The sequence below is a fragment of the Eurytemora carolleeae genome, unplaced genomic scaffold, assembly GCF_000591075.1.
Source record: "Eurytemora carolleeae unplaced genomic scaffold, Eaff_2.0 scaffold362, whole genome shotgun sequence".
Lineage (NCBI taxonomy): Eukaryota > Metazoa > Arthropoda > Copepoda > Calanoida > Temoridae > Eurytemora > Eurytemora carolleeae.
The window spans coordinates 1-59,122 of record NW_019396498.1 but is presented as its reverse complement, the minus strand read 5'-3'; the positions used below and the strand labels follow the sequence as shown (position 1 = coordinate 59,122).

The window sequence follows — 59,122 nt, the reverse complement described above, 5'->3', positions numbered from 1 at the left end:
CTGTAAATTCTCTTCTTGTGGTGTAAACCTTAGTAGAAATATGCTTGTGGAGAACTGTGAAACTGCGCTCAAAAACAGATTTTTGCGTATCAAAGCTCAGTTTACTAATAGGAAATTGGATCGGGTTCAGTACACACATATGTTTTGTTTCAATTCAGTTCGCTTATATTAATTTTCAGCGCTTTTCCATACTGAAAATGCTTACAGATGTTGGTTAAAGTTTCAATGATTATACAGTTTATGAAAATTGGGGTTAAGAAGATAAGAAAGATAAAAACTAATATCAAATTATGACGTTTATAAGTTTACTATAAAGTTTACTATAAGGTTGTTATCTACAAAAAATACATAATTTTTATATTACAACTGTAGTATAAAAAGAATAGGGATATATCCTTGTAAAATTCTTAACCATTTTTTTTGAATTCACTTTATCTATATTGGATCATTATTCAGTCCAATTGATGTCAATGAAATCTTTGTGGGGTTGAAGTAGTTCAGTTTCATTGTTACAGTATAAAGATGTTCAGAATGGTCTCCAACAATCAGAGTGGCTTAAAGACCATTTAGGAGCGATGAAAAGTAAAGTGAGGTTGGATATTAAATGTAGGGAGAGCGTTTTAGGGGTTTAATGGTGTTTTTAATATTTGAGATCCATAATCAGTGGATCTATGTCTAAGGATTTTCGTAATTTTAAATCTTGCTCTACAACCTTGCGTTACTGTGTATAAGCACATTTCAAATTGGCCGGCAAACACCCCTTTTTAGAAGTCTTGCTAGGTATAAGTATGAATTACATATTCATATTTTTGTTTATAAAAACTGTTTATTTTTATTGTGGATTATCTGCAAAAATGACTTGGCAAGGTTTCAAGGAAACTTTTGTAAATCGGTCATGATCCTCATTAAAGAGGGGCGTCAAAAGAAGACAATAGTATCTTTCAGCAATATACAAATATTAAGATTAAAGAACAAGTTGGTTGTAAAGGCTTGTTAATTTATCAACTGTTAAAAATATTTGGATAAACCAGGTTTGCTAAAGGCGATGATTTGGCAAATATCAAACACAGTAGAATGAAGATAAGAAGGAGGGGGGGGGGGGGGCGCAACAGTGCATTGAAGTGTTCAGTGTAATAGTTATAAATGTGACAGTGTGGATTGGAGTTGTGGTAAAGTAGGTGGGAGAAGTGTGAGATGAGGGCCTGAGGCAGTGTAAATGGGAGTTGTGGCAGTGTAGATGGAACGTGTGGCATTGGATGGATGGGAGATGTGACAGTGTAGATGCAGGGCGTAGCAGTGTTGAGGTGAGGTGTGGCATTTTGGATGGAAGGCGTGGAATTGTAGATGGTAGGTGTGACTAGATGGATGTGACTCGACAGTCGACAAGGTGCGGAGTTGTACATGTAGATTGTAGAATGTAGAAGAATTGTTATGGGTGTGGAACTGTGGCACTGTGGCACTGTGTGGGTGGGTTAAAACAATTAATTAGCTTGATTTTAGAACTCATCATTCATCATTCATTATATTGCATTTGCATTCCTTCATTGGATCCCAAATATCTACATAAACACATTTACTTTAACGAAATAAAATCTTATCAAGCTGTTCAGTGTCTTTTTATTTGCTCATCGAACTTCTAATAACATGTTAACAATTTCTCATTCCTCTTCAGTTGAGTCAGTATTGCAAATGCTAATTGAATAGAACCGTAGGCATACTAAAATAGCAAGACTAGGAGCTTGCTATACTTGACTATAATCGCTACATCACTATTAGTAGACTTTACTTTATATTTACAAGAAGAAGTCAAATTGTTTTAGTTATTTTTTTCCTATGTATAATTTTTATATTGCTTTAGTTTTTAAATGAAAACCACCAGCTTTAATCCATCGTTTATTAGCTCAATGATTTAAAAAATACTGAAGTGAATTGAAATTTTAAATTGATCAATAAGGGCACGAGTTTTGTAGACACCTTGCAGTAAGCCCTTTTCTTTAAATTTTGATATACCGTTTGTATCAGCTAATAGAGGCAAATTCAATTGAATTCACAAGACTACCCAGAAAGGATGAGACCTTTAAATCGCCATAACTGAATTTTTATAGCCTCCATTAAAGTCTCATTTTTGTGGGTATAACTGTATGTAAATATTGCTAACATAAATCATGAGCTTGTGTAGTTAGGCTGCCAGAGGAGCCAGAGGCGACATCTTTTCTTTCATTGCATACCCTTGTGTCTTAGATTTTAGGTTGCTATATTCGAATACCTAAATAATTTACGCCCCCCCCCCCCTCCGCTTTAAAACATATTTTCATCCACGACCCTATAAGGAAAGAAGGCAATCTAAATGCAGCAAGTTAGGTCCGATCAGTTTTATTATTAATAGGTTTATATCTATAGGTTAATAATGATATGACTAATATAAAGGTTGGGTACAATGAATCTTATCTTCTATGAAAGTAATAACGTAGTTTCTATTACTGTTCTTTTCTTTTAAAAATGTGTATGAAAAATGTTTGATAAACCAATATCCAGGGTTACCATCAAAGAATGATTGAAACTTTAATTGGCGACCAAAGCCTAAAAATGATGTCTTTACGGTCAAATTGGGTTAAATTGAATATGACTTGACTGAGAGAGAAACTGGTGAACAGCTGAAAAGCCAGAAGGAAATAAAATGGAAAAAAAGAATTAATCTATTTTGTATAGTTTATCTCTGAAGTCTAATACTTTGTGAATAACCTTCCTCCTGAAAATGGCAGCAAGTTCATCTTTGCACTTTCTCAGTCTTTAATTTTAATTTTTAATCTATAATTATAAAAACATTGACAGAGCGAGTAAAAAAAAAGGATTATCGATATTTTGAACAAAATTTTCAAAACTAATATTTTGTTTAAATCTTAGGCATAAATAAATAAAATGTGATAAAAAATCCCCAAAAAAATCCACTAACCCAATTTTTTTCAAAATTACAATTTTTTGAAAAATAGTTGTGAAAATGTTTATTTTATTGTTTTCCAAAATTTCACGAAAATTCATAAAGAATTGAATGAGATATAACAAAAACTCTGCAAAACAATTAGAGTGGAAATCTGAAGTAAATGTTATCAAATTATAACCCTAGATCTGTTATGAAAATGCAAATAATAGACTTACATTTTTTTTTGTTATATCTTGTTCAATTTTTGATAAGTTTTTTTTATGAAATTTTGGAAAACAATAGAATAAACATTTTTTCAACAATTTTTTAAAAATTTTTATTTTTTCTAAAAAAAAGTTGGTTGCGCGGATTTTTTTTTCTATGCTCCAATAATATTTTTTAATTTTGTTTATCACATTTTATTTTATTTATGCCTAAAATCCTAACAAAATAAAAATTTTGAAATTTTGTCCAAAACATCGATAATCCCTGTTTTTTTACTCACCCTGTATACTGCGCAATTATTAGTCACTTCAACTTGTTTAAAACTTGTTCTTTTTCGACAAATTGGAAATTTTCTAGATCCATGTATCCGGTATATATTAACATGTTGTTGATCTTTATAATTCAGTTGACTTAATTCATTCAAGAATTAATATGTTTTACAATTGAATTAGCCCATGCAGCGTAACCTTTCGTCGGTCCAGAACGCAACCCGTTGGACAGTTATAATATTTTTTTTTATAGTTTGTCAATCTTGTTTATAAAACAGACCCGGCCACGGAATATAGGTTTATTTATTATATTATCCGTGTAATTGCATCGCTTAGATTCACCGTTTCAACAGACCCGGCCACGGAATATAGGTTTATTTATTATATTATCCGTGTAATTGCATCGCTTAGATTCACCGTTTCAACAGACCCGGCCACGGAATATATGTTTATTTATTATATTATCCGTGTAATTGCATCGCTTAGATTCACCGTTTCAAAGCGGGGGATTTCAACCAACATTTAGAGAAATGTTATGAAAGTAAAAAGGAAATTATTGATGAGTAACAATGGTGGGTTTTGGGCTTTTCCTACTTAGATTGACCGATTGGACACAATTGTGTTGCGCATTGGGCAAAACAAACACAACTAAATGCTACAGTAAAAATTAACATTCTAAATTGTCGTTATTTTTATGATACAAATAAAACCTACTAATCTTTTGCACAAATATAAGGTTTCCATGCTTAATGTTCCTATTTCTTAAAGTTCATGTAAATATCAAAATAAATCTCGATATAAACATCAAAATAAATCTCAATATAAATATCAAAATTCGTTTGACTTTTATTCCGTCGGAATGAATAGTAAGTATACAATCCTGATTTCTTCGTAATTCATGTTATTTTAAATTCTTTTTTTTGACGTCGTGAAGCTTTCTGATATATTCTATAAAGCTTACGGTAAATTTCTAAAAGTCTATGTAGTCAAATTTTCAAATTAGGGTACACCAATGCGACACTTAACGTTTAAATAAGCAGAGAATCTGTCGATTGTTTTATATTAAGGTTTTCATCGGTTCAGTTAACTTTTCTTCAATTAAAATGTTGAATTCATCCTTATCCTATCTTACAATGATCAAATTTTTACCTTTTTTGCTGAAAATTCTAAAAAAAACCTAATTTGGGTTTAGCAATATCGAATCGTTTTAAAATAAATATATTCAGAGTTAAAGTTAAAAAAAAATAAAATGGCAATGAACAACAATATCGATTACAAAATTGAATTTTATCGTACTCATTGACATTTAAAAATATAAGGATGTTCAAAACTTCTTATTTACTTTGAATATGTAAAAATGGAAATTACATTGTCCCGAAAATCGAGGAATATATAGCTTGAATAAATTATAAATAAAATGTGCGACACCCTACTTTAAATAGTTGTTATAACGCTATTGTTGCAGACTAGTTTTCTCCGGTTCAATAGTTCTCTCTCGCTCTCTCTGTATCTCTCATCTTTTGTTAAAAACGTAGAGAGCGACTTCTAGGCTCTATATGGAACCTCATTCAATTTTATCCGCTCAGTTTAAACACAACTCCGGAAGTAAAAACACCTAAAACAGCGACGGCGCAACCCCGGGGCTTCGCCTCATTATTTTTCGGGGAATTACAAATAAATTTTACTTTTTGATTTGTTATAGAATAGATTACACGTTTTTTTAGAAAAGAAGATTTTTTCATCCATTTCAGATAAATATTGAAAAATCAACGATCATTTAACATTATCTAAACATTTCAGAAAAATAATCCCCCTCGGCCCCCCTTAGAATTCCAACAAAAAAAAACTAACTAAAGCCTGGAAATTTTATTTATAATAAATCTCAAATTGGTTCATTAGAAAATTCTTATCAAAAATATATTAATTAATTATATTCAGTTAAGAATTTTGTATTCTTTAGTATTTGCCAGATATTAAGAATTCCACCTCTCTAGTTCATTACGCCCTCAAAACCTTTAATTGTGAATGGCATTTTTTTGCACTCTGGGCTTATTTTTCTTGAAAATTCATTTCACACACAAAATAGCATATTTAATAAAAAATGGTGTGGTAATATTTTTACATTTTTCATTTATAATACAAAGACGAAAGAGAAAATATATCGATACATATACATATATATATGTATATATCAGTTGAAACGCAACAATCTTCTTATAACATTTTATTCATAAACAAATTGTTTCATGCTTTTATGCAATCATCAATATGAATAGATGTATATATTTTTAATGGTATATTAGATAGTTCTTTTTCTAACAGAAGTACCCATATGCAAGTTTGAGACTTAAATGACGATTTGAAACTCTTTAAATATATAGTTTTTGAAGATGCGTGATATGGTCTGGAAAATATAGGATAAAGTCTTAATAATTTCCCCTCGGTCTGCTTTCTCTAAAGCCTCATACTTTGTGCGTAACCCTGTGTTTTAAAGAAGAAAAAATGTTTGATTTTATTTGATTAAGCAATCATGGAAAATAGAGCCACTGCTTAACAAAGAGTTTATCAAGTGTAATTAGAAATCGTTTAAATTGAGCTTGTTAAATTGTTAAGCCTGTCAGTGAAATGTAATCTATCGATTCTTTACGCCACACTTGTAGAATGTTCCATTGATCCACAAATAATCTATCATTTAAAAATGTAAAATTTAGTAATTTTTGTAGAATTTCTTATTTTTATGAAAAACACCAAAGAAAAAAACGCAAACAAATGTTTAGTTAAAGATTTTTAATATCTTTTATTCTAAAAAAATATTGTATTTTTAAACAGAAGTTAAAAATTTCTAACTTCTCAGGTCAGACTGAGAATTAATTTCAATTTTGATGATTCCGTCACACATCTCAAATATCAATTCAATTCTTAAAAGCTTAAAACTTAAAAACCTTTTAAATTATTTTTGAAAAGATTAACGTTCGTGCTATTGATATAGAAAGAAAATACATTTTACATTATAAAAATAGATTATCTTCTTATCTTTGACAACCTAACTTTTTCTCGTATAATTCTAACACATTTTATTAAAAAATATTATTGAAAAATATACTCTCAAGTACATCGAGTGTTTTGTATTTATATGTCAAAACTAATAAAACATATAATAATATAATATTTTATTGATTTTAATAATAAGTGCATCTTGGTGAAACACATTTCTGTTAATAAAAAAATATATTTACTATAATTTATCAGAATTATAGTACAAACGTCAAACTTAAAACGTCGGATCGAGGTACCAACGTCGAACGTACGCTCGTTAGGCAAATTAAAAAAGGGTGGAAAAAGAACAGTTTTTATTGATATTACAAAAGTTCAGCTTTATTGTTTGAAAACTGTGTTCCGAAAAGAATTTTCTTTAACATTTTCATTTTTATTTGTTACCGAATTTTTTTGACTTTCCGAAGTTGACAATAGTTCGACGTTTAAGCTGTCATACTATTGTACAGTATAAACTTAGAATTTTTTTGAAATATTTATTTGTATTTTTAATTGTATAACCTCTTTTGTATTTTCAGATCTTATCGATAAAATGGCCACCTGGGGATACGGGAAAGATAATGGTAGTTAATTTTTTAAAATCTAAATACGTATTTTATTTTTGCTTTTTTACAATTTTTTTAAAACTTCTTTTTTGTTATAAGCATGTTAGCTCAACCTTATATCGAATTGTTCATTGTAGACTTGGAAGAAGAAAATCATCTCGTTATTTCAGCAAATCATGATATCCTTTGAGCAATGATAATTGTACTTTTTGTAATGATTTCCAAGCAATTTTTTATTTTAGATGAATTTGCAAACTCGTACAAGTATCGATATTCTGTATCACAGTACTATGTCTTATGTCTATAAAATAGTCTTGGATTCTGTCTTTCATATTTTTTCTGTATTCTATGTCAGCAAATATACCAATATGCAGTGTAGTTTATTGAAATCGGGATATAATTCAATTTCAATGCCTTATAATTAATTAGTATATACACCGAAAACTCTTTATTGTAGCCATTCAGTACCAGATACAGTATTGAAATATATATCAGTGTCTTTATTATTTCACCTGTAAACGATTGTGTATTAATTTATATGCTGACCAGGGTATTATATAACCTGTTCCGTTGATGTATCATCTGTGTTTGATTCGTTCCTTGTTAAATCCTGTGTCATGTATTCCATGGTTTGTGTATCCTTAAAGGGAGTGACCGGCTATGTAAGGTAGTTGAACTGAGTATGCAGTGTTGTGGAAAATTTCTTTTGAGACATATTAAACTTTTTAAAGATCTGTAAATCCTGAGTTTAAGCTCAATTTCGAAGTTCAAAACTCCTACTTTGGGAGTGCATACGTTTTCAGAATAGGATTTTTTTGAATAATCAAATAACGACGACATAAAATGTAAAAAAATCTACAATAAACTACAAACTTATGCATAGGAACATGTTGAGAAAATAAAAAATTAATCTCATCATCGCGAATAAGTAATCTTGTTCAATTATTAGGTTCTATTTTCTCATTATTCTGGTTTCTCATTATTCACAAAGATTTTCTCAGATTTTCTAGAATTATTATTGAAAAGACGACATTGGAAGAATTCGTAGAAATCTGCGAATCAATTTAAAGAAGATAAGAAATTCAATATAATCAGAAAAAGAAATAATCGATTTTAGCATTGATTTATTGACAAACTTCTTTTGAGAAATATGTTCCATCTAACTACACTACTGTATAATTTTTACTTTATTTTTCGTTGTCGTTATTTAATAATTAAAAAAAAAGTAGGAGTTTTGAACGTCGAATTTGCGCTCAAACTCAGGATTTACAGATTTTTAAAAAGTTTAATATGTCTCAAATGAATCCGAAAGAAGTTTTTCACAACACTGAATACTCAGTTCAACTACCTTAGATAGCCGGTCACTCCCTTTAACACTGGACCTAAAAACAAGTATTGTGTGTCCTGTATCCTTTACCCTGTATTCCATATAGGTCCTGACACCTGGGGAAAATGGTATCCAGTCTGTGATGAAGGGAAAAGGCAGAGTCCTATAGATCTTGTCCCGGAAACGTGTAGCGAGGATCCAACCCTACCTGCTCTGGTAGCAAAGTTCAGCAGGCTACCTCAACTCTCATTAGAAAATACAGGGATGAGCTGGAAGGTAGGAAGAGAAAAAAAATGAATTTATAAAGACCATACATTTTAAGAACTATTTTAATGCTGAATAGTTTTTACTCATTTTCTTTAATACCTATACAATGGTGAACTATATTTTTTAAGTACTATACGAGTGAGTTATATAGGTGAAGTATATACTATGTACTGTATGGGTGAAGTATATACTAAGTATTGTGCAGGTGAAGTATAGGTAAACTATATACTACGTATGTACTGTTCAGGTGAACTATTTACTATGTACTGTACAGATGCGCTTTATACTAAGTACTGTACAGATGAACTATGTATACCAAGGACTTTGTGCAGGTTAACTATATGCTATGTACTGTACAAAGGTGAACTAATATTTTGCACTGTACAGGTGATCTATATACTATACTATGTGCTGTATAGGTGATCTATTTACTATGTGCTGTATAGGTGATCTATTTACTATGTGCTGTATAGGTGAGCTATATACTTAGTATTGTTCAAGTGAACTAGTTACCAAGTCTTGTACAAGTGAACTATATATTATGTACTGTACAGATGAACTATCATCTATGTATTAGGTACTTTACAGGTGAACTATACTATGTACTATATATGTGAACTGTATACTTTTTATTCTACAGGGGAACTATGTACTAAGTACTGTACAGGTGAACTATATACTTTGTAATGTATACAGGTGCACAATATACTAGGTACTATACAGGTAAACTGTATACTATAGGTACTTAATCAGGTGAATTATATACTATGTACTGTATTGGTGAATTTTATACTATGTACTGAACAGGTGAACTATATATTATGTACTGTACAGGTGAACTATGTACCGGATGAGAGTAGTTTGACCGGTGGACCTCTAGGGAATGAGTACAAGCTTGTACAGATGCATGCACACTGGGGTAAAGTGGAGGGACGAGGGAGTGAGCATACTATTAATGGCAAGTAAGTATAATATCTTATTTTTCTTATTATTTTTTTTTCTTATTATTTTTATTTATTATCACGCCGAATATAGAGTATAGGACATTTCATTTATCTATATATATAAATTAGTAATCTCTGTTTGTCTGTCAGTTTGTTTGTCCGATCATAACTTATAAACCCCTGAACCAGTTTGTCTCAAATTTGGATTGGGGAATTCGAGAGAACCTCGGGAATGTTCTTAGCTTTCTTTTTATATTCTGAATTGTATGGGTCGACTTTAATCTGGGAAAATAACTAAAAGCACAAATTACGACCAATTGCTGGTAGTAAGTATGAGTAACCGGGGTAGCTTTTTCAATATTAAAGTATATATATTGAAATAAATTAGTAAGATTTGCTAAAATCAACAAATTAATGTCTTATCGTAAACAACAACAAAAAATCGAGGTTGCAGTGTGTATCATGAATTGTGTTTTTAGATTGGGGTGTTCGAATCAGAAAGAAATAGCAACAAAATATCAAGTGTGTGTATCAATCAATGTCTTAAAAGAGGAATATCAGTTTCCGAAATGAGAATATTGAAGTGTGTGTTTAATTTTTCTGTCAGAAAGGATATTGAGATTGGTCTGTGTACCAAATCAAAAATATGATAAAATATCAAGTGTGTGTATCAATCAATGCCTTAAAAGAGGGATATGAGTTTCCGAAATGAGAATATTGAAGCTATAAGTTTATCATCAGATTGATTATGATATCTTATGTTGCCTATTTTGACTCATTCTGTGTGGGTAACATCGTTGAAGTAAATGTTTCAAAGATGAGTCTAGAAACAGATACTTTTGTTTATTTTAGTACGAAAGAAACTGTCCGCTGAATAAATTAAAATAGATTAAATATTCACCTTATGGATGACCAAACACACAAATGATAGATATTCTCTCACACACATATTTACATTTGAAACGTGAAAAGTCTATTCAAGTTTTTTTTATCCACGTTAGAAAGGCATCATTATTTTTACTATTTAGTTTCTATTTTCATTAGTGAAAATTTAATATTGTTTTGATATTTGACATTTTTTAAACCTGATGTTATCGAGCTTGATATTTTACACAGAGTTAAGATACATCAAACAATCAAAGTGTGAAATGATAAAGGTTTATACCATCGGTTTCAAAGATATAGCGATTAAAAAGTAAGCATTTGAGACAAGCAGTTAGTTCCTTTTAATGTAGAATGTTTGATGGCGAACTCCATCTTGTCCACTACAACACTGGATACGGATCCTTTGAAGAAGCTGCAGATAAACCTGATGGTCTTGCTGTCCTGGGGATTTTCTTACAGGTAGATCAGATCAGAGCTGAGCTGAAAACTTTAGAATGGATATCCTTAATCCCGATCAGTTAATTAATCTGGAGATTAATAACAAGAGGAGAACATGCATTATTTAATCTTGAGATTAAGAAAAAGAGTGAATCAAGCATAATCCCGATATCCACCATTTAAAAGTTCCCAGCTCAGATCATATTTGTAATTAATGATAAAACATCTTAACACTGGAAACCTAGGACTAAACGGGAGGTTTCATTTATTTAATCCCGGGATAAAAAAAAACTAAAATTAATTCAAGCTGTCCATTCATAAATTTTCTGCTCATGACATGAACGTATCAGAAGCTTATGTGTAGTGTGTAAATATTTCATTAATATCGTAAAAAAAGCTAAAACGTATTAGCGATTATATCATTTGAATAATTACAGATTTCAAAATTTCAAGAATTGAATGATTACAGGTTCCTCTCTGTTAAGGTTGGAGAAAACTCTCATCCTGAGTTTGAGAAGATAACAAGCATGTTGGGAGATATTAAACTTAAAGGAGATTTGGTAGAACTAGCGGAGGAGTTGGATCCAGCTGGGCTTTTACCAGGTTCATATAGGTTTATAGATAACTAGCTTAAGTACCGCGGAGTTGCCTGTGGGGAAAAATTTAAATTTTAGAAATAAAAATTTCGATTTTTGAAAAAAAAATTGTTTAGCCTTTGTTACTCCCCTATCACCCATGGGTTCCCTCAAAAAATGTCAACCCATTCGGTCCAGCCGTTTTGCCAGCTATAGCTGACATATAAATGTATGAGTAAAGAGCTTTATTATGTAAATATATTCAGGAGGAAGTATAGTAAACAAGGCTCTCGGAAGCTGGGAAGTAATACTTAAAGCTAGAATCAGAATGAATTGTCAGTTTTCCGTTAAAATTGATTGCAGATGGAAGTTGTAAAGGAATTGAGTCTTTGTCACAAACTCTGAATTTATAATCTCTATGTCTTTGGAACCCAATGTCGTACATCTTTGATATTTCAAACTTATATCATTTGATCTAACAGAATTCATAGTTTGAAATATCTAAGGTCTACGAAAATGGAATCCAAAGATAAACGGTTTAGAAAAGTAGAGTTTGTGGCAAAGACTCAATTCCTTTTGTAAAGATTGATATCCTGTCAGTAGTATGTACACAGGTGGATTGTCAGGAAGTACTGGGTTTATCAAATTAAATAGTTAGGAAGAATTGTGGGTACATAAAGGTTGGTAGTAAAATAGAAGTGGGTACATAAAGGTTGGTAGTAAAATAGAAGTGGGTACATAAAGGTTGGTAGTAAAATAGTAGTGGGAATTGATGGTGAGGAAGTCTTGTTGGTACATGAAGATTGATAGTTATGGCAAGAAGTGTGAAGTGGGTTGTAAGTTAACAGATTATATAAGACCTTAATATTATTAGTGGAAAGTGAATGTTACTACACCTACCCTGGCTCCTTGACAACACCTCCACTTCTTGAGTCTGTAACCTGGCTTGTATACAGCACACCCATCTGTATTTCCAAGACTCAGGTTTAGATCATTAATCATATTCATATATATGTGCGTGTGTAGGCAATGCGTAGAATAATTTTAGTCTTTATTGCGTAGTTTCTATTTAGTGTTTACACTGGAGCACAATTCAGCCATGCTTTATCCGTTGTATAGTATTTACAGTTTATAGTTTAATTACCATGAACTGAACCTTATGTAATCGGTCATCTAACTACAAACTATCAGTTAATCTAATTTATCAATGTAATCAATGTCGTCAACCTAGTCATCTTGTAAGCTAGGCCTTCAATTTTCTTGTTGCTTGTTCCTTTGGTTACCCCCATATCCCCAGTCCTATTGTTACAGTTTCAAAAACATATTAAGACGCATAATACAATATTATAATTGTTTTTAATATATAAATAAAAACTGTCAAAATAAAATAAAATTTCAGAATTGTTAAAATAAGTTAATATATATATATTTTAAAGCCTGTTCTTGTTATTTAAAATATTTCAAACAAGTTTTGCTACAATGAATGGATTTTTTCTCATCTGACGAGGATGGATTTTAAAAATTATACATTTCAGGTCTTTATCTTTAGTGCCACTGCCAAGACATTATTTGTATACGTCTCCGCTTGGTTTGAACATATATAGTCGTGTTTTTTTAGAAGTCATATACATTACTTAACATTTTCTTCATTAATACATTATTCTGATACATTGGTGACCAAAATGACGCAAAACCCCCCCAAAAATTGAAGCAGTACTTCACACAAGCACACCCATCGTAAACACACAATGATTTTCATTTTTCTGTGTCATCTTATGCATAAACATCTTCCCATCTCTGCATTAATACTTCCAAAAACAGATTTTCTTCTGACATTCTATCTTTTAAACATTTTACTATCAAAGTCTAATATTTCAAAATATTACTTAGTATAAAGAAAACCTGTCGTTTCACCCTTTTAAAACATATTTGAATAATATTTGTATGTTGTTGCTTGAATGTTGTTTTGTAAATAGATGTTGAGCATGCGTAGCCTGAAGAACGTAGAGAATGATGATGGACAGGAGGATGAGGAGGGGTGTACCTGTGTACAGGATAACTACCGACCAGTTTGCTGCAGAGGAGAAAGAGTTGTCAGGATGATAAAACTATAATAAGAAGGTATTGAGCAGATCTCAAGGGGGTTTGTTTTAATATAATGCAAAAGTGATTCAGCAACAATTGCAAAGAATAATCAAAAATGTCGACTCATCCTTGAAGATTAATTGTCACACTGGAAAAAGGTTTGTGGTGCTACCACTGTAAAGAGTTTATAAAAGGTTTGTGGTGCTACCTCTCTATAGAGTATATAAAAGGTTTGTGGTGCTACCACTGTAAAGAGTATATAAAAGGTTTGTGGTGCTACCACTGTAAAGAGTATATAAAAGGTTTGTGGTGCTACCACTGTAAAGAGTATATAAAAGGTTTGTGGTGCTACCACTGTAAAGAGTATATAAAAGGTTTGTGGTGCTACCACTGTAAAGAGTATATAAAAGGTTTGTGGTGCTACCACTGTAAAGAGTATATAAAAGGTTTGTGGTGATACCACTGTAAAGAGTATATCGCTAGTTTCTACATTTTGTTACTAAAAGGATGAAATAATGCAATGAAATATAATACACACTTTTCTCTGAATAATGCAGCTCACATTTTAAAAATTCCAAGGAAGATGTGTTGACTGTTTTTTATATTAAAACAAAGTAGGCTCCGATGCTTCATGGGAATCCTTGTATTATGTGTATATTGTAGTATAAATATATCCTTGTATTATGTGTATATTGTAGTATAAATGTATCCTGACAGGTTCTTATCAATTTTTCATTGAGGTCTTCAATATCAATCCGGTTTCAAGTTTTAAATCATGAAATAATAAATATTCTATAGCGTTTTAATGTTTAAGCATGATCTTATTACATTAATCATGGATCGGACGATGTCTTGATTTTAAAGGCCTGATTCTTTATAATATCCTTTACTGTATTAATATAACCACTAGGGTTATGATATTATTTGAAATTATTTTCGCAAGAAAGGATTTAGTGAACTTGAAATGGAATTGTTTAATGTTAAGTTGTTTATAATCCCTATGACTTTGCAACCTAAAGTCGTAGACCTTCAATATTTACTGCTAAGAATTTTATTAGTTCAAATATTAAAGGTATACGCACCATCAGGTTGCAAAGATTTAGGAATTAGAGTTTTTGGCAAGAACTCAGCTCCTTGCTATCAATAGATAAACCTTTCAGGAAGGAATTGAGTTTTTGTCACAAACTCAAATTTTGTAATTCCTATATCTTTGCAACCTGATGATGTAAACCTTTAATATTTTAAACTTAGACTATGTGATCTAACAGATTTCATAGTTTGAAATATCTAAGGTCTACGACATCGGGTTCCAGAGATATAGTGATTACAAAATTAGAGTTTGCGACAAAAACTTATTCCTTAGCACGTTAGACTTCTTAAGACTTTTTAATTTCAAATGGTAAGCAATGCATTCTTTAAAAGGAATAGTTTTAGGATTTTTTCTTACTACTAGAGAATCTCATTTAATTTTACCATTTACGACCGCTTACAGGCTAGTTAGTTTGAGCTAAGAAATGTTTTATTTACTTTCTGTGAAATTTCTTTCATCATTTGCTTATACAGACTATAGCTTATATATCTCTATTAGACAATAGCTTATATAGCTCTATGTAGGTTGTTTAAGATCTAGCTTATATAGCTCTATATAGGTTGTTTAAGATCTACAAGGCTATAGCTTATATAGCTCTATGTAAGTTGTTTAAGATCTATACAGGTTTCAAGTTTCAGTCTCATTTACATCACTCATAAACAAACCCAGGAGTAAACAGACTTGTTTATATACTTTCAACTTTCAAGTTTATTCGTCAAAAACAAGATGATGAAGTCATTTAATATCTTTACACAACACAGCTTTTTTCTTGTTATCTCTGTATATATATATGTGTATATATATTTTTAAATTCAATTTCAGCTAGTATTTAAACATCTATAAATAAATTTGGCTTGTCTGTCTGTTTGTTTGTCTGTCGTCAAAACGGCTGAACCGATCGGGCCCAAATTTTTTGTGGGACATCACGTGACCACAGGGAAGGTTTATGAATGATCAAAATTTCAAATATTTGTCTCCATCAAAATTCGATCTTGATTAAATTTTGAAAATTTTGAAAATCCACGACATTTTTTGTGAAAATCCGCTAATTATTTTTGTTTTGTTTTACGATGTACACAAAGAGAACATGTTCACAATTAATTTAGGAGATGGGCGCGAAGCGCCTTCTAAGGCTAGTATATCATATTCCTTTAAGTTTGGTTTGGTAATTGATCTGATGCTTTAATTACGGAAATAATCTTATTTTACTTTTTGATAACATGCATTTTTTTAGAATTTTTCCTAAAGTGTTTCTTAATGATTTTAAGATAATTTACAAAGTTCGTTTTCTAATTATATTTAACAAAAAGTGTTTTTTTTGCAAAAATTTTGAAAATATTTGTTATGATATAAGAAATCGATTGCATATCTTTATGAATTATAAAAGAAATATATGTTATAAGTATTGTATAGTAGATATAACACATCCACGCCTGAACCAAATACACCTAGAATTTCACGTGTTAGAAAGATATTTTGTTACTGATTCAAAATTACGCTTATTTTTTTATAGCATTTTAATGAAAAAGTTGAATTTAGCATACTTTGAATGTTGTAGCAATTTTTGTAAATAAACAATGGTAACCTTTTGCAATTTCTCGATTTTTCTTTTGATTTTTCATAACTATTTTTTAATACGTTTTCTGACCTGATCTTCTTTATGTAATTTTTAGCTTTGGTTTGATTATTTTTCAATGTATTTTTAATATCTTTTAATTCTAATTTTCAACATATTCTTTATTGATATTCTGTTGCTCCTCTTTGTTCTCAATCTTAAAAAAACTTTTCTTTTTAATTCTTTTTTATCCCATCCTTTTCAATTTTTCTTTTTTATTTTCATCTTTTTTCTCTATTCTTACAATCTACGTTTCTGTTGTTTCTTTTTTTCTTTATGTTTAATTCTTACTTGCAAAATATTTGAAATTTTTGTTCTAGATGTACTGCATGAGAAGCCTGTACACCTGTAAACCTGGTGTACATATACTAGACAACTACCGTCCTCCCTGTCCTCTTCGGTCCAGATTAGTTCGTCGTGCTCCATCCTATCCCAGACAAATCTATCCTTGGAGATATCTTCTTCTAGTTGGAATATTCTTATTCATAACCTGCATTTTACTAACCGGTGGAATTCTTTTTGTATCTTTATGATTTTTTAGAGAACGACACTCACATATTTTTCTACACGATCACGATTTTTTCTATGCATTTAGAATTTTATATATTATGATACAACAATTTTTTTGTAAAAGTTGATGAATTTTTGTATGTTACAGTTTCTTACTTTCACAATTATGATTTTTCTGATTTTTCAACCATTATCGTTTTTTTAAAACTTGCATTTTACTCCAAAGTGATGATAAAGTAGTATGATTAAAAGTTTTATAAACGTTGGATTGCAGTTTGAATAATATCCAAAAATCTGAAGTTGAGCCTTGGGATACATTTTGTTTATTCCAAACGCTCAATTTATAGATTTATTATTTTTTTTGTGTAAAATTTGTCACTTTTAATTGGTTTCCTTGTATTTTAATAATTCCTTTGATCAAAACCATTTATGCACTAATCATACATATTTATATTTATATATTCAAGATGTAACCACACATATTTGTTTGATTTCTTATCAACCTTTGATAATGTTTGACCATATCAACTATCCATTTATTGGCAAATGTTATTTGTTATTGTGGTTTTTATTTTTAAATATAGATATATAAAGCTATAATTTTTCGCATTTCTGTTAGTATATCCTAATTAGAGAAGCAAAGTTAGGTATATCTCTATTAGGGTTTCCAGCAAAAAGGAAAAATCGTTTCGCGAAAATTTCGCATTTTTCGCGATCATTTCGCTAAATTTTGAGATTACAAGGCTCATTTTCAAAGAGGGATTTATCCGCGAGCACAAAATAAAATTTACTATAGGAAGAACCAAAATAATTCGGAAACTTAAAAAGTTAGCTATTCTTCAAATATTGAGCTATCAGAGCAGAGAATTCCACAAGTTCTTTTGAGCAATTAATTTTTGCAGCTATAAAACTCATGGTTTTCACAGGAACTGATCTATGTTGATAAGAATTAACTTTACGAAAGCTTATTTTTTATTATTTACAGACCCAAAAGCGACGCACGCGGACATTAAGATCATATGACTGAACGAAGACGACATATTAACCACCTTCACATTGATGTTCACTTAATTTCTCTTCGTTTCTTTAGCAATCCGTTTTATTTCTGAAAGAATATCGGGTGTATTGTATTACGCTTAAACTAGTGGTTCTATGATGATTGCAGTACATGTTCGATATTTACAGTGACAGAATAAAAATTGCTTTTGTCTGAAAAAGTTGTTTCATTTTTGGCCATAATTCGAAATGTGAGCTGGATAAATGGCAGGAAACAAAAAAAGAAAAAAGAAACAACGTGCATGAAAAAATCAGAACGGAAATTATCCACCTCAATACAGGGTCAATCTGTACTGTACAATCTGTACATAGTTAAAGATTCGACCTATGGCAGCGCGACTAAGTTACTCAGCTTACAGTTGTTGATTACTTCAATTGGATCTGAAAGCAGCTGTAACTTTAAATGTGCACGACTGTTAGACTTATAGGTATTTATTTTATATGTAACCCAATGAATATAAAACCCTGCAATTTTGAGTGATCAGTGTGTGAACAATGTACGCAGACACATAACACTCATAACACTTTAAAGTTAAGTTAAAGCTACTAGTAAAACTATTTGCTTTTTTAACATCAAATACACATAAGATACCTTGGTTATCGTCTTCTTATCCCACGGTTTTTTCGAGTCTTCCTGTATATTTGGATTGTCTGGATCCGATAAACGTAAAAACGGATTAAGCGATTGAATTCTTATTTGTGGTTTAGAACTACAAACTGTCACTTCTAACTTCAGGGGAATGTCCCCCTAGAAGCTGCACATTCTCAGGAGGGGGGGGGGGGGGGTCACGCATTTATTTTTGGGCCTGGTTGTTTATTGAGATTTTGCATGAAGGTCAGATTAGTGATAGGGAAAATGTGACAAAAATACAATGCTCTCGGAAATTATTTGATAGTCCCTTTTTACAGGGCAATGGTAAAATTTTTGACCTGCAGAATTGAGTGGAGACACCCGACACGGAAAAAGAAAAAAAATATACTCAAAATACAGAAATTCACAAAATGACAAGTTTTGGATAATTATGACTTGTTACACGTTTTAATAAAACGTAAATTTCTTTCTAATTCAAATATCAAAAGTTTTCATATTTTAGAATATAATAACGTTCACATAAGGACATTAAAATATGATAAATTTAAATTTTATTGGGCTGCTGTTGCTGAAAAAGTCTAATATACTATTTCTGACAAAGGTACCAATCTTTGCGCTCGAATTCTGAACGAAAAATCGGCTTTTTCTCCGGCCACAGTTGTCTTTGAAAAGTAAGACTAATACCAATCAACAGCGAAAAGGCTGTCTAGTTTACTATGAAATTACCCAAATAAGTGAACGGTCCCTTTAAAGCTTCCAAGAAAGAAGTTAGTGAAATGAGCTTTGGTGCTTCTGGCTTCTATATTACAGAAGATGATGTCAGGAGCCTACTAGCAAGGAAGAAATAAGAAAGCTTTCATTTGTTCCTGACTTTTTCTATATGATCACCCATGTTTGTGCAGCAGAAAACTTTAAATTTTCATCTATGACAATTCACATGGCCTATCAATTCGAAGATACTGACTCAATTAAAAATTTCTTTGATGTCACAGTGACTACTGCACTAGACATTTACTCTCCTGGCTAGTGTTCTATATGAATAAATCAACGTATCTCAATGGATACTAAACAAATTGCAAGCTCACACAGACCAAGTTATAACATGATTCAAATACTTTATTTGATGCAAGTAAGTTAAATGCGGTCGTGTATACTCTGTGTACATATTGAAACCAGTTCTCTTTGGGCGGAATTTGTAAACAAGAACAGATGCATCAGTGTTTGTTTAGTATCCAAGGAAGTTTAAAGCATTAAATTTTGATAATTTTGATAATTCACATAATAGTTTCCTATAACCAGAACAAGAACCATCTTGTGTTTACATCTACTCCATGTACCCACCATCCAGCCTCGCCGAACTCCTCATCTCCAGACTGATCACTCTTCCCAGGCTCTCTCCTCTCTTCAACTGAACAAAGATATTGTTACTATAATTAATAATAAAAATTGCAGGTGAACATTATGCTCCTGCCGTGGAGAGAATTTAATGCCAACAAATTTGTTTCACTAATTGTATTAAAAAGGACTGGGGCCAAATACAAATTCTTTTCTATTTGACTAAACTCCCCAGATAATGGAATCCATTTTCCCTGCCCGGGACAGAGTGTCACTGATTCTTTCACTTTTGCAATTTTTGAACTTTGATCTAAATGACATTAATTCCTCCCTTTCGTTTCTGACTACTTTTTTCCCCTTCATCCTCCCTGTCACTCCAACTACTTTCATCAGCCTCCTTCTAATTCCTAACTGTATTTGCTACTTCATGTCTACTTCTTAAACTAGTTCTACATTTGATACTTCCTGTCTGCAGTTTTTCAAGACACTCCTTTTTCTTAAAGGTGCAACAGTTTCCGGTCTCTGAGCCCAAGTTTCTTTAATTTCAGACTTCAGAGTTTTGAGGGTTGGGGCAATAGATCTTGCCCCTCTTCTGGACTTTGGCGCCAGAATTTTGAATTCTGAGCTGTCAAATCTATCCATCAGAATTGAAACTCTTCTCTTCTCCCAGTAGAAGGGCTGACCTCCGATGGCCAAGTTCACCTTCCATTGCAGGGGTGTTTATTTCCTCTTTGTTCCTTGAGCTGGAACTTGCTACAGATTGTCTCTTTGGAGGGGTATATATTTCTTCAACCTCCTCGTTTCTTTTATTTTATTTTCAAACTGTGGTATTGACGGTTTTATATTCTCCCTTTGGATTTTGAAATCTCGCTACAGCCAATACCACAGTTTGAAAATAAAAGTTTAAATTTTATATTTTCATTTTGGATTTTCAAATCTCACTACCGCCAATACTACAGTTCAAAAATAAAAGTTGAAAGTTTTTATTTGGATTTTTGATTTTCAAATCTCACTACCCTCAATACCACAGTTTAAAAATATAAGTTGAAATTTTATATTCAAATCTAACTACCGCCAATACCACAGATTGAAAATAAAGACAGAGACAGAAACTAAATTCAACCATAGATTGTTGTTTATGTTTAACCCTACAAAGGCTGGGGGGTCTCAATCTATGTATGGACTGGGGGGGCGTCCCACGCCCCCCCCCCCTTAGAAAAAGGCCTTAGCGAATAGGTATAGGGTTTAAATGCATGTTCATAGATAATAGAGATAATTGGTAGGAAATTGGTAGGAAATTGGTAGGAAATTGGTAGGAAATTGGTAGAAAATTGGTAGGAAATTGGTAGGAAATTGGTAGAAAATTGGTAGGAAATTGGTAGTAGTACTAGTAGTAGTACTAGTAGTAGTGCTAGTAGTAGTACTAGTAGTAGTGCTAGTAGTAGTACTAGAAGCTAAGAGGTCACAAAGTTGTACCAGTAAAATCAAAACTAGGAGCTAAGAGGTCACAAAGTCGTACCAGTAAAATCAAAACTTGAGGGCTACTAGGTCACAAAGTTGTACCAGTAAAATCAAAACTAGGAGCTAAGAGTTCATAAAGTCGTACCAGTTAAATCAAATCTAAAGATGCTAAGAGGTCACAAAGTCGTACCAGTAAAATCAAAACAATGAGTTACGAGGTCAAAAAAATCGTACCAGTAAAATCAAATCTGGAGGAGCTACGAGGTCATAAATTCGTACCAGTAAAATAAAACTTGAGGAGCTACAAGGTCACAAAGTCGTACCAGTAAAATGAAAACTTGAGGAGCTACGAGGTCACAAAGTCGTACCAGCAAAATAAAAACTAGGAGCTACGAGGTCATAAAGTCGTGCCAGTAAAATGAAAACTATGAATTACAAGGTCACAAAGTCGTACCAGTAAAATAAAAACTTGGAGCTAAGAGGTCACAAAGTCGTACCAGTAAAATAAAAACTAGGAGCTACGAGGTCATAAAGTCGTACCAGCAAAATAAAAACTAGGAGCTACGAGGTCATAAAGTCGTGCCAGTAAAAAAAAACTACAGATAAATATTTTGGAAGGGGGAATTTCAAATCTGATATATATTTCTTATTTTATATTCCCCCTTCTAAAAAATTGATATTTAAATATTTAATCGTTTGAGACAGGTTATGTTATTCTTTTTCCTTTGCATTCAGAAAAGAATGTTACAATATCTAATTTCATAAATGTAAAATATCTTAAATATTTTTTCAATCATGTTTATAAGTATGACATTTAAAAGGTAAAAAGAAACGTGGTTTACGGAAATTTTTTTCAGAATATACATTAATTTTTGCACATTTTTATAAGTTTGTATATAAATGTAATAAATTCGCAAAATTTCAATTTTAAACAGAGGAGAAAGAGCTAACAATGTAGTGTAACCTTTAAATAGTACAAAGCTCAATTTTTGGATCTTTTATCCAAAGGTACTATAGCTCCTTTTTTAAAAATCTCTAGCATTTCTTCGTATTAAAAGTCACCCATGGGTCAGGTGAGCTTTTACTCGTAATATAATGATGTAATTATTGGATATTAAATGAAGAGGAAAAAAATTTGAGTTTTTGTCACAAACTTAAATTTTCTAATTCCTATATATGTGCAACCTGATGTAGATCTTCTAAGTTCGCGAGCTTGTTAGCATTTACTCCGAAATGCTAGAAAACAGAGGATATCTTTTAAATCTGTTTTCAACCTAATATACATATTTTTAGTTAATTTTTAGACCCCCCGCCGCTTCATTTTTAATCTTGAAAATTTTTTCTACCTATATCTTTTTTTAGAGTATCCCTTAGAACTAGTTTTTTTGCACCTTTTTTAGGCTCACATGTGTTTCTGTTTAAAAAAATAATCTTTGCAAAGTACAGAAAAAAAAACTTTTCAAAAATCCAGAAATAATCTCTGCAATATAACAAAAATAATATCCGTAGAATTAAAAAATAATCTCAGCAAACTAGCAAAAACAAACCTCATAAAAACCAGAAATAATCGCTGCGAAATTCAAAATCAATCATCGCGTAATTAAATTAAAAAATGATCACAGCAGAATTCTAAAATAATCTCAGCAAAATTCGAAATTATTCTTTGCAATTGTTAGACATAATCTTGTGCAAAAAAAATCCCTGCTAAAGTCCTTTCGAATAATCATAAGAGTATCATTATTTTTCACCTCTATATTATATCTAATGGAAACGGAATGAGAATTTCAAAAGTGTTTTTGTATTACCGTTCTCTGTTTGTTCCTAGACTCGTTTGGTAATCAGAGCTGAAAACTTAAGAATGGAATATCCTTAATCCCGATCGGTAAATAAATCTGGAGATTAATATAAAGAGGAGAACAAGCATTATTTAATCTGGAGATTAAGAAAAAGAGTGGATCAAGCATTAATCCCGATATCCACCATTCAAAAGTTCCCAGCTCAGGTTTCTCAAAATGCAACGTTGTGAAATAATAGTTAAAGATTAATATTTGTATAAAAGAAAAGATTCTTTTTATGATTTAAAAATTCTAAACGTAATGTGGGAGGGGGGGGAGGGTAAAAACTACTAAGGAATTGAGTCTTTGCCACAAATTCAAATTTTTTAATCTTTATATCTTTGCAACTTGATGCTGTAAACCTTTGATATTTCAAATTTAGATTATGTGATCCAACATAATTCATAGTTTGAAAAATCTAAGGTCTTCAACATCGGGTTGAAAAGATATAAGAATTATAAAATCAGAGTTTGTGGCAAAAACTCAATTCCTTTATCTTAACCATCAAAGATATTCCCATGTACGAAAATAAGGGTTCACCTCACGGAAGTTATGTATTATTGACAGAGCTGATTTATCTGGAAAACCACTGACCGCCCGCTGCACCCCCGTTCCCCCTCCCTCAGCCATGTTCTAGCATTCAATCCAGAGTAAATTCATTCTAGCATTCAATCCAGAGTAAACTAAACCTTGTTTCATTCATTAAACCCAGATTAATTTCATCCTTGCTCCAACAACCAACCTGGATTAAACTTATCCTTGCTTCCAGCATTCAAACCAGAGTAAATTTATCCTTGCTTCCAGCATTTAACCCAGAGTAAACTCATACTTGCCCCCAACATGTACGAAATTCCCTTAAAAGTTAAATAGCTCAAATGTGTCCTAAGGTTTACTCCATTTTCCTGTATTCTGGTTTTCAAAGTACAGAGTAAAAATTCATCCCTGTTCCCAGCATTCAACTCAGCATAAATTCATTCTTGCTCCCAGCATTTAAACCAGATTAAATTCATCTTTGCTCCACGCATTCAACCTGGAGTAAAAATTCATCCTTGCTCCTGTCTTTCAACCCAGAGTAAATTCATCCTTGCTCCCAGCATCAAGCCCAGATTAAATTTATGTTTTGGTATATCTTTAACATATTATATAAGAACAAGAGACGGCAGAGGACGTCTTAAATTGACTTCCAAGACACGGGAAAAGGTCGTACTCAAGACTCCTATTTACTCCTTGAAAGGTATGTCTTCAATAGACCATAATGATGCTCTTCAAAATGCTCTTAAAAAATTTGGGTATCAGGTTACTAATGGCATTTCTCACTGCAGGGGTCACTTATGCGCGCCTCTATTTCTGTCCATGGCGGCACCACATGTTATTGCCGGCAGCTGTTTTCAAGCTGTTCTCCAACCCACTTACACAGGACGTCCTGAGGGCGTCCTCAAGAAGCATTTTTAGGACATCCTGACTGGGTCTTCACAAGAAGCTGTCAAGTCGAGGCATACAAAAGGTTCCCCACCACAAAAAAATCTTTGGAGTTGGAAATTGCCCCCACTCAAAAAAAAAAATTTTAGGGAAACCTGTGTACACCTTGACTTGACTTGACTTGTGAAGAACCAAACATAATCGTCCTAAAGATGCTTCTCGAGGAGGACCCCAGGGTTACCTTTACAAAACAACAAAATATGTTATTGAAAAATTTATTTACATAATTAAATATTAATTAAATATGTTGTAGAATAAATTTGCTCTTTAACAATCCTCCCTGGTTCCTCAACCGCGGCTCTGTTGTTGAATAAGTTAAAGTACTTGTAGTTGAACTAGTTTTATTATTATTATAAATATGATAATGACGGCACAGGGCACTCCACCAAGAAAGGGAACATTTTAAAATACAGTTACAATTTTTAAAAGAAAGGGAGCGACAATATATATACAGACTGCTGATATTTATATATTCAGGAGTCTGATGATTGACAGCATGTTTATCCTCAAATTTATCGAGGTATGAAGCGTTTAAGATTAACAATACTCCACATACAAGTTTCGGCCTCCGTGCATTTATAGATTTATTGACGCACACTGTGTATGATGGCCGAGTAGATTCAAATCAGCAGATTTTTTACACAAACATCCAGAGAATTTACAAATTAAGATTAGAACGTCAATCTCGTGTCAGTGTCACCCAGTTAAAACATTCAGGGAATCTATTCATCACAAAATGCATCTAAAATTTTATGGAGGTTTTAAGAAAGGTTTATGTTGGTTTCTAATCCATATTTGAAATGTTTAATCTACTTAAATATCTTGAATACATAAATTCAGATTTGTATATATATATGAAAATATGAAAATACTACTAATATTTTACTACAGGAATTTACGTTTCATCATAATTTGAGCTAAAATTAGAACTATCACAAGCGACCAAATATGTTTCAGAGATCTTTGATATAAAGTTAAAGGAATAATCTGATTGACTTGAATTTAAACAGGATTAACCACAAAAAGATGAGACTTCAGAGACGACTTATATCAGAGTTTAAATTGTAAATGTTCATGAATCCCTGCAACTGTAAAATTGTTTCTTTCTGAGCCAAATTATTAAATAAGTCATTACAAGACTTTAGTTCAAAGCAGTTTATTTAATTTAAACTAGGAATCACAATATCTTAAGAATTTCAAGTCGTCTTTACAGTATCATAATTTGTGGGTAACCCTGTACATTAGACTGTATATTTGTATATATATTTATTTCACTTTGTGTGCATGCTTTGCCCAAGTTTTATAAATTAAAAGTATAAACTGTCAAGTTCTAAGGTAATGAGATTCATGAAAAAAATAAAAAGTGGGATTAGAAAATCCAAAATGAGAATATAAAATTTAAACTTTTATTTGCAAACTGTGGTATTGGCGGTAGTGAGATTTGAAAATCCAAAATGAGAATTTAAAATTTAAACTTTTATTTTCAAACTGTGGTATTGGCGGTAGTGAGATTTCAAAATACAAAATGGGAATATAAAATTTAAACTTTTATTTTCAAACTGTGGTATTGGCGGTAGTGAGATTTGAAAATCCAAAATGAGAATATAAAATTTAAACTTTTATTTTCAAACTGTGGTATTGGCGGTAGTGAGATTTGTTTGTCAGTCGAGCTGTAAATTTCAGAAATTTTCGTTCTGTGTTTTTCACAAGAAGTTTTGAAATCCGGATCGAGGAAATGATCAAATTAGATATGAGATTGTTAAATTTGAAGTCAAATTATCTAAGAACCTGTCAAAAATATTTTTTTCATTATTTTAAAATGTCCCATAAACCTAAAAGAGTTTAATTTTACTATTAAACTTTAAAATTTAAATTTTTTTATAAAACTGTTTGTTCTTTTTGATGTTTACATTAACTTTCTTAAAGGGACTGTAAAGGAAAAATAAAAGGGGGTATAGGATGAAACCTGGGAATCTCAGGAGTTGAACGATACCTATATGAAATCTATCTGATGTTCCTGTTTCGAGAAATTGACATAAATCTGTGTCAAAATTATACCAAAATGTATATGTGTAAGATATACGTCTCTATCACGTGACCAGAACTCCCTCCAATGGCAGTGCAGTATATGGGTCACGTGATACAGACGGAGACACGTGACAATAATACTGCACTGCCATTGGTTGGAGTTCTGGTGACATATTCCAGACGCATAGATTACAAGTCTCAATCAGCTCCTGAGATTTTCAGGTTTCAGCCTATACAGTTTTCCTTTACAGTCCCTTTAAACCGACATGTTTTTTTAATTCACTTAGTAAAGAGTCCAAATAGTTATTTTTAATTATTGCTTTATATCGAGTAGATATCCTTAAACATAACATGTAAAACCTTTCAGAAAGTAGGAAAGATTTTGCATAAAAGAGTTGAATTTTTCTTTTCATCTTAAGCAAATTTTGTTTTTATTGTTGAAAAGACATTTTTAGCTGATTCTTACAGAAGTGGCAAACTTTTTTAGTAGCATGATAATTCAAGATTTAAACAAAATCAACCTCATGTTTAAGCAATTCCATTGACTATTTATATTCTGAAATACAGCTTTATTGATATCTGGCATTCTTTATCTTGTCTAAATCAATAGACTCAACTATAGGGTTCGGAGATGCATTTCAATGTTAGCAATACGCTCCAGCAGACTATCCTGGCTATTTTCAACATCTTTGACTGACTGCGTAAGAACATGGACAGATTCTTAGATCTTAAGCAAAATGCTTAAAAAGAAACTGATTACTCGTCTCAAACTGTAATTTTCTAAACCTCATATCAATGTAAACTATTATGTTTCAAAGTATGAACACTAGTAATCAAGAAATCAAATTAAAAAAAATAAAAAGTTTACAAATCAGTGATGAAAATTTAAAGGTTGATTATGTTTCTTTAATTAAAATCCAAGAATTGTAGTTAACCTCCACGATTAATAAAGGTTGATGTTTTGAATTGAAAGGTTGATGCTTTGTATTGAAGGTTGATGTTTTGAATTAAAATATTGATGTTTTGAGTGGAAAGGTTAATGTTTTGAATTGAAAGGCTGATGTTTTGAATTGAAGGATTGATGTTTTGAATTGAAAGGTTGATATTTGAATTGTAGGATTGATGTTTTGAATTAAAAGATTGATGTTTTGAATTAAAGGATTGATGTTTTGATAGGTTGATGTTTTGAATTAAAAGGTTGATGTTTTGAATTGAAAGGTTGATGTTTTGAATTGAAGGGTTGATGTTTTGAATTGAAGGATTGATGTTTTGAATTGAAAGGTTGATGATTTGAATTGAAGGGTTGATGTTTTGAATTAAAGGATTGCTGTTTTGAAATGAAAGGTTGATGTTTTGAATTGAAGGGTTGATGATTTGAATTGAAGGGTTGATGTTTTGAATTGAAGGGTTGATGTTTTGAATTGAAGGGTTGATGTTTTGAATTAAAAGGTTGATGTTTTGAATTGAAAGGTTGATGTTTTGAATTGAAGGATTGATGTTTTGAATTAAAGGATTGCTGTTTTGAAATGAAAGGTTGATGTTTTGAATTGTAGGGTTGATGTTTTGAAATGTAGGATTGATGTTTTGAATTAAAAGATTGATGTTTTGAATTGAAGGATTTATGTTTTGAATTAAAAGGTTGATGTTTTGAATTAAAAGGTTGATGTTTTTAATTAAAAGGTTGATGTTTTGAGTGGAAAGGTTAATGTTTTGAATTGAAAGGCTGATGTTTTGAATTAAAAGGTTGATGTTTTTAATTAAAAGGTTGATGTTTTCAATTAAAGGGTTGATGTTTTCAATTGAAGGGTTGATGTTTTGAATTGTAGGATTGATTGGTGTTTGAATAAACAGTTATCACTTATTACAGAAGTTACTATTGTCAGAAGTTGTCCGTGTCATGGCAACAAACTCAAATGTTCTAATCCATATCTTTACAACCTGATGGTGTAAACCTTAAAGACTTTAACACAGATTTTAAAATAACTAAGGTCTACGAAATTGGATTATAAAACCAGAGTTCCTTAAATTAATAATAATCAATCATATATTCATATCAAACATGCAATAGGTTGATTTTATCTTAGAAATCCAACATGACGTGGTTCACCCTGTATTTAGTTAAATAATGGTTGTATAAATGTATATTCCTGCTGCACCCGGTCCAAAATGATTCATAGTTTCTTCATAACAACCAAACTGAGAATTTCAATTCTTCATAAACAAAGAGAGGGTGGGGGCGGGGGAAGCAGTGGGGGATGAAAAGGGACTGTTAAGTTATTTAGGCAAAGACTTATTAAAGCTTTCTTTAAAGCCTGGATCACAGTTTTCATGCATAGCTGAGAAAATGAAGTAGGAATTTAGTTCCTATTCTTTTTTACATTTTAAGAATTTTGTAACTTTTTCATAATTCAAAGCGTAAAATATATTAACCAATTTGTGCTCTTTACTCTACTGTCTAGATATCTATAATACATTAATCAAGATTATTGATAAAATGAAAAAACAATGGAAATGCTGTGATATTAGGAGATTTTTTTTGACTGAAATAATTATGATAAGACATTTTTTGTAAATTGAGAAATCAACATTTCACTTTTAAATCTAAAAGAAAAATTAACGTATATTGTAAAAAAAAGCCTTCTAAAGAATTATGCGAAAACAATAGTTGGATTTAAATGCTACCACACTGGCACTTGGTGCACAAATAAAAATATAAAAACAATCCCTTTAATCATAGTGTAGTTGACTTGTCCGATTTTGCGTAGGAAAACTTCCGTTCGTTAATGAGATTCAAAATACGTAAACCATTAAACATAATACAGTCCCCATTCATAAGATTTTAGTCTCTCACGCTTCATTCATGAATAATTTGAATCATCAATAAGTATACGGGTACGTCATCAGGTGAGTAAACGCTGAAAAGAAAGATCTGGATTTTAACGCAGAAATACGTTCGATCGTTCAGTTCATACAATCAAAGTTCTTGGCGAAAAAATGGTTGTTGGCAAGGAATATACATCACCAGAAACCCAAATTCTTTTAAAGTAGGATTTTAGTCCACTACAGAACTAGTTTGTTTGTATTTACAAAAAAAAAATCTCAAGAACTGACGAGGGTCAACCCAGACCGAAATATATTTTCAATAAATGTGGAACTAACATCTACTTTTTTACTCTACAGAGGTTTGGTCCATCACCATCACTGAATTTTAAAGTTACACTTTACCAGGGTTTTACCCATAGAGAATAGAATATATAGAGAGGAATTTACTAGAAAAAAAGTGTAAAACGGCCATTTTGTTGTACTGTTTCCATACTGCAGGTGTACTTCACATATTTGTGCTATATAACCTGCTGGGCCCTGGAATATCATTTTATTGAAAATCTAAAATTATTGTTAAAAAAAAACCAAATTATTAAATAGGCTGGTTACATAATTGACCAATGATCATTTCACATAGACTCTATGCCTTCCACTTTACAAACGATGATTTTCCGTTATAATTATAAATCAAATGATGTTTTTATTCACCTAATTCATTATAAAGTTTATTTAACAGTTTAAAAAATTCGAAATTGAAATGAATAGTCTAGGGAACATACTGTATTAATGTACTCTACTGCATACAATTTGTGAACATTTACATGATTTGTACACTTTGAACTCCCTTTCAGGCTGAAAGGGACTGCAAAAATTCATACCGAGAGATTCTTTTAATTCCTCTCTATATATTCTATTCTCTATGGTTTTACCAATTACAGGTGAATGCCAGCCGCAGTGAAAGGTTATAAATCTTCTTATATTTTACCTACCTTAAAAACTATTAAAATCTCTCTTCTTTTTAGTCTTTCTAGTCATTTGATATAATTTCCATTGGGGATTAGTCATTTTGACAAATGTAATTTGAGCATTATTTAATCGCTTTATGTAATGATCTAGATTATTCTAGAATATTGAGAATGGTATCCCAGTCTACTGCTGCAGTTCAAGCGATATATTCCCGGAATGCCCCCGGAATGCTTGAAATGATCGCTGATTATCTATCTATCTATTAAGGTACCCGTATTTCAATATTTCTACTTACACCCATCCATCTCACGGCTATAAATTCAAAGTGCCTGGAATTCCTGAATCAGTAAGCGACTGTAAACGAAACGAAACGAAATGGAGAAATCTGGAGTAAAATGTATTCTAAAGACTGCTGAGGTTTCCGAGCCTCAAACTTTATCTGATTATCCAGGGTATCAAGACCCTTATTATATAGTTATATTATCACAACTTTAATTACCCATTCTACAATGCTCCCTCCAATCATCCTCAATAACATCCTCCAACTATCATCAGCAACCTTCTCAAAATTATCATCAATATTATCCTCCAACAATCAACAATATTGTCCTCCAACCATCATCAATATTGTCCTCCAACCATCATCAATATTGTTCTCCAACCAGCATCAATATTGTCCTCCAACCACCATCAATATTGTCCTCCAACCAGCATCAATATTGTCCCCCAATCATCATCAATATTGTCCTCCAACCATCATCAATATTGTCCTCCAACCATCATCAATATTGTCCTCCAACCACCTTCTATTTTTGCCGATCACGCCTTATTCTTAGCCTGCCCTCCGATGTATACCTCCGTATATAACTCCGAGAAATCAAGTATCTGAATACCAGTATTATCTCATTTCAACGAAACCTCGCGAACATTTTATAAAAAAAACATGAAAACCAAAGCTGTAGCAGTAAAAAAACCAAAGAAAAAATACGATGGAGATGCATGGTGAAAAACTATGGTCCGAAGAAAAAAAGTAAAAAGAAAAAGCGAACAAAGAAGTTTAACAAGTTAGAAACCTGCATGAAGTAGACGTAAGAAATTGGATTTTCATGAACTGAAATCATGTAGTCACAACACCGGCCGTAACAAACCAATCTAGTTTTAATTTCTATTTATTTTTAATCTATAATCTTGTAGTGCTCTGCTGTGATCTTTTAGCTGTGAAATAAACAAAGTTCATGAATCGTGTTTTTAATGAATTATATACAGGGTTACCCACACACACAAGATAAGACTTTTTCTATAGTTTCCTGCGCATGGCACCCAACACATATTTCTATCTTTTTACAACTGATTTAAAACCAAATAAAAAAGTATGCCATAGATCTTTCAAGAATTTCAGGTCGTCATTAAAGTCTCGTATTTCAGGTCGTCATTAAAGTCTCGTATTTCAGGTCGTCATTAAAGTCTCGTATTTCAGGTCGTCATTAAAGTCTCGTATTTCAGATCGTCATTAAAGTCTCGTATTTCAGGTCGTCATTAAAGTCTCGTCCTGTACGTATGTAGAGGTTTACCATGTAAATAGGGACCCACAGACTTAATCGTAGTATAATTTCGACTTAAAGGGACTGTAAGAATTTCAGGTCGTCATTAAAGTCTAGTCCTGTACGTATGTAGAGGTTTACCATATATTATCACGCAAAACTTTGTATCCAAATTAAAATATAAATGTCATATTTAATCCTATATTGTAACTTCCCAGGGGCGCAGTGGGGGTCGGTACCCCCTGTGCCCCCCCTAGAGCCAGAGGCAGGCTCTAATTTATTAAACAGTAAAATTACATATATATTCAGATTTTTTACTTTTCTTATCAATTGACAATGTCACAATTTGTCCATTTTATGATATTTCTCAAATTCTTTCTTGTACCTTAATCTTATTTACAATATTTTTTTCGTAGGGTTTCATTTAAAATCCATTTCAGTCTCTCAGAGCAAGATGATTGAGTTTTATTAAGCTTTAAATAATCTGTCTCCAGTGTAATCTACAGTGGCGCAACTAGTGAGGGGGGGGGCGAACCGAGTTTTGACCCCCTCTCAGCATATTTAACCCCCCTCTCACACCCCCCCCCCTTACTTGGCTCTAGCATGATCATGATTGTAATTTGTGAATCATCTTTAATCAAATTTTGTCAATTAAGAAAAAATACCAAAATTTTTCTTTGGCGCTTCGCGCAACATTTCTAATAGAATTTCTAACTATTTTCTCCTTTTTCACTTAAAGAAAGTCAGCCGTAATTTATCCTCTAAAAATGTATATATGTTTCTTCTCCTGAGTATTACAATACGTATACCATTAAAGGTTTCACAAAACCTGACAATCTAAGAAGAATATAAATAAGAAATATAATAAGGATTATATTGGACTACCATGACTTTTGAAGACTATAAGAGGAAAACAATGACAGAGGGACTTCGATCAGAAAGACTATTATGGATAATGGACAGACGAGAAATAGATAGGACTGCACAGACCTTCGATAAAGGGACTATATAGTGGACAAATATGACTAGAAAACTAATTTCAAAAAACTGGTGTAGACTGTAATAGGGGACTTTATGTATACATAGTGAATATGACTAAGCCAGAGACTCAGACAGACTAAGAAATACATGAAAAGACGCTAAAAGAACAGAAATTTTTCGCGCACATGTCTCAATAAATAACTCATCCAGGTTAGGGTTTAACAACCTGTTAAAAGTATACATTTTAAAGCTGTTGGAAGTATTTTTTTGTAAACACAAAAACAAGCCATCAATATTATAATAATTTGGAATATTATGAGCACTGAGCCAACACTTCAACATTTAAAAAATGCTGTTTTTTACCTCAAATCAAAGATTTTTGTTCTTTTACTACTCAATTTTATAATGGTATTGTTGGTAATTATGGTCAGGGTAGATTAATATAGATTTTAAGCTTTAATTTTTTCCCTAATACGGGTTTTATAAGGGGGGGTGCACATCAACCGTTAGGGAGGTGCACAAAAAAAAATTTCGGCACGCTGACGCGCGCCAAAAGTGTGCCCTCCAGCCTTAACCTCCACTACGCCCCTGTTCCTTGTACTTTCTACAAAGCCGCAAAAACTCATTATTACAGGAATATAAATAACATGTTTTAGAATATTCACAAAATACTTGGAACACGGTGAGGGAAATATTGGGAAACTTGGAAAGCAAGTCGGAAATTCCAGAGTTTTGATTGAAAACGGAGATACTATTAAGGACGATATTGGAATTGCAAATGGATTTAATATTTTTTTATTTCTAAATTGGAAGCTTTTAAAGATTAAAAAGACAATGGCATATCATTTTATTCATTTCTTGAAAATCCCATTGAAGAAAATTATTCTTTTTTCAACAAATTGAAATACTTAAAATTTTAAAACCTAAACCTAGTGAACTGCAATATCTCCTAATATCACCTAAAAACTATTCTTCCTTGTATTAAAGTTAAACTTTATCATGTTTTAAATCTTTCACTGCAAACATGTTTTGTTCAAACGAGAGTCATATTTGAATCACACTTAAAAACTCACTTAACAATTACCGACCAACTAGTTAACTACCCGGGACAAATCAGAATAAATCAAAATATTTAAATATTTATTTCTTCATGGTAGATTATACAAAAAATTTAACTTTTAACAATGAATGGAGACAAATTTCTGAAAGGGACTGTAGGCGTAATTTCAAGTGACCCTTCATTTACAGGGGTGCATGCCTGATTCACAACGGTACCCTGCAAACCATTGACCGATCCTGAAGGAAAAAGTAATCCTTGTGTTCATTTCTAAAATGGTGTTCAACTTACCGGAAAACTGTAGAAAGTACGCTAGAGTATAGTGTGAACTCAATACGGCTAACTGTACACATTAGTTTATTTCAGATGTAAAACAGGTTGTAGAGTTGGCCAGTAAAGAGTTTAAAAGGTACAGCCACTTAGAATTACAAATACAGTCCCTTTACATTTTTTACAGTATCTGTAATATTTACATTTTTTACGGTATCTGTTATATTTACATTTTTTACAATATCTGTAATATTTACATTTTTTACAGTATCTGTAATATTTAGATTTTTTACAGTATCTGTAATATTTACATTCTTTAAGGCATCTGTAATATTTACAAAAAATAAAACTGCATTGATTTGCTTTTTAGGATAAATGTTCGAAGTTTTATACAAGTATAAAAATGTTTAACGTTTATAAAATAAATATTAGCCCATAATACGGAAAGAGACTTTATAAACAAAACAATTATAATGCCATTTATTAAAATTGATTCAACAAAAATGTCAGATTTGATTCAACAAAATTTAAATTTTCTTTTAAAAATTCCAACTTAGTAAATTTCGCTTATTTGAAATAATTTAACAAATGAATTCAGATATGTGATGAAACAAGATTTTGTGAATTTGTTCACATTCTTGAAACCAATAAAACCTGGTTCAAACTTCAAATTTCGAATAACACTTTTTGAAATTTTAATTTGCCTGTTGTCCGTTTAACCCCTTTTCCCACTGAATATACCGAAAAAGACAAGATCGAAAGGTCGGGAAACTTTTAAATATTCTTCAAAAATTTTCTGTCAAATTTCATTCATAACTTTCGTTGTCTGAACTGGGCCAAAAAGGATGATTTTAGAGGTAGCATGCCTGAGAAGCTGGATAGGATAAAAAAGTTCCTTAATCTATTTTTTGTCCAGAAAGTATTTCTTTTCAAATTTTAACCTTTTTGTTGCAGTTTTTCTTATTTGAATGTTTAACAGCTATTACAGAATTGTTACCTAGAGCAACATTTTGTGCAAACCATGACTAACTGATGGAATCGTATCTTTATTGGTATATTTTTTAATGCACTTACAAAAAGAAATTGAAAAACTCAACTAGGAAGAATCAAAATATTAAATAGTTAAATATATTTCTTCAAGATTTAATCTGTTCCAAATGTGATATAATTGTATCTTAGTTGTGTGAGAGAGGCTGAATCTGAGTTTACTCTGCTCTCCTTGTTCTAACATGTGAGAACATTGTCCTAAATCCATCCTTTATCCCGAGAAGTTTGTCCTTCTCACTCTCTTCTGGTGTGTCGGGTAGAGGTTTACCCTGAAAACAGAGTGTTAAAAAATAATTCTACGTAAAACATTATGTCCAACGTACAACAGTACAACAGTACAACAGTACAACAGTACAACAGTACAACAGTACAACAATTAGAACATGTATGTGTTATGTCAAGAACTTCAAATAATGTTTTAACAAATTGGAACTAAAAAATTTTTCTTGTTTAATTTTAAAAGCTGACCACAATTTGGAAATCCCAGGATTCCTGGAATATATGTATTTACCTGTGTTTCTGGAAGAAGAATGGATAAAGACGCAGATAGCAAAGCAGAAAATGCAAACATGCTTATAGGAATACTTGGTGATACATCAGCTAGTTTACCCACTGTAGTAGCTAGTACCTAAAAATAACTTATTTTTAGTAGATGTATTTAATAGTAGCTATATACTACCTTTACCTAAAAAAAACTTCATGTAACATACATCGAGTATTTAGTATTGGGTACCTATGAAGTGTTTTGTTGTGTATTTTTCAAAATCTGGTGGCATACCCTTATTTATCTTACCGTTAGAGACCCTTCACTCCAATTGAATGATTTATTTACTACAAGGAAGCTTATCGTATGACTCAAAGATGTCCCTGAGGAGTAGAATGAACGGTATACTTTTTTCAAATTTACTGTTTATAGATACTCTCCTTATATAAATAATCTATAACCTACCCCTTCTTATATAATTAATCTATAACCTACTCAATCTTATATACTTAATCTATAACCAACCCTTCTTATATAATTAATCTATAACCTACCCCTTCTTATATGATTAATCTATAACCTACTCCTTCTTATATATTTAATCTATAACCTACCCCTTCTTATATAATTAATCTATAGCCTACTCAATCTTATATAATTAATACATAACCAACCCTTCTTATATAATTAATCTATAACCTACCCCTTCTTATATGATTAATCTATAACCTACTCCTTCTTATATAATTAATCTATAACCTACCCCTTCTTATATAATTAATCTATAACCTACCCCTTCTTATATGGTTAATCTATAACCTACCCCTTCTTTTATGATTAATCTATAACCTACCCCTTCTTATTTAATTAATATATAACCTTCCCTTTCTTATATAATTAATGTATAACCTACCCCTTCTTATATAATTAATCTATAACATACCCCTTCTTATATAATTAATGTATAACCTACTCCTTCTAATATAATTAATCTATAACCTACCCCTTCTGATATAATTAATGTATAACCTACCCCTCCAACTCTAGCGATCATAGATGCAGATCCTACACCAGCATTGCGTACAGTAGTCGGCATCAACTCACTCATCCACATCCAGAGCATACCGAAGGAAGAGGAGACACAGAAACTAGAGAATAAAATAAATACAAAGGATAAAGAGGAACAAAGGAACTCAAATTTTCAATTTTCTATATCTTTTAAACCTGATAGTGTAAACTTATGATATTTCAAACTAAGATTATTCTGTCTAACAGAATTCATAGTTTGAAATATCAGAGGCTTACGTCATCATTTTGCAAAGATTTTGGAATTAGAAAATTTATGTTTGTGGCAAAAACTCAATTCCTTTGACAGAATTACAGAAAACTGCATGTACAACATTTTCCTTTACAATCATGATTGAAACTTTACACTTGTTTTTTTGCTGAATAATTTATTATAATAAATTTACATTTGACAGGCTAAGGCTAACCGGCCCTTGACCCCAATTTCTAATGCAGAAGCTTCACTTTCAAAATGTGAACAGTTTCTTTTTTGTTTGAAAACGTCGTTTGTTTAAAACAAAGTTTTTAAGAAAGACTGACCTGGCAATTAGAGATAGAACTAGAATTATAGTATCATTCCCAGCTTTAGGAACTACCAGAATAATTACAAACAGAATACCTTAAACCAGCGCTCACATTTTTAACGAATATAAAACTACAAAAATTATCAGAAAACATAGCGAAAAACAGAGGAATATTACGAAAGACTAATTATTCGGAGTTTTTCTAAAGTCTGCTTTTATTTACAAATGCAAAATGTTCATACTGGGAGAAGAAATGATCAAAAGCAAGCATTTTGAAGAATTTGTATTTCGAGGCACTATATCCCGGTAGGAGGGGGGGGGGGTGATTTTCAAAAGTGAGAAAAATTAAATAAAGAGAATACTGCAACTCTTTTAAAATAATTGTGTATTAATCTCTTATGAAAATTAGAAAAAATTGCTTAAAATTGCTCAGAGTTAAAAATGTGCACAGTAAAAAAGAAGTATGATAATCAGTATAGCCTCTTAAGGAGCCTTAAAATCTAAGTTACATAAAATGATTCAAAACAAAAAAAAAGTTTGATGGATTGTGTTGGCTGTGAAAATAATGAAAAGTATGTGAATGAGAAAATGTTTGGTTCCTGCGATGAATGTAAGTCCAATATATGGAAGTTTCCTTCCATAAAACAGGAGAGAAATCACTGAGAATGCTTTTGCAGGAAAATCCAGGCAACTCGCTATCAGGAAAGTCAGGAATAGATCACCTACAATCAGAATAACAAAAACAAATAATATTTTTAACAATATACCTTGGCAGAAAAGGGAGTGGGTGTAGGGCTGTTAATCGTTTTTAAAAAAGAAAAACGAACGTTTTTCTTTTCGTTTTTGATTTTCTAAAGCTAATGAACCTTCGTTTCAGAGAAAAAGGAATGGATGAAACTAACAAACTGTTGGTTCTGAACTTTTAAAAACCGAAAAGACGATATGTTAGTTTTACTGAAAAACCTATCGTTTTAATTTCTGAAAGTTGTGATTTTTAAATATTTTTAAGTAAGAGATGTTGAGAAAAATGATCTAAGGGTTTCCCAACCTAAAATTGTATTATATATACATACATATATATTAAAATACGTGTGGAGTCGATTTAATTCAATAATAACGAGCCGGGAGGGTAAAAATACTCGATAATTCGTTTGGATACCCTATAAGGTCGGTTAAAGGTACGTCGTTAACGATTACCAACTAAAGTATGTATTAATAATAGTTAACGAAGGTGTGGCCGTTAAGAATCGTTAAAAATCAAAAACGATCTACACTCATTAACAAAATGCATTAATATTTTTTTATTTCCTATTTCTTTTTTAATTAAAAAACGGTCCTTTTCAAAAAAGATCATTTTTTGTTTTTTTTTTCTAAGTCGTTGACGAAGTAAAAAACGTTCTGTCCTTAAGTGGGTTTAATTGAATTAAAGCAAATAACAATTGTTTCATGTAGAGCTATGTACGTATATAAATATATGAGTCAGAAGTTTTAAGAATGTCTAAATTTAATTGAAATATGAAAACCAAAAATTTATATCATAATGGATACAAAAAAGAATAAATGACAAAAGACTACAAATGAAGGATATTATTAACTGCAAAGAAAACTAAAGATGATTTTTTATAATTAATGATATTATCAATACAGAAAACTTATAATTAATGATTTTATGACTAAAAATACATTCTGAACCTGTCAAATTCTGCCAGTTGAGAGAGAGACCGTACATCATAAAGGAGCTAGCGAACCAGTTGAAATACATGATCAGGGTCTTCTGTCGGAGTACAGGAAACCTTAGGATATCCACAACAGTTCCATTCCTGTACACAGAACAACGGGTTCAAATTTTTTTCACAGAAACTAAATCGAAAAATCGAACTTAACCAAATTATATGACCTAAGCCTAGATTTTCATGACAAAAACCTTTTCGGTTTAAGTTAATGCCAAACAAAACATTTAGAATTAATAATTGTTGTAATTCAGCAAATTTTATCCTAAAATGTTTTATCATGTTTTTGGCATAATATTATATTACACAGTGAGGCTAAACCCGTTCAAGACATTAAGTTTGTGCTCAGAGATGAAATTAATTCTATCCGGGACCGAGGGAATCCTGAGAAATTCAGGTTTCAGTCCTGATTTCACAGATACTTGAAAATTCAATATATTCTCGCATGAATATTTTAAAACAAATATGTATAAGTACGACCCCTATTATTTCTGCTGTATTTTTGGGGATCATATAAAACGATGTTTCGTCTAAAACACTTTTAAATGGCAGTTTCTACGCTAAGCTTACAAAATTTAGATTACAAGAAGAAGAAAATCAATTAACAGTTCTTTGTATTTTATAAAACAAATGAGGGAAAAAATTAAATATATTTCTCTGTTTTAATGCAGAATTCTTATATAATATCTCAGAAGTGGTTGATGTTATTGAGCAGACAGTGTTCTTTAGTTTCTCCAGATATCCAGGATGATATATCTCAACCTTCCAGAGAAAGTTACAACTTGTTAAAAACTTTAGATGAGTGATAGAAACTCCATTGAAATGATAAAAAACTGTATGGTTTAGATAAAAAAATTTTTGGTTTAAATGATTGCACCATGGTTTAGATAAAAAAAAACCATGGTTCAAACGAAAAAACTCGTTGGGTTGAGTGAAAAACTCTAAGGTACTGGTGACCAAAACTGAGATATAACTGCAAAACTCCAAAGTAAAATTGATAATCTTTAAGGTTTAAATAAAAAACTTTATGGTTCAGAATATATCATCCAAAGATTAGGTACTGAACCCAACAATTCAGATGATATAATAAACTTCTAGATATAAATGAAATATTCCATGGTTAGGATGTTTAAGTCAAAGGTTCAAGCGATAAAGTCCATGGTTTAGATGATTAACTCTATGGTTTAGATCATAAAGGTTTAAATAAAAAACTTTAAGGTTTAAACTCCAAAGTTTAGATGATAAACCCACCAATTCAGATAATATACTCCAAGGGTTATAAAATAAACTTCTAGATGTAGATGAAATATTCCATAGTTAGGATGTTTAAGTAAAAGGTTCAGGTGATAAACTTCGTGCTTTAGAGGATAAACTACCATGGTTTGAATTAAAATTGCATTGTTTTGGTGATAAACTCCAAGGTTCAGATAATAAATCTATGGGATTCTTGGCAGGTATGGCTTGATGTAGTCAGTCATGTAAACCAAGAAGTTTATCATCTAAACCTAGAAATTTATTATCTGAACCTAGATGTGTATCATCTAAACCTAGAAGTTTTCATTTAAACCTGGAAATTTATCCCCTAAACCACGGATCTAAAGTCAACTCATTAATATTTTAACAAGTTCTGGCATTCTTTGGAAGGTTTGGCCGGATATATGATCCTGGATTTCTGGAGAAACTAAAGATTATGGTCTGATCATATAACATCAGGCACTTCTGAGATATTACATTAACAATTCTGCATTAAAAAAGATTTACAAATTTAATTAGTTTCATCATTTGTTTGATAAAATACAGATGTGAGCATAAATTTTTTTTTTCTCCTTGTAATCTAAAATTTTGTTACCTTAGCGCAAAACTGCCGTTCAGAGTCGTTTTAGATAAAATATCAAGCTGTTCTGTATGACACCCCCAAATACGGCAAAAATAATAAGGGTTGTTATTTTATATGTTTGTCCTAAAATAGTCGTTTGCGATCATATTGAACTTTCAAGTATCTGTGAAATCAGGACTGAAACCTGTCTCACTGTGATTATATTTCACCATGCTCCTTACACATTGCAAAATTTACAATGATCAAATAATATATTCACCTTCTCTGTTGCTGGGGTCGTTTCAATGAAATCATTTCTGGATCAGCTTTTCTTTTATTCGTCTTTATAGCATCAGCTAAATATTATGAAAATTTAGTGAAGATTGTGTATTTGTCACCCGAAAATGTCATTTTTTTCTCACTTTTCGGTGCGTATCAAAATGATATAAAATTCTTTAAAAAAAGTTCTTTGTGCACTGAAAAAAAAAACCTATTCCGAAAAGTTTGATTAGAGTAGGGCCGGGTTCACGCTCTTCTGATTTTTTGGATTTGGGATACAAACCAATTTATATTGAACGGAGGGAAGAAATTCTGGCCAATATTGTAGTTATTATTTTTCTTTCATTTTCGGATAGCAGATTTATGTTAATATTAGAATTTTACTTTGCAAACATTTAGATCCTTTCGGGTAAAAGAAATCTTTTAAGAATTTTTTTTAAATAGGCCGATTACCTATGAGAACTTTAGCTTCTGATATTCTACCCTTAGCAACCAACCATCTTGGACTTTCAGGAAGGAAATATAGGAGAACAGGAGCTAGACACAGAGGAGCAGATACAGCCTACAATATATATAGGAAGGAAATATAGGAGAACAGGAGCTAGACACAGAGGAGCAGATACAGAGGAGCAGACACAGCCTACAATATATAGGAAGGAAATATAGGAGAACAGGAGCTAGACACAGAGGAGCAGATACAGCCTACAATATATATAGGAAGGAAATATAGGAGATCAGGAGCTAGACACAGAGGAGCAGATACAGCCTACAATATATATACAATATAGGAGATCAGGAGCTAGACACAGAGGAGCAGATACAGCCTACAATATACATACAATTATATTTATTGTCTTAAGTATATATATGTATTAATAGATCTTTATGTCAATACATTAATGTATAATAGTCAATTTATTATACAATCAAAACAGAAATATATATCCTCATGTGTAATATGTGTATTCACACATATATATTTAACCTGAAATATACTAATAGTAATGTTTTAAAGTGTTGCTTAAGTTTTATATTTACATACACATACACTACATTCTACAATATGTAAAACATATATAAAACAAATATGCAATCCAGTAATTTGATAATTCAAATATATAAACAATAAATATTTTCAAACAAAAAATAAAAAAATAAATTGTCGTTGACGTGTGCATAAAACTTGGAATTAATGGAAAATGTAGATTTAGTAGACACACTTTACGCACAATATATTCACACTACTTTCATAATCTGCAGATTTATCCTATTAAGCCAGGTAAAGGTTGACCTGCATCATTCTGCGCCAGTTTCTCAATGTCCATGCGCAGACTAGGATAAATATTCTACTGATGGGCCAGGTAAACTGCATTCCCATTCCCAGTAGGATCTTCCATTTTCCTAAAATATAATCAAGTTATATACTCAAGTCAACCAGTGATCACCAGACACTAAATTAATTGGATGAGAGCTGAACTAAACCTTCAGTACCGCTGTTTAATGTTGATATCCATTATCTCTATGTTTAATCTCTACTCTACTTGATGCTAGCTCCATGTTTAATCTTTAATCTCTACTCTGCCTGATGCTAGATCTATGTTTAATCTCTACTCTACTTGATGCTAGCTCCATGTTTATTCTCTACTCTACCTGATGCTAGCTCCATGTTAAATTTCTACTCTACCTAATGCTAGCTTTATGTTTAATCTCTACTCTACATGATGATAGCCCCATGTTTAATCTCTACTCTACATGATGCTAGCACCATGTTTAATCTCTAATCTCTACTCTGCCTGATGCTGGCTCTATGTTTAATCTCTACTCTACTTGATGCTAGCTCCATGTTTAATCTCTACTCTACCTGATGCTAGCTCTATGTCTAATCTCTACTCTACCTGATGCTAGCTACATGTTTAATCTCTACTCTACCTAATGCTAGCTCTATGTTTAATCTCTACTCTACCTGATGCTAGCTCTATGTCTAATCTCTACTCTACCTGATGCTAGCTCTATGTTTAATCTCTACACTACTTGATGCTAGCTCCATGTTTAATCTCTACTCTACCTGATGCTACCTCTCTGTTTCATCTCTACTCTACCTGACGCTAGCTCCATGTTAAATTTCTACTCTACCTAATGCTAGCTTTATGTTTAATCTCTACTCTACATGATGATAGCCCCATGTTTAATCTCTACTCTACATGATGCTAGCTCCATGTTTAATCTCTAATCTCTACTCTGCCTGATGCTGGCTCTATGTTTAATCTCTACTCTACCTGATGCTAGCTCTATGTTTAATCTCTACTGTACCTGATGCTAGCTCCATGACCCAAACAAATGCTACTGTAAAGTTTGCTATAGCAGCAATACCAACAACTAAAACAAAAAGCTGCATTATTCGTGTTTTAAAAACATCAAATTTTAAAGTATGAGGTACTGGAAAAAAATAGCTATTTATTATTAAATTTTTAATTTTCATAGAAATTTTTGTTTTTACGCTTTACCTATCCAGAGTCCCACAAATGTAGTATATGATGGCATAAAACTACACGCAACTCCACTAACAAGGAGTAGTGCCGTAAACCCACAAATAGCTTTCTAAACAAAATTTATGAACATGAGATTAAAATCAAGTGCAAATTGTTTTTTTGTTTTTTTATTTGGAAAAACCCTATAATTATATAATAAAAACAGGCTTCTTTGAAAATTGAATATTTTATTTGGTAAATAATTCACATTTATAAGGTATACTCATAATACCAAAAAAGATTAATTTCAACTTATTAATGGTTTTAACCAAAAAAGAAAAAGTACCTGTCTCCCAAAAGTATCTGAAACCATACCGGCGACAAATGTGCCAATTCCAAAGCCTCCGAAAAACATCATTTTGGCCATGGTTGACAAGGGACTAGCCTAAAATGAAAATTATTTTTATCATTAAACCATTTATTGAGAGATGATTATGGAGATGTTTTCGTGTTTCTATACGATATGGAACAAGTTTCCGACATGTTAGTGTTCATTCTTAAACAAAACATAATGAAAAACAAGAAAACGTTGAACTACGTAGATTAAGTTGAACCAATTCTCTCCAATTTGAATAGGCTCCCAACAGATGTGATTCAACTTAGGTTTTGTAGTTTAATTACTTCTCTACGTTGCATAATTGTTGTCACTTTCTACAAAATCCACCGTTGAAAGTTTAAAATTTCTGTCAGAAAGAAGAAAACATCTTATCCATTGTATATTGGATTAAGCGTATACGGGACTTTTCAGACGAATAACTATTAAACGTTGACGATCTTTGAAACTTATTATCTATAAATATACTTTGCTTGTCTGTTGGGTTTCTGTCTGTTTGTATCCAATAAACGTCAAAATGGGCCCGAATTTTGTGTGGCACCTGACATGACCCCGAAGGAAGGTTTATGGATGATATAAATTTCAAAAATTTGCCTTCATCAAAATTTGGTTTTCATCAAGTTTTGAAAATCCACAAAAAAAATATTTCACAATCCGCGAAATTTATTTGTTGTTCTATTATATTGCATACTAAGAGAAAATTCACAAATAAAATAGAAGATGGACGCGAAGCGCCATAAAAGCCTAGTAACCGTATTTCTAGATATCCTACCTCACAAACCAGGTTATAATCTGATATTATAGTTTCCTCCCAGAAACTCAAATCATACTGAACACAAATTTATATCGTTCGTTTGGAGAATGTCCTAGTTAAGCCAATGTTTAAACCAAATGAAAACGTAGTTTCTAAAGAGATTGGGAAAAGGTTTATGTTTTAAAAAATGATGGCATGCTATGGCAAATTACTTGCAAAATAAATATCTGTATAAAAAATTTGCATGAGTTTCCAAAATACAAACCAAAAACTTTAAGACTTTTTTATAGATCTTTGTTTAAACTAAATATTGAAGTTTTTCATACCTCAAAAGATGTACAGGAGTCCAAACACTCATTCTGAAAGCAAAACAGTTATAGTGTGTCCAATTAAACTTATTAATCTAAAACTAAACTAACAGAGGTCTAAAGAAACATAAATACACAAATACTTTTCTCTGTAATGCAAGCCCATCTAAAAAATATTAAAATCACACTCAAAATCTACAAATCAAAATTATCAAGATCAAAAATCAAAAAACTATCACGACAGACCAATATAAAAGCGTGGTCGGCTTCGTTTTTTTAGTGTGACATAATAAATTTTACCGCTTTTTGACCACATTAACGACCTGTGATTCCACCAACAGAGGGAGGTTAAGTCACTTTACGTCCCTTGGTACAGTTATGTATCGGAATAACCACCCGCTCTGCCAAGTTTTCAGGAAAAAATTCGCACATGTTTATCTCAAAAGACGATAACATTGTGTACAATTACTTTTTCGGGAAATTAAAATTTTTAGTTAACCACTGGTTCCCTCCAACAATTTGTCTACAAAATTGGTGTTGGGAACCCATGGTAAAGTAAAATTCCCTTAACTTCCCTATAAAGTAATTGTAAATAATTAATCGATCGATCGATAAATAATTATCTGCAAATTATCACTTTTACTTTTATTATTTGCCTAACCTTAGTTAGATTATCCTGATGAACATGTACACCAGAACTCTCAGTTTCCACACACCAGAAATCTGTTTTAGGCATCGCAAATGGGGACATGAATATATGCGCTAACCCTGAAATATAAGATTATTGTCATTCAATAATAAAAATGCGCGTAATATATTGTGGATTTTACATTCCAGATTTAAAAAATCATTAGACAATGGTTTTCTTATTCTAAACCCTTCATGGCACCCATAGTATTTTTTTCAGAATAGAATCATTTTTACGTTTTACTAAGAATACAATAAGAAGACCCGATTAGATGATTAAAAACTTTAATTTTTGTAAAGTTTGAAAACTACTTTCCTGGGATAGAAACCAGAAATACAATTCCTATTCTCTCTAGCTGCCATCTTCCAGTCTCTCCTTTAAAACCAAAACTAGTTTTTACTAGTTTACTAAACAAATTATCATATCCACTGTCAAGCTAGGGAGGGAAGGCAACCTCCCCCGCACAGCTTCCGAACCTCATTTTACCTAATTGCGGCAGTGCCCCCATAGGGCTTCCAAACAGTCTTCCGGGAATGATCTTCCATTTACAATCGCCAATTTCTACTTAAAACGGGACTAATTTGATAATTTAAGCACGCTAGTCAACCTAAACTATTCTTAACATTTGCAAAATATTTTTTTGATTTTTTTACAATCAAAGTTCGGGGAGAAAATAGTTCTTTTTTTATAGATTTTTTTATCAATAAATCTTGGAATGGCTGGCGCTTTTTTATGAACAACTTTTAGTAATAAGTAGACACATAAAAAAGTTTTCTTCATAAAATGTATTTAATTCCATATTTAAAATTTTGTACAGCTTCAAATCCCTTGAACTTGTAATTAAAGAAATTTACGTAAACGCGTAAACTTACATGAAATTCGTTTTGCAGACGAAAACGCATTATTTATATAAGGTTAATTCACCTGCATAATAATGCATTAAACAATGAGAAAAGGCAACTTCAGCGATTCTCAATTAAAGAAAATGACTTTATCCTTCGTTCTATATGTATTTCAAATCTATAGCGCTTGTAAAAATAAAGTTTAAAAATCATTAGGTTACAACAGAGTTTTGTTTTCTTTAAATATCTCAATAACTAGAGAGAAAATTAACAAAGGGCAATGTTTTTAGAATCAACATTATATGAAGAATATTCTTTTTGACTTATTATATTTATAGAGACTATTTATAATTAAGGCGGCAGCCATTCCAAGATTTGTTGAGAAAAAAATTCACAAAGTTTTCGTTTTTCCAGCTCGATCTTTGATTGTAAAAAAAAAATCATTATGCAAATGTTAATGATACTATAGATTGACTACCGTGCTTAAAATTATCGAATTATTCCCGTTTAAGTAGAATGGGGATGACAATGCCGCAAATAGGTAAAAGAGATTCAGAAGCTGTACGGGGGAGATTGTTGCCTTCCCTCACTCGTCACAACTCTGATTTGCTAAGGGTAGCCCAATCAGGTTGTAAATATATAGGTATTTGAAAACTAGAGTTTGAGACAAGTGTTTAGTAGGGCTTGGCAGTGTTTTGTTAACTAACGGCAAGTTTTCTAATTTCCCCGGCTTTTTTTTTGCAAAAAAGGCCTAGACAGCTGTCGCCTTCTTCGATTTTTAAAATATCTTCCGATAATGCCGTTAATAAGATTGAGACCGGTAAATTTAAAACAAGAACGATTTCAATAAATAAACAACAGTAGGAAACCTTAACTAGTTTAAAACAGAAATAAACAACAGTAGGAAACCTGAACTAGTTTAAAACAGAAATAAACAACAGTGGAAACCTGAACTAGTTTAAATAAACATTTAGACCTGAACTAGTCTAAACCAGAAGTAAACAGTTGAAAACCTGAGCTAGATTAAACAAGAAATAAACAATAATAAAGAACCCCTGATCTAACATAAACTAGAATAAACAATAGAAGATATTAACTTGTTTGAACAAAAATGAGTAATTGTAAAACAAAAGGAAAACTGAACAAGTTTTAACTTTATGATAAATTTCTTATTATCAAAGTTTATTATTTCTTTAACCTGTTCTCACACTAATCAGTGTCAGGTGCATGCATCAACCTTGATTATATGCACGTACCTTTTATCATTTGTTGGAATATGGAGAAAAAATAAAATGTCCTTATACTGATTTCAAACTTTACATTTTTAAATCATATTCATTTTGTAATAGTTTTTGAAATATCAAATGTTGGAATATTTAAATACTAAACAATAGAATAATCCAACTTTTTTTCTGAAAAATAGACACGAATTTACCCTCATTAAAATTCATTGGAAAGGACATTAAAATTTCTTGATGACGCAACAAAACCACGGATATGATTTCATGAATTTATTTTGGAAGCAGTAAATTTTCTCAAAATATTTGATCCAATTTCACTCTTTGTAAATATTTATATTTGTAGGTATATTATCATTTTTTCCCGTTAAACATAGGTTTTGTTCTAGTTCTCCCTATTAGAGATATAATCTGATCTTCACAAGCCTCAGGATCTCCTTGAAGAGTGTCATTCTCATTTTTCTCATCTTCATCCTTCTCATCTTCTTCCTTCAAATATAAATAGATGTTTCATTTTGATAAAATAAAGTTGTAACTTGAATACTTTTTCAAATTACATTTTTATCTAAAAGAACACTTTTGCAGAGCTCCATGTAAATTTGTCTCTGTTTGGCCTGTCCCCAGCCAAACTTTAGATAGAAAAAATTGTACATGCACACCTCTAGTTGACTAGTATCAGGGAATACCTTCAAATTTTAATCATTTCACAAATTCTCAGACAAAAAATTATCAGATTTTAAAAAATCTAAACGGAAGAAATTTCTGTATTCATAGGTTTTATGGAATCACCCTGTGATGTGGGGTTTTTAATATGTAAGTAGCCTTAAAGGGACAGTAAAGGAAAAATGAAAGGGGGTATAGGCTGAAAGCTAATCACTTAAGCTCTTGATCGCGACCCATGAAAGTCATATCTGATGTTCCTATCTCGAGAAATTGATATAAAACTGTGTCAAATCTATACGAAAATTAATATATATACAATTTTGTATAAAAGTAGTAGGTTTAAACAGATCATATTCAGCAAATAAGCAACCAATCTGAAAGCGATGATATCTCAGAGAAAGCTTATTGTAATTTAGATTTACTTTTATATTTGTTGTTTCTATTTTCAATAGATTTCATTTATAATGTTATTTTTACGTCCGTTTTACTTGACCAGAAATTCCACCAATGGCAGTGCAGTAAAGTGGTCACGTGATACAGGCGGAGACACGTGACCACTATACTGCTCTGCCATTGGTGATAGTTCTGGTCACGTGACTTAAGTTTCAGATTTTCAAAATTTTACATATATGAATTTTCGTATAATTTTAACACAGTTTCATATCAGTTTCTCGAGACAGGAACATCAGATAAAACTTTCATGGGTCGCGATCAAGAGCTAAAATGATTAGCTTTCAGCCTATACCACCTTTCATTTTTCCTTCACTCTCCCTTTAAAGGAATTGATTATTTGCCAAAAACTTTAATTCTGTTAGATCAAATAATCTAAATTTTAAATATCATAGGTTTACACCATCAGGTTACAAAGTTACAAGGATTAGAAAATTTGAGTTTGTGGCTGTGACTCTATTCCTTTCAAGTCGATAGCTTCTGTCTCATTGTAACACGAATGATCAGCGAACAATAGAATCATTTCAAAAAGATGCTGCTTATTCTAGTCCTCTCAGAAACTAGTGATTAGTGCTGCTGAAGCAGCTTACTGTGAGTAGATACATACCTCAACTGCTTTAGGAGCTGAGACTTGAAGTTCAAGATTCATCACTTCCTTCCCCTCAACCATTCTTTCTATAATATACGTATGTATTTAGGAATGGGCAGTGTTTATTTTTCTGAAAAAAAGTAGTGATCGTTTCGTTAACGACGAAAGGAGAAAAAGAAACGACCATTTTTAAAATGATATTTTTTTAACAAAATAGGAGGTATTGGTTGTTATAAAAAAATCGTCGTTTTGTTAACTCACGTGGATACTTGTCTTCTTTTTCCTTTTTAATAAAAAGATGTCGCTATAGAGACTAAAATCTACAAAACCCTTAGTGACATTTCATAACGAATGAAAAAAGAGAAAGAAGGCGATTGTCATTCCATTTTTTTCTGGTACCCACTGTATATTCTCAAATATTCTGGTATCCACTGTATATTCTCAAATATTCTGGTATCCACTGTATATTCTCAAATATTCTGGTACCCACTGTATATTCTCAAATATTCTGGTACCCACTGTACATTCTCAAATATTCTGGTACCCACTGTATATTCTCAAATATTCTGGTATCCACTGTATATTCTCAAATATTCTGGTACCCACTGTATGTTCTCAAATATTCTGGTACCCACTGTATGTTCTCAAATATTCGTTAAAAAATATGTATTCAGAAACAAGGTGATGATGAGGACATGCTGAAAATTCCTATTCAACGTTTCAACATAAAAACAAGAAAGATTTTAGATTTTTTTAATTCAATACTTGAGAAACATTTCTTAAAAAGATCAATCTAGTAAAATATATCTTGAATCTATTTTTTAATTCTGACCATTTTTTGCTCTTTTATATACATCCTTACAAATAGAAAAACAGGAAATGTATTATTATGACAGAGAAAACTAGAAACTTTAATTAATATCATAAAATATTAACTTGTTTAAGCAATGTATATATACAGGGCTACCCACAAAGGATGAGACTGTAAAGACGACCTGACACTCTTTAAACATGATAATTCCAAGGTTAAATAAAGTATTTATATAGTTGAATAAAGTCGCTTAATGGCTTATTTCTTGATTTGAACAAGACCGGAACAAGTTACCAGTTGCAGAGAATCTTAGCTTGCTTGAGAATGCTTAGCTCTTGATAATTTTTGATAAACTTAAGTATATTTCTAAAGTTGCATTTTTTTCTTTTTCTGGTTCTTTGTGATAAATACTGTTTACTTTTTACGTTGTTAATTGTGTAATATTTTTGAGTGTGCATTGATTCAGTCTAAAAACCAGTTCAAAATTATTGAAGCTGTCAATCTTAATAAACGTTATTTATTCAATACATTGGATCCATTAAACTAGGATACATAGGATTGGATACACACAACACGGGATTGTAAGAAACAAAAATAATAAACAGTTGATCATATTTTTCTGATTATATTGCCCGGTGTTGCCCGTGGAATTTTTTAAAATAGAATTTTGAAAAAAAAATCTATTGAAAAATGTATTATATGGATTAAGTTGTTCTCTAAATGTGAGCAAATTTTATTAAATTTATCATATATTAATTCCACATGATCCAAATGGTATATTAAATTTGAGCCATTTGGTTTAGTCGTTTTTTGGAACAAAGATTTCAAAAATTGATTCTTACTCCCACTTTGTACAAATCCTATAATAAAGCTGTGTAATGTTCACCAAGTATATGTTTAATTCCCCATTGTATACATTTCTGCAAATTAAACATATTTATTCATATGAACACCTGACCTCAGAATCCGTTTTTAAAATTAATGAGCTATAGTAATAAGTATATCTTAATAGTTCAAGAAATTGAAATAAACTTTGATAATTATCATTCATGAAAGAGCCTTTTAAAATTGCGTCAACTTAAAGGGATATAATTCAAATTGTAATTAGATTTACTCTAGCTTTAAGAATATTTAATATATATAAAATATTGAAATTTCTGAAAAAGATGAGTAATTCAGAAAGGGATATTTTTATATATTAATATTTACCTTTTACAATCTGACACTTGGGGACAATTTTGACACTCTGTGAAAAAATTCTAGGACACGCTCCTTGTGTATAAAATGCCTTTTTTTATGACAACGAAATGGGTATCGATTCTCATTAAATCAATTGTTTTAAGCTTGGTTCTGGCATTCAAAACACTCTCCGACCTTTACTAACCTCACCACCCACCTTCTGAAGGTTGCACATTTCGTAGTCGAAAAAAGGGCATTATACATACAGCCTTGTGAGACCTCTTGAGTATACAACAAAACATGTGGATACTGTTTGGCCTGTTATACACTTTTTGTAATTGTTACTTTCCTTAACTGTAGTCTAGTACTTTTTATTCGGGGTATAACTACATATATTATGCCAGGGGTGTCAAATAAGTATTTTTAGTTCTTTTGATTGAGGGCCAAAATCTTTACTTTAGAATTTTTAAAATTAATAAATGCTTGACTTTACAATTAAAATGTAATTCTTTTATATATTTTCGAAAAAAAAAATTTGTGGGATCGGATAAGGAAATAATCGACGTTTTTAATTCCAAAAAAAGTTATCTGGCAAAAGTGTTGCGCAGACATCGCGCTATAATCTAATTTTTAATTTGACATTTGTACTGAAATGTACTGAAACTGATATACAAGTTGTCGTAATAAAGAATTTCTTTACGATATAAAACATACATATGTTGTTGATGAAATATCTTCTGAAAAAAGTTCTCAACTTCCTCTTTATTTAAGTATTCAAAATTCACTGTACAACAAAATCATTTCAATGTACTTCCTTGATTTTCTAGGATGTACGATGTTGTAGGGAGGACAGTTTATCAAAAAGTTATCCTTATTTATGAAATATAAGTGATTTTAGGGGAAATTCTTTAATGTTTGCAATAAAAATATTTTTATTGAATGTATGTCGAATGTACAGCTATTTTTAACGTAAAAACCTTATTTTTCAACAATAGTGTGCAGTTAATTTAAAAATGTTAGGTTTCTTTGCCCCCTCGAAAATATTTCTGTACTAAACCTTCCGATTAAGTATAAATACAGTCAAGGAAAATAATTAGTGGAACAAAAACCCATTTCAAGAGACCAACCACCTCTTTCAAATTTTTTCTTAGGTCCTCTGAATAAACCTTCTTGAGACTGTTTGTTAAAATCTTGTGTAACAATTCCTAGGAAGGATCCCTTGTATAGAAATTCCCAGGATCCATTCTGCCAAAATGTCAAAAATCCCTTGTTCAGAAATTCAAGGATCCTTTGTGTATAAGTTCCAAAAACCCCTTGTTTAGAAATTCCAAGAATCCTTTGTGTAGAAATTCGAAGGATCCCTTGTATAGAAATTCCCAGGATCCATTCTGCCAAAATGTCAAAAATCCCTTGTTCAGAAATTCAAGGATCCTTTGTGTATAAGTTCCAAGAATCCCTTGTTTAGAAATTCCAGGAATCCTTTGTGTAGAAATTCGAAGGATCCCATGTTTAGAAATTCCCAGGATCCATTCTGCCAAAATGTCAAGAATCCCTTGTTCAGAAATTCAAGGATCCTTTGTTTATAAGTTCCAAGAATCCCTTGTTTAGAAATTCCAAGAATCCTTTGTGTAGAAATTCTAAGGATCCCATGTTTAGAAATTCCCAGGTTCCATTCTGCCAAAATGTCAAGAATCCCTTGTTCAGAAATTCAAGGATCCTTTGTGTATAAGAATCCCTTGTTTAGAAATTCCAAGAATCCTTTGTGTAGAAATTCTAAGGATCCCATGTTTAGAAATTCCCAGGATCCATTCTGCCAAAATGTCAAGAATCCCTTTTTCAGAAATTCAAGAATCCTTTGTTTATAAGTTCCAAGAATCCCTTGTTTAGAATTTCAAAGAATCCTTTGTGTAGAAATTCTAAGGATCACATGTTTAGAAATTCCAAGAATTCCTTATTTAGAAATTCTTAGAATCCCAAATGTTTAGAAATTCCAAGTATAACTGGTGTAGAATTTTCAACGATCGCTTGTTAAGAAATTCTTAAAACATTCCTGAGAAAACTTGATTTCTTGGACCCCTTGTGTAAAACTTGTCAGCAGTTTAAGCACCTATTTTGTAAATATTAATAATAGCCTTTGTTTACTAGATTTCAAAATTCGATGTATAACAAGTTAATAATTTTAATTTTGTAAAGTGTTTTCTTCTGTGAATCTCAAGGAAAGAGCAGCAAGGAGATTATATAAAGCAAATATAACGCCCTTTATGTTAGTAATGCTATGGTTCCGGTTCCTGAATTCTTAAAATATTCCACACAGTTTTTCTTTCCTTAGTAACAGAAGAAAATCTTACTTGAACCTATGCCAGATATAAAGGCTCAGAAAACAATACTATTTGCAAGCTCATGGAAAATACCACTAGCTCAATCCTGAAGAACGATCTCCCAGCCCCTCCCCCCTCGACCCTCCTTTTCCCTCTAACATTCCGCCCATTTGCAGTCAGTTTATTTAATTTGTATATTCAACCTTTTAGCGAGGGTGGGGTGGTTCCTCTCACCTTTATGGAATTAAATGCGGAGACATTTTGAAGTTTTTGTGAAAAAGATATTCTAAAGCAGAAAGCAGAAAAATGTATAAAGCTGGCAGTGCAATGCCATTTTAAATGAATTTGTTAATATCTACATTAGCACAAGTCCAGCTTTTCTATTGCGATGTGATCCGCTAGTTTTCAAATTGAAATTATTAAGATAATAAAAGCTAAAAATCCGAAAGGTTCTAACAAATTAACAACGAATATAAATTTGATTGTTCCTCTCAATACAATAATCAATAAACGATATAAATGTTTTCATATTTTTTCCCTATTTTTCTGCAAACCATTTAAGATTACATGCTTAAATCGACAATATAAAGTGTGCAAATCATTAAAAAGAGTACACACAGAAATGTCGATAATGGTATTCAAAATCAATAAATTTCTCGTTTGTAGCCAATACTGGTTTTCACGACTTCACCACCCAGTTGTCAATGTACGACTAATACCATACCGTGTATTATGTTATTGAATGAGCGGGCAGAGACCGGAAGGATGGAATGGAGGAAACACTTCAGAGTTCAGAAAATAGTTACTACATATAAGGCAACATTAAACAGGCGGCCAGTTTACCAGGTTCCACAATAAACTGTCAATAGACTATTACCCTGAGTACTCGAAGTTTAACATTTATTTGTTTTTATCTATGAATTTGTGTAGGTGTAAAACATTGTCTTTTTATCAAAAATACCCCACCCCAACCTTAAAATGGAGATTTGAGATAAAAAATTACACAAATATTCACACTACACAGAAATAAAAAAATTAACATAGTGAGAGGAGATTCCACGTAAAGTGTGAATAGTGTGTTTCACAAAACAATGCTATATATAGTGATTTTGAAAAAAGATATAACATATAATTTTGAAATCGAACTTCTATACTTATATTTGTTTAATGGGGTTTAGAAACTGTAGAAAAGTACTAACATTCCAAGGAAAAAACTCAATTCAACATTTTATTGTAATTTAGTGTACATATATATTTATGCTATTCACGTGTTTCAGCCTTGAATATCAAACAAACATAAATTACATTTACAAGGATATAATATTTATACGAGAAGACTACAAAATCAATAAAGTCTTTTTCCTAAAAAGTTTATGGTTTCCTGCCATGCAGCTACCTGCTACACACTTGTTTCGTTATTTGCTTAAAGGGAGTGACCGGCAATGTATGGTAGTTGAACTGAGATTGCAGTATTACTAAAATTTTTCAGGATTCATTTGAGACCTATGAGACATTTTTACGGTGTATATTTGTTCAGCAAGAGCGCAAATATATTTTTTAAAATTCTCATAGAATTCCATCATGGAAGGATGCTGTTGAGAATCGGTTTTACTTAAATTATTCAATGACGACCATGAAAAATGTAAAAAAAGAATTCTAGAGTAAACTAATTAGTTGTTAAGGAACAGGTTGAGAAAATAAAAGTTTACTCTTTTCATCGAAAATAAGTAATCTTATTCCGTTATTGGTTTATGTAATGTCTCATTGTTCAAAACCATTTTCTGTAGATTTCCTGGAATTTTTAATGAAAAGACGACATCAATCGAATTTGAAGAAAACAGCACACAAATGCATAAAGAATGTGAAAATCAATATAATTATGAAAAAGAAACAATTGATTCTAACACTGATTTTGGGACCAATTTCTTATGAGAACAATGTTCCTAAACATCTAATTAATTTACTGTAGAAATTTTGAACATTTTTTAAAAACCGATTATGAAAATCATTCCTTCAAAACGTACAATGAATGAGGATTTCAAATATTGAATTTGCCGCTCTTTCTGAACAAATATGCACAGTAAAAAATACTGCATTCTTAGTTCAACTATCATACATTGCCGGTCACTCCTTTTAATATACCATTGAAAAACATATTTAAGAATGAAGGCAGACCCAAGGCTGGCCAATTTTAATCTTTAGATTCTTATATTTGAACAGTTTCGTTACCGAACTCGATAATACAATCATCTGACACCAGCAAGTCGAAGGAATAGATTAACTCTTGTAAAATATTTATGTTGAGGCTTTACAAAGGACCCTCAATAAAACAACATAATATTCAGTTCAAAATAGTTTTCCATGGTTTAAGTTAAAAAACAGATCTTTATAATTTTCAAAATATCAACTAACCTTCATGGTAAATAAAATCATTTATTGATTTAATTTGTTTATTAAATGTTGTAAAGGAACAATTTTATTAAATGCTTTGAACAACAGCGGGTATTTATTAATGAAAAAGTAGAGCTGTTAAAAAGACTTTACCTTTAATTTTTAGCTTATTGAATTGAGTTTTTTTAATCGACAATGAGTCTTCCAAAGTATATATGTACAGTGAAATAGGAAGACGACATGAAATTGTATTTAAGGTTGTTAAACAGCAAATAGTTATAATTGTAACTTTTAAAACACTTATTAAGTGAAATGGGTCTGTTTACACTACACAATTGCTGTTTCTTATGTTCATTGGACTATTAAAAAACATAACTTAAGTCTAAAAGTCATTTTTTATTACTGAGTTTTACTTGGTGTATGTATAGGAATTCACTTAATTGTAATTAGCAAACTGACCAAGGGTCTATATTCTATGTATTTAATATTCTAACCCATGCACAGCTCACACACCTCAAATTCTTCCCAATTATAAATAAGTAACTATTTCACGAAGCAAAAACATTTTTAATTCTTTATCCTTTGGTTTGGTTGAAAACTTTTTATTTGTCCCTTTATTTAGTGAGAATTAGTCCTTTGAATTATATATTTTTTGCTAACTAAAAATAATTTGTTCATCCTGTAACCATACACCCCGGGCCTGTAGAGACAAACCACAAAGTAGTTTTCGAATAGAAATGGCTCCCAGCCAATCTCAAAACAGCAAGTGGAATTGCGAAATTGCGAGCTAGCTAAAGGAATCAATGTTGTATTGTGACCTGCATGCATGACTGAAAATAATCTACAGCATCAATGCAATGCATATAGATTTGAGTTAAATAACTTATCTCCAGTTCCAACCTCAGACAATTTTGATTTATGTACGTAATATATGTTAATTTCAAAAATCAAAGATGTAATTGTAGGTTTACGAACAAATTCCACACCTTGTCCTTTTCAGTTCTTAGTCGTTTATTGTTTTTGTTATGTATCTGTAGAGGATGTTTGTGTATAGTATAACCCCTGAAAGGAAAGCAGGAAGATGGGTGTGTGTAGGTATATATTATAATATACAGAAACCTCCCGTGATAATAATCAACAGTAAACATACAGTCAGCTGATACAACTAGAGAGAGTTTCAATATCTTCTCTGATAGCGATAAAAATATTTACATAAACTCCTTTTACTTCTAGGCATTTTGAATCAAGAAAAAATTTGGACAACCCCCCCCCCCCCGTTCCTAAACCATCTTTTGAATCTTAAACCTTAAGAAGGGATCTTCTTTAACTTATAAGGCATATTTAGAATCCAGAATTCAAATTAAGTGTCAAACCCCCCCCCCCCCCTCGTTCCTAAACCATCTTTTGAATCTTAAACCTTAAGAAGGGATCTTCTTTAACTTGAAAGGCATATTTGGAATCCAGAATGCAAATTAAGTGTCAACCCCTCCCCCCCCCCTTTCAAGGATTACTATCATTCAAAACACTTTTGGCTTAAACAATATAAAACCATAGAATCTTCAATAGATAATAACGTTCCAGATATTTAAATGTATAGATGTAGATTGTAGATGTAGATTATGTTGTAGACTGATAATTGAAGAAAAAATTCGTCATAACAGTCACTAATATGATTGATGAAGATAGAGTTAAAACGAGTTTATCTGTAACTCCTAGCATCGTTCTCACACGCCAGGTTTTACATATTTAAGTTATAATAATAAAAATAATGATGATAATGATAATAATAGAATAATGATAAAAATAAAAAGAATACCTGTTAAACTGAATAATGATAATATTATATTGCTAATAGCAATAATAATTTAGTAATTTAAGTTATAATAATAAAAATAATGATGATAATAAATAAAAATAATACCTGTTAGCCTTAATAATGATAATATTATATTGTTAATAGTAATAATAATTTAGTAATTTAAGTTATAATAATAAAAATAATGATGATAATAATAATAATAATAGAATAATGATAAAAATAAAAATAATACCTGTAAGCCTTAATAATGATAATATTATATTGTTAATAGTAATAATAATTTAGTAATTTAAGTTATAATAATAAAAATAATGATGATGATAATAATGATAATAGAATAATGATAAAAATAAAAATAATACCTGTTAACCTTAATAATGATAATATTATAATGTTAATAGTAATAATATTAATAATAGTTAACACTGGATGGAACAGAAGAGAACCCATTCCGAGATGGAGGAGAAATCAGCAGAGATGCTGATGTAATAATAGATGCTTATAGACAGGTAGAATCAAGCCAGACAGAAAGATACACAAAACATAACACAATATCCATAATATCCACCTTTATAAAATAGAATGGGGACTATACCAATACACTTTTATTCGTTGCATATATTTGTATCCTTACTCTGCAGTTCAGTTGTGTCAAATCTTAGCTTGCTTGTTTTTTTGGATTTTGCGTAATTTTGAATTTGCGGATTGTTCGGGATTTTTAAATCCATGTAATAGATGTAAGGTAAATGATAGAATAGAATATTTGTTTCTTACGTGAGCTTTGTCTTTTGTTTGCTCAAAGGTCAAAACTTTTGTTTGCTTAAAGGTCAAAACTTTTGTTTGCTCAAAGGTCAAAACTTTTGTATCGTTAATATTGAATGCTTGATCTCGCTATCTAATTTAGGCACTTTTAAATTGAATTACATATATTACCCGCATAGAACAAACGACCCTGTTTTAGAGTCTGAAAACGACCCACACGACCCCAAAAACGGGCGCAGGCCCGACTCTGTTTTAGTACTAATAAAAGAGTCGTTTTTAGACCGAAAAGACCCTGAATCCGTCTCTCCTCAAAACGGATGGGTGTCGGTT

At 31.4% G+C, this 59,122-nt stretch overlaps 2 protein-coding genes across 3 annotated transcripts; one reads left to right on the top strand and one right to left on the bottom strand.

The window, feature by feature from the left end:
- Window positions 1–6,986: 6,986 nt before the first annotated feature.
- On the top strand, window positions 6,987–16,603 carry LOC111704415 (carbonic anhydrase). Of its 2 annotated transcripts, XM_023476652.1 has the most exons (9): window positions 6,987–7,031; window positions 8,447–8,616; window positions 9,442–9,569; window positions 10,787–10,895; window positions 11,360–11,477; window positions 12,324–12,433; window positions 13,426–13,570; window positions 15,731–15,756; window positions 16,560–16,603. In XM_023476652.1, the coding sequence occupies exons 1-7, from the start codon at window positions 7,001–7,003 to the stop codon at window positions 13,561–13,563; spliced, it is 804 nt and encodes a 267-aa protein (XP_023332420.1). In that variant the 5' UTR covers window positions 6,987–7,000; the 3' UTR covers window positions 13,564–13,570; window positions 15,731–15,756; window positions 16,560–16,603. The 2 variants fall into 2 exon arrangements, with proteins under 2 accessions (XP_023332420.1, XP_023332419.1); XM_023476651.1 differs by lacking the exon at window positions 15,731–15,756.
- Window positions 16,604–35,077: 18,474 nt separating this feature from the next.
- Window positions 35,078–49,634, bottom strand: LOC111704417 (organic cation transporter protein). Its single transcript, XM_023476653.1, has 18 exons — window positions 49,531–49,634; window positions 48,206–48,299; window positions 46,046–46,105; window positions 45,704–45,810; window positions 45,061–45,093; window positions 44,753–44,809; window positions 43,933–44,031; window positions 43,623–43,716; window positions 43,429–43,494; window positions 42,410–42,519; window positions 41,572–41,680; window positions 41,120–41,195; window positions 38,986–39,113; window positions 37,893–38,015; window positions 37,310–37,388; window positions 36,738–36,852; window positions 35,732–35,848; window positions 35,078–35,489 (listed from the first exon to the last, which is right to left on the bottom strand). Exons 1-18 carry the CDS (start codon window positions 49,591–49,593, stop codon window positions 35,379–35,381), a joined length of 1,641 nt encoding a protein of 546 aa, XP_023332421.1. The 5' UTR covers window positions 49,594–49,634; the 3' UTR covers window positions 35,078–35,378.
- Between the last annotated feature and the right edge of the window lie 9,488 nt (window positions 49,635–59,122).

What these genes read in the sequence shown, in the direction of transcription:
- LOC111704415 (XM_023476651.1), top strand. Translation starts at nt 7,001, where the DNA reads ATGGCCACCTGGGGATACGGGAAAGATAATG. An exon ending in ATACAGGGATGAGCTGGAAG is followed by an intron (nt 8,617 to 9,441) that starts GTAGGAAGAGAA and finishes TGTACTGTACAG; the next exon opens with GTGAACTATGTACCGGATGA. An exon ending in GAGCATACTATTAATGGCAA is followed by an intron (nt 9,570 to 10,786) that starts GTAAGTATAATA and finishes CTTTTAATGTAG; the next exon opens with AATGTTTGATGGCGAACTCC.
- LOC111704417 (XM_023476653.1), bottom strand. Translation starts at nt 49,593, where the DNA reads ATGGTTGAGGGGAAGGAAGTGATGAATCTTGAACTTCAAGTCTCAGCT. An exon ending in TCAGATTATATCTCTAATAG is followed by an intron (nt 46,106 to 48,205) that starts GGAGAACTAGAA and finishes TTGGTTTTAAAG; the next exon opens with GAGAGACTGGAAGATGGCAG. An exon ending in CAACTGGCAGAATTTGACAG is followed by an intron (nt 38,016 to 38,985) that starts GTTCAGAATGTA and finishes TTCTGATTGTAG; the next exon opens with GTGATCTATTCCTGACTTTC.